This window comes from Nycticebus coucang, chromosome 6 (genome assembly GCF_027406575.1).
Source record: "Nycticebus coucang isolate mNycCou1 chromosome 6, mNycCou1.pri, whole genome shotgun sequence".
Taxonomy (NCBI): Eukaryota; Metazoa; Chordata; class Mammalia; order Primates; family Lorisidae; genus Nycticebus; species Nycticebus coucang.
The window spans coordinates 89,594,248-89,666,181 of record NC_069785.1 but is presented as its reverse complement, the minus strand read 5'-3'; the positions used below and the strand labels follow the sequence as shown (position 1 = coordinate 89,666,181).

General features: G+C 43.1%; 1 protein-coding gene and 3 pseudogenes across 1 annotated transcript; 2 read left to right on the top strand and 2 right to left on the bottom strand.

Moving 5' to 3' along the window:
• Positions 1 to 22,963: 22,963 nt before the first annotated feature.
• On the bottom strand, positions 22,964 to 24,569 carry LOC128588789 (cyclin-dependent kinase 16-like; annotated as a pseudogene).
• A 4,013-nt stretch (positions 24,570 to 28,582) lies between these two features.
• LOC128588369 (serine/threonine-protein kinase RIO2-like) lies at positions 28,583 to 30,205 on the top strand (annotated as a pseudogene).
• A 738-nt stretch (positions 30,206 to 30,943) lies between these two features.
• LOC128588788 (forkhead box protein K2-like) lies at positions 30,944 to 33,282 on the bottom strand (annotated as a pseudogene).
• A 3,151-nt stretch (positions 33,283 to 36,433) lies between these two features.
• Positions 36,434 to 44,205, top strand: LOC128588787 (tripartite motif-containing protein 43-like). Its single transcript, XM_053595592.1, has 6 exons — positions 36,434 to 37,555; positions 38,189 to 38,278; positions 40,852 to 41,082; positions 41,949 to 41,971; positions 42,491 to 42,588; positions 43,612 to 44,205. Exons 1-6 carry the CDS (start codon positions 37,145 to 37,147, stop codon positions 44,103 to 44,105), a joined length of 1,347 nt encoding a protein of 448 aa, XP_053451567.1. The 5' UTR covers positions 36,434 to 37,144; the 3' UTR covers positions 44,106 to 44,205.
• Positions 44,206 to 71,934: the final 27,729 nt, after the last annotated feature.

Here is a 71,934-nt window from a genome sequence, read left to right as displayed (position 1 = left end):
ATGCTCTCGTTTATTTTTTCTATTCTTTTCATTTCTTTTCTCATCTTGTGTTTTCTTTTCTTTTCTTTCTTTCTCTTTTTTTCCTTCTTTCTTTCTGTCTCTCCCTTTATTTTCTTCTTTTTTCCTTCTTTCTTTCTCTGTATTTTCTTTCTTTCTTTCCTTTTTCTTTTTTTTTCTTTTTTTCCTTCTTTCTTTTCTCCTTTCTTTATCTGGCTCTCTTTGTTTTCTTTTTCATTTTTGTATTATGGTTTTATGTATTTATATATAACATAAAATTTACCATTTTGAAAATTTTTGTGTGTACAATTCTGGGGCATTCGCACTACTCTGAAACCAGGATACCATCTCCAGAACTTTTCCATCATCCTAAACTGAAACTGGGTACTTCTCCCCCTTTTTTGCTGCCAGCTTGTGTTGGTTTTTAGTCTGTGTAAAACAATAAAATGTAAAGAATAGGGCATTCTTTGTCAGTCAGCACTCAGGATGTCACCTGAGACTGGCCTGGGGGCTAGAAACTGCTTACCTGTAACAAGAGGCATGTGATGGGTCAGGAGGTTATAACCTCAGCTCACAGGGAGGCTCCAGTTGACACAGGAATTTTTCTGACCTCAGATAGAGCATCTGATTTCATAAATGCATATTTTAAGGAAGAAGACAATAGCTTTCATTAACTTTCAAAGGGTCTCAAGAGTAACCTCAAAGAAAGGTTACTAATGGATGTGTTTGTTGAGGAGGAGAAATCATTTTTTCCTCTCAACTCCCACACAGCGCTCAACACACCACTTTTGATAGCCAGTGCGTGGGTCCCTGCCCTCCAAAAGGAAGCATTTAACAATGGTGTGTCCACACAACCCAATTCTGACACCACCTACCCGGGGTTGAAGAGGATGCTGCAGGCTATAGGATCAGTGCCCAAGATGGCCCCATGGTAGGTGCTAACTGGAAGTAGCAGGCTGTCACCCACACTGACCGACTGGCCGTATTGGAGTTCCCACAGTTTGCTCAAATGGCTCACAGAACTCAGAGAAATGCTTTCTTACATTGACTGGTTTATTATATTAATAAAGGCTACAATACTCTGGGATTACAAAACCCCTGTAATCCCAGCACTCTGGGAGGCCAGGGAGGTGGATTGTTTGAGCTTAGAAGTTCAAGACCAACCTGAGGAAGGCTGAGACTGTGTCTCTACTGAAATAGAAAAACTGGTTAGGTGTTGGGCAAGTGCCTATAGTCTCAGTGACTGGGAAGGCTGAGGCAGGAGGACCACTTGAGTCCAAGAGTTTGAGGTTGCTGTGAGCTATAATGATTCCAGGGCATTTTATACAGGGCTACAAGTGAGACTCATCTAAAAAAGAAAAAAAAAAAAAAAGGATGTAATAAAGAACACAGAGCAGGGGAACACGAAAGGACACAGAGAACGAGGTGTGGGGGCTCCCTGCCCTGTTTGTGGTGCCACCCTTCAGGGTCCTTTGGGGTTCCCTAAAGTGTTAATTACCTAAGTATGATTGATTAAATTACTGGCCATTGGTGATCAACTTGACCTTTATCTCCTCTCCTCTTCTAGGAGGTCAGGGACTGGGGCCAAAAGTTTCAACCCACCAAACATGTGGTTGGCTCTCTTGACAACCAGCCACCAATTATCACTTCCACCCTCCCCAATTGTCTCCTCATTGGGACCAAAAATGCTCCTGTCCCCTAGGAAGTTCCGAGGGTTGTGTCTGATGCTCTGTGTCCAATGCTTAAGTCACCCAGGACATCAGAAAGATCTTCAGAGCTTTGTGTGACGAACAAGGGCTATAAGGGAAAAAAGTTAAATGTATATTTCTTATTATATGAGAGTGTCACAGATGATCTCTTCCTTTATTAGGAGAAATAGACCTGAGAATTTGCAGCTGCTTAGGACACAGTCCCTGCCCTGCCTGGGCTCAGTCCTCAGAGGACATGGGTGGGAAGTGTGGGAGCCGGGAACTGACTACCCTTGAGGAGCAAATTCAGGGGCAGGACACCTCTGGGCTCTGTAAGCAGCCCCAGTCCTGCTATTAGGGACACCCCAGGGAAATGCAAAAGGAACCGCCAAGTCCTATCGGAGACTTTCTCAAGGAGAGCAGTGGGCACCATCTCCACCTAGTCTTCCTCCAACACCCAGGGACCCTCAGAGTCTCTGTGAATCCGGTGGCTGGGAGTTTTCCAAGCAGGAGACCCTGGGCCTGCAGTCACACACCCCTGCCTTTGAAACATGACTCCCTTCTTCCCTGCTTGCAACCTCACAGTCACTTTGCAGCTCTGCATCGCAGTTTCTTCATCTGTTAAACAGGGACGCTCCATTTCCCTACTGCCGGACAGGGTCGCTGTGCATTCCAGGCCAGTTAGTGAAGGTGGAAATGTGTATTCACCTGAAAAGCTGCTGGAGATGCAGCCCCTGGAGGGGCCGAGGAGCCCCACCAGCCACACCAGCCATTAGCTGAGTGATCTGACAGATGCTTACACTTCTTGAACCTTAGTTTCCTCATCTGTCAAGTGGGACTAAAATAGTTCCTATATAATAGTGTTGTTCTCAAAATTAAATGAAGAAATCTGTGTATAACACTGACTGTCTTGCACATGCAATGTACAGACATGAGAGCTACTGTTATCATGAGACAGAGCAAAGGTTGGGGAATGAAGTTTTTCTATGTTTGATACAGTGTCTTTAAGACCAGATGTCACAGGCTGGTAGACACACAATGTTTGTGGCTAGTGAATGTTTTGTTTGGCCCAGAGCATTTGTAAACAGAAATTTTTATTTGCTGTCAAGGATGAAAAATGAGGAGATGTTGTAGAAAGTTCTGACTTTCAAGTCTTTAAATTCTTTTGGAATAAATTGGAAGAGGTGACAGTGGTGGGCGGGAGCCCAGCAGCTGTGACTCATGGGTGCTTGCTGTACACATGCCGCACGCCTCACCCTGTCTGGCCTCCACCGACCTGACCCCTGTGGGTGTTGCTCGCCTGGTACCTGGGGGCCTATGGGTGTGACATCCAACTTAGAAATGCTTTATCCAGTTTGGAGCTGGGATGTGAAGAAGGTGGAATGAGCAGGACAAAAAAAGAATAAGAGGAGAAAGACTTAGGTTGAATCAAATATTTTGAAACCAACTTTTCTGTTATTTTAGATATAAGAAAATTCCATCACCAGACCTTGCCTCCCAGTCAGAGCAGCCGTGGTAAGCGCTCAAGCTGTCTATGTGCCATGAAGCCCTGGCCACTGTCTCCACTGCTGCCACCAACTCTGCAGAACGAGAGCCCCACATGTAGTGTTGAGCGACAGGAGACACAGCTGCCTGAGGGCACTGGCCAGGCCAGGTCACTGCAGCCCTGGATCCTGTCATCCAGGTGACCTGTTGGGGGGGGTCATTGCAGACTCTGACAAGGAGATGTCACTGGTTAGTGACCAGCCCGGCTGACTGTACAGAGTCACACCTCCATGTGACCTGTGTGGGGAGGTACTTAGTGGCTGTGCCATCAGCTGTGATTGGTGTCAGGCTGTGACCGGCTAGCAATTGTACCAGCCGGTTTTGTTTTCCTTTTGCCCTGCCTCACTCTTTCTTCCTCATTCTTGCTTCCCCGGGGATGCATCTCCAATGAAGCTTTAAATTCATGATTTTCAACCTGTGTGCCATGAGAGGTTCTCAGGTGTGCTGTGACAATTCCTAAAGATCATTCATTAAACTATTTTTGAAAGAAGTTCCAAGCACAGTAAGTATATTCCTTTTTAAACTCTTTTTCTTTTGATCCATGTAATTTAAGGGCACTGAAGAAGTTAAACTATAGGTTCAAGTGCACCCTGAGATAGGTTGAAAAGCACTGCTTAGCCTGTAAGCTTTCCCACAGGCTCTGTTTTCTAGGGAAACTGAAATAAAATGTATACGTTCATAGTAGAAATCTTGTAAAATGCTAAGAAAAATAAAGATCGTAAGAGAAAAATAAAGATGGTAAAATAACTCACTTACAATCCTACTACCCAGTGATACCACTGTGGATACATTGCAGGGTTCCTCAAAATTTTTAAACAGGGGGCCTGTTCACTGTCCCTCACACCATTGGAGGGCCAGACTATAGTTTAAAAAAAAAAAATCTATGAACAAATTCCTATGCACCCTGCACATATATTATTTTGAAGTAAAAAAACAGAATGGCAACAATTACAATGGCTCCGCCTCATGTGACCCAAGGGGCGCAATTTGATGACTCCTGCTAGAGAATTTGCTGCAGCTTCCCCCCTCCCCCCTGCTCCTCTCCCCCACCCCCTCTTCTTCTGCCTCCCCTTCCTCGCCCTCTCTGTCTCTCTCACTACAACAGGTGAGACTAGGAGATTTGAGGCTGGCAAGAAACAACTTGACAAGGTACCTCAGAGAGGGCTTCATACTTGCCTTGCAGTAAAGAAGTAGCTTTTATAATGAAGATGCTGAAGAAAAGGACAATAAATTTAGCAGCAAAATGAGAAAGAGAGGTTAGGTGCAGGAAAGAACTTCAAGACTGCCTGCCTGGAGGGAATCTCCGCTAACTGGGGTTTCCAGGACAGGGAGAGCAAGGACCACTCAGAGCACTACCTTTTCTGGCAGAAGAGAAACTAACTATGAAAAAACTGGCATTTTAAGCCAAGTAATTCATGGAAAAGGGGAGACAGAAATAAGAGAAGGGGAAAAATAATGCAAATTGAGTTTACTGTGTTTAGCAAAAACTCTTATAGGATTAATTACACTTTGAATTTTCAAAAGAGGTTGTTTGGCAATGTGGAAAGAAATTGTAAATAAATATGTATACTGTGTAAATACATTTTTTTTTTTATTGTTGGGGATTCATTGAGGGTACAATAAGCCAGTTACACTGATTGCAATTGTTAGGTAAAGTCCCTCTTGCAATCATGCCTTGCCCCCATAAAGTGTGACACACACTAAGGCCCCACCCCCCTCCCTCCATCCCTTTTTCTGCTTCCCCCCCATAACCTTAATTGTCATTAATTGTCCTCATATCAAAATTGAGTACATAGGATTCATGCTTCTCCATTCTTGTGATGCTTTCCTAAGAATAATGTCTTCCACTTCCATCCAGGTTAATACGAAGGATGTAAAGTCTCCATTTTTTTTAATGGCTGAATCGTATTCCATGGTATACATACACCACAGCTTGTTAATCCATTCCTGGGTTGGCGGGCATTTAGGCTGTTTCCACATTTTGGCGATTGTAAATTGAGCTGCAATAAACAGTCTAGTACAAGTGCCCTTATGATAAAAGGATTTTTTTCCTTCTGGGTAGATGCCCAGTAATGGGATTGCAGGATCGAATGGGAGGTCTAGGTTGAGTGCTTTGAGATTTCTCCATACTTCCTTCCAGAAAGGTTGTACTAGTTTGCAGTCCCACCAGCAGTGTAAAAGTGTTCCCTTCTCTCCACATCCACGCCAGCATCTGCAGTTTTGAGATTTTGTGATGTGGGCCATTCTCACTGGGGTTAGATGATATCTCAGGGTTGTTTTGATTTGCAATTCTCTAATATATAGAGATGATGAACATTTTTTCATGTGTTTGTTAGCCATTCGTCTGTCATCTTTAGAGAAAGTTCTATTCATGTCTCTTGCCCATTGATATACGGGATTGTTGGCTTTTTTCATGTGGATTAATTTGAGTTCTCTATAGATCCTAGTTATCAAGCTTTTGTCTGATTGAAAATATGCAAATATCCTTTCCCATTGTGTAGGTTGTCTCTTTGCTTTGGTTATTGTCTCCTTAGCTGTACAGAAGCTTTTCCGTTTAATGAAGTCCCATTTCTTTATTTTTGTTGTTGTTCTAATTGCCATGGCAGTCTTCTTCATGAAGTCTTCCCCCAGGCCAATATCTTCCCGTGTTTTTCCTATGCTTTCTTTGATGATTTTTATTGTTTCATGCCTTAAATTTAAGTCCTTTATCCATCTTGAATCAATTTTTGTGAGTGGGGAAAGGTGTGGGTCCAGTTTCAGTCTTTTACATGTAGACATCCAGTTCTCCCAACACCATTTATTGAATAGGGACTCTTTCCCCCAAGGTAAGTTCTTGTTTGGTTTATCGAAGATTAGGTGGTTGTAAGATGTTAGTTTCATTTCTTGGTGTTCAATTTGATTCCAAGTGTCTATGTCTCTGTTTTTGTGCCAGTACCATGCTGTATTGAGCACTATGGCTTTGTAGTACAGACTAAAATCTGGTATGCTGATGCCCCAGCTTTATTTTTGTTACTAAGAACTGCCTTAGCTATACGGGGTTTTTTCCGGTTCCATACAAAATGCAGAATCATTTTTTCCAAATCTTGAAAGTACGATGTAGTTACTTTGATGAGAATGGCATTCAATAGGTAGATTGCTTTGGGAAGTTTAGACATTTTAATAATGTTGATTCTTCCCATCCATAAGCATGGTATGTTCTTCCATTTGTTAATATCCTCTGCTATTTCCTTTCTGAGGAGTTCATAGTTTTCTTTATAGAGGTCCTTCACCTCCTTCGTTAGGTATATTCCTAGGTATTTCATTTTCTTTGAAACTATGGTGAAGGGAGTTGTGTCCTTAATTAGCTTCTCATCTGGACTGCTATTGGTGTATACAAAGGCTACTGACTTGTGGACATTGATTTTATATCCTGAAACATTACTGTATTTTTTTGATGACTTCTAGGAGTCTTGTGGTTGAGTCTTTGGGGTTCTCTAAGTATAAGATCAAGTCGTCAGCAAAGAGGGACAGTTTGACCTCCTCTGCTCCCATTTGGATTCCCTTTATTTTCTTGTCTTGCCTAATTGTATTGGCTAGAACTTCCAGCACTACGTTGAATAGTAAAGGTGACAGAGGACAACCTTATCTGGTTCCAGTTCTAAGAGGAAAAGCTTTCAGTTTTACTCCATTCAGTAAAATATTGGCTGTGAGTTTGTCATAGATAGCTTCAATCAGTTTAAGAAATGTGCCACCTATACCTATACTCTTCAGTGTTCTAATTAGAAAAGGATGCTGGATTTTATCAAATGCTTTTTCTGCATCTATTGAGAGGATCATGTGATTTTTATTTTTGCCTCTGTTAATATGGTGGATAACGTTTATAGACTTGCGTATGTTAAACCAGCCTTGCATCCCTGGGATGAAGCCTACTTGATCATGATGAATGACTTTTTTGATGATAAGCTGTAATCTCTTGCCTAGGATTTTGTTGAGAATTTTTGCGTCTATGTTCATGTGTGAGATTGGCATGAAATTCTCCTTTTTGTTTGGGTCTTTTCCTGGTTTTGGTATCAGGGTGATGTTTGCTTCATAGAATGTGTTGGGGAAGAGTCCTTCTTCCTCAATTTTTTGGAATAATTTCTGCAGTACAGGAATAAGCTCTTCCTTGAAGGTTTGATAGAATTCTGGAGTGAAGCCATCTGGACCAGGGCATTTTTTAGTTGGAAGCTTTTTTGTTGTTTCTTTGATCTCAGTGCTTGAAATTGGTCTGTTCAGGAGCTCTATTTCTTCCTGGCTAAGTCTAGGGAGAGGGTGTGATTCCAAATATTGATCCATTTCCTTCACATTGTCAAATTTCTGGGCATAGAGTTTCTGGTAGTATTCAGAGATGATCTCTTGTATCTCTGTGGGATCAGTTGTTATTTCCCCTTTATCGTTTCTGATTGAGGTTACTAGAGATTTTACTTCTCTATTTCTAGTTAGTCTGGCCAATGGTTTATCTATTTTATTTATTTTTTCAAAAAAACAACTCCTTGTTTCATTAATTTTCTGAATGATTCTTTTGTTTTCAATTTCATTGATCTCTTATTTGATTTTGGATATTTCCTTTCTTCTACTGAGTTTAGGCTTAGATTGTTCTTCTTTTTCCAATTCCATAAGATCTCTTGTGAGGTTGTTGATGTGCTCTCTTTCTGTTTTTCGAATGTAGGCATCTGAAGCGATGAATTTTCCTCTCAAAACTGCTTTTGCAGTATCCCACATGTTTTGGTAGCTTGTGTCTTCATTGTTGCTATGCTCAAGGAAGTTAATTACTTCCTGTTTTATTTCTTCCTGCACCCATCTATTATGCAACAGAAGATTGTTTAATTTCCATGCCTTTGTGTGGGGTAGAGCGTTTTTGTTAGAGTTGAGTTCCACCTTTAGTGCCTTATGGTCTGAGAAAATACAAGGTAAAATTTCAATTCTTTTGATTCTGTTGATATGTGTTTTGTGTCCCAGGATATGATCAATTTTGGAGAATGTTCCATGGAGTGATGAGAAGAATGTATATTCTTTATCTTTGGGATGGAGTGTTCTATATGCGTCTATCAAGCACAGTTGTTCTAGGGTCTCATTTAAATCTCTTATATCTTTGTTTAATTTCTGTTTAGAGGAACTGTCCAGCTCTTTAAGAGGAGTGTTAAAGTCCTCCATTATTATGGTATTATTGGATATCATATTGCTCAGACTGAGTAAGTCTGTTTCAAGAATCTGGGAGCATTTAAATTGGGTGCATAAATATTTAGAATTGAAATGTCTTCTTGTTGTATTTTTCCCTTGACCAATATAAAGTGACCATCTTTGTCTTTTTTGACTTTTTTCTTTTTATTTATTTATTTATGTAGACAGAGTCTCACTTTATGACCCTCAGTAAAGTGCCATGGTATCACAGCTCATAGCAACCTCCAACTCTTGGGCTCGAGTAATTCGCTTGCCTCAGCCTCCCACGTATGTGGGACTATGGGTGCCCACCACAATGCCTGGCTTTAACTTTAGACATGTTGTCTGGCTCTGGCTCTGGCTCAGGCTAGTCTCCAACTCATGACTTTTTTGTGCAGCTCAGTATCAGCTGCATAGGTATAGTTACAACAAAGGGTACAAATAGTTAATGATTGTAATACTCAAGAAACTAAGGTGCTCTTATTCCATAGTTTTTTTCCAAGATTATTTTAGCTCAGTGAAAAGTTTCATCTTATCTTTGGAGGAGTTTTTCTGAAGCTGCCTCCTGCTTTCTCAGGATCATTAAGTAGTATAAGATTGATTTATTTATTTCTCCTTCCTCAGGATGATACAAATCGTTCATTGTATAGTCAAATGACAACAGCCTGGAACTGTAAGCTGTCCATTTGAAAGCTCTATCTTTCTGCTTATGTGGACAATGATGGCATTTACACAGTGGTCTCCATCCTCCTTAAATGAAGAAATTAATTCCTAAGGTCCTCTTTCCTTCTCCTCAAACCACTTGACTTCTTAATTGTGATGTGATGGCCTGGAGGACAAGGGCTGAACTTTTGGTAAGGTCCCGATTTCTCCGAAGGGCAGACAAACAAGTCAGTTTAGGCTGGGGGTGAGGGACTTTAGTTGAGAGACTCCATTGTGGTGTGATCTTCTGGGCCCAGTGTAAGAACTCAGCCCAAGCCCATGGCCTTCTAGCCTGGGTTTAGCCTTTTGGTCTTTCTCAGTCCCCCTGACAGACATTTGATCAGTATATCCACTAAGCGGCCTGGAAGGCTATTTGAATGTCCATGCCAATTTCTTCAGATGGGAAAACTGAGGCCTGGGGGGTTTGCACTGTGGCCCTCAGGACCAGAAGGATGAGAAGACTGAAGAGCAAGAAGGGAAAATAGAAAAGAAAAAAAAAAAGGAGAAAAAGAAGGGGTTGAGTAAAAGGGAATATTGACAAAAAGAAGAGAGGCACAGAAAGAGGGAGACGGGAGCATTATATTGTACATTAGGGTACTTTGACCAAACCTTAACCCCCCCCCAACATCAGGGGGTTGTGGGTTTGGTAGTTCCTTGAGGTCAGCAGCTCTTTGCTATACTGGACACAGAAACCCACCTCACCAAGTAGACAGAAAAGACAAAAATGCTACAAATGAAACCATAACAAGCAAACAGAAAATTTTATGGGATAAAATTGGGGGAAAAGCCAAATAATATGGGTAGAAACACTAGCAAAAATGAAGTTCTAATTGGTAAAGAAGGCAACAATGGAAAATTATATTTAAAATAGAAAAATGAAGAAAGAAAAGAAAGAAAAATGAATGGGAAAATTCTAGAGGGAAAATGTTGAAATTAAAAAAAAAAAAACATAGGGCGGCGCCTGTGGCTCAGTGAGTAGGGTGCCGGCCCCATATACCGAGGATGGCGGGTTCAAACCCAGCCCCGGCCAAACTGCAACCAAAAAATAGCCGGGCGTTGTGGCGGGCGCCTGTAGTCCCAGCTGCTCGGGAAGCTGAGGCAAGAGAATCGCGTAAGCCCAAGACGTAGAGGTTGCTGTGAGCCATGTGACCCCACGGCACTCTACCAAGGGCGGTACAGTGAGACTCTGTCTCTACAAAAAAATAAAAATAAATAAAAAAAAAAACATAAAGACAGCAGTATATATATCTTGCTGAATATTGTCTGGGCAACAGGTGATCTACTGGGGTATGAGATGTCAATCACAAAGCTGACACGGCTATATGAGAGGAGACTGTAGACCTCTGCTGATTTATCAAACCCACAGGGTGGAGAGCATTAATCTCTCCTCAGCCCACTTTAAACTGCTTAACCTTGGCTAAACAGAAGCTTTCGCAGGAAAGCACTTGTTGCTGGGATTACTCCTGAAGTGGCTGTCCACTTACCCAGTATGTCAAATGGGTCTCACTCTGTGCCCCTGAGGGCCAAGGCTGTAAGGCATTTTAGTCCCCTCCTTTAGGCTGCTCAGTCACTAGATTACTCACCTAAGGTTTCCTGCCCGATCCTTGCTCTGTGACCCTGAGGGAAGAGCTTGTCGCTGCAGTTCTCCCACAATGGCTCCGCGCGGCCCATAGCTGAACAGTATTAGCTCCGTCTGGCTCATCGCTCAGTCTGGGGCCCTAAAACAATGCTAAAGTCCTCTGCAATCTTGCCCAAGTTCTCCCAAGATGGTACAACTGAGTGCCAAGTCCTAAAAAAAGAAGAAAACAATAACAACAAAACCAGCTCACAGGTAAGGCCTTTCCAGTTTGCAATCTCACTGCTGCTTTACTTACAGTTGCTGGGTGGATTAGACCAAATGAACACATGCAACCACTTGCCAGTTCTCCATTGCTTTTGTTCTCCTCCTGGGGTCCAGAAGTCTCTCACTGACTCCCTGTGTCTTCAAAGGGGGTGTTTCTGGGCAGATCCTGCCGATCAGAAATGTCTGGAGTCTTCTCGCCTCAGTCTCACCATGCCCAGTTGCAAAGAAGCTGTTACTCGGCTGCCATCTTGTTCCTTTCCCTCTTTCCATTCTCTTGAGGAAGGATTGCAGTGCTATAAATTTAGCTCTTAGGACTGCCTTTGCAGTATCACAGAGGTTCTGGTAATTTGTGTCTTCATCGTCATTTTTGTTCCAAAAATTTTAATTTCCTTCTTAATCTCGTCTATAACCCAGCTATTGTTCAGCATAAGGTTATTTAGTTTCCATGTTTTTGTATGAGTATATAGATTGCTGTTGTTACTGAGTTCAACTTTTATTCTATGATAGTCTGAGAAGATAAAATTAAAATTCTTTTAAATTTGCTGAGGTTAGACTTGTGACCTAAGATGTGATCAATTTTGGAGGATGTTCCATTGGCTGATGAAAAGAATGTGCATTCAATTTTGTTAGAATGAAATGTTCTGTACATATCTGTTAAGTCCAGTTGTCGAATGGTTAAGTTTAAGTCTAACATTTCTTTTCTGAGTTTCTGATTGGAGGATCTATTCAACACAGCCAAAGTGTTAAATAGTTAAAATCTCCAACTATTATGGTGCTGGAGGAAATCAAGCTGCTCACGTCTGTTAGAGTCTCTTTTATAAATTGAGGCACATTCTGGTTGGGTGCATAAATGTTAATAATTGAAATCTTATCATGTTGAGTGGTACCCTTAACAAATATGAAGTGACCACTCTTATCTTTCCTTACTTTTGTTGGTTTAAAGCCTATGGTATCTGTGAATAAAATTTCAACTCTGCTTTTTTCTGATTTCAATTTGCCTGAATTATAGATGACCATCCCTTCACCCTGAGTCTATATTTATCTTTTAAATAGATGTAGTAGGAAGATCACAGTACAGATCTTTTCTATTTTTAAATAGGTAAGATGAGATTCTTCTATGCAGCAGATATCTGGCCCGAGTTTTTGTATCCAGTAAGTCAACTTGTGTCTCTTTAGAGGACAATTTAAACCATTCACATTATTTTAGAATATTGATAAACCTTGCAGATTTGGGTACTGAGTTTTTCAAAAGTCCAGTGGACATTTTGAATCCTTTCACCACTGTGGAAGTTGGAATTTGATCAAAAATTTCTGAGTGAGTTTAGATTCTTTCATTTCTTTAAGCTCATCCATATCTTTTCTGTATTCTTTTTTTTTTTTGAAGTTATTATTATTATTATTTTTTAATGTTGGGGATTCATTGAGGGAACAGGAAACCAGGTTACATTGATTCCATTTGTTACATAAAGTCCCTCTTACAATCGTGTCTTGCCCCCAAATGGTGTATCACACACCAAGACCCCACCCCCCCTTCCTTCCCTCTCTCTGGTCTTCCTTTCCCCACCCTTCCCTTTTCTATATTCTATATATCTCTCAACTGACTTTTGATTCTGTACTTCCATTTTCTCTTCCAATCCCTTTATTATCTTAATCAATCTTATTTACATTCTCTCTTTGTTGAATCCATGAATTCTTTATAGGAAGAGACTTCTTTATAAATTGCCTCATGGTCCCTTAGAGGAGTTGCTCTAATTTGGTTATTTGTGGTGCCTGAGTTTTTCTGTTGGTTCTTCCTGATGTGTGCTTTCTTCTGGTTCCGTTCTTTGTGCACTTTTCTCCTTCACAATTCTTCCTTTGCTTCAAGTTACCTTGTCTCAGAGTTTAGGTGAGGAAGAGGCCTCTTAGTATAGGGTCAGAAGGAAAAGAAGGGTACAGCAAGCAAGGAGAAGTGAGGGTACAGGAGAAAGAGAAGAAGAGAAAAAGGAAATAAAAAACAAAAGGGGTAAGTGTAGGGGAAAAGCAAAAGGAAGAAAAAGAAGAAAAAGAAAGGGAAAAACAAGGGGAGAAGGGAGGCTAATAGAAGAAAATTGAGGAGCAGGTGAAATGGAGGGCAGGAAGGGAGGATAAGAGTGATGGAAGAGATGTTGTTGTTCAGCTCTGTCCTACGGCCACTCCTATAGCTCGAGGGTTGTGACAAGCTGAGCTGTGTGGGCCCACCTTACTTTTCTGACCACAGCCAGACTCTTCCCTTGCCAAATAAATAAATAAACAAGAACACAAGAAGAAAAGGAAACATAAAACCCAAGAAGTAATAGTTGGATAAGGAAGAAGGTAAGGGGGCGGGGGAGAAAAAAGTAGAAAAGATCTGTATTGTGATCTTCCTACTACTCTCTTTCTAGGGCCAAGATTAGAAAGCTCTTCTGGCTTCTTTCAGCCATGCTACTGCTGGGGTCAACCTTCTAGGCCACCACTGTGTCCCACTTGTCCTCAGCAACGAAAGGGTGAAAAGAGAAAGAAAAAAGAAAAAAGAGGAGACTATATATATATATATATGCATAGATCAAGGAAAATTAAATGTACTTTTGGATCAAATTAAGGGGAGGGAGGGAGGAGTCATAAAGAAAGAAAACAGAAAGGGAACAAACCAAGAAAAAGAGAAAGGCAATACTAGAAATGGGGTGGGGGTTCATATCTTGGCTGATGCTGAAGTACTTTATGTGGGAGAGATGGGGTGAGTAGAAGGTACTCTATCAACTGAGAGAATGCCATGGGGAGTACTAGGGTGAGGGAGTAGTCCAAGCTAAAATTCTGCAACCAAAGCCAGAAAAAAAGAAAAAATTAAAAGAATATAGATGTCCTTGCTCTTGCTGAATGTAACAAATGGGATCTAGGAGAAAAATCCAAACTTAAAAAGCAACACGCATTGAAAGAAAATATTAGAAAAGAAAAACAAAGTAAATTTTTTAAAAAGCTAAGATAACCTGATATAAGCACTCTCAGCAACCAATTCAGGAAGCTAAATTACAGGCAAAACATAAGAGAAAAAAAGAGAAAAGAAAAAAGCAACAGCAACCAAAAGAAAAAAAATTATATACAAGACATAGGGATTAGATTTCTGTAGTATATTTATGCTGTAATATACTTCCTGGACAACAAGTGGTGCTGTGAATTTGGGGGGACAAACAACACAGGTATTAACTTCTGTCTGGTTCCGGGCTTAGAGCAGTATGCCAGCTTACTTGCTCCTGGTGGCTGACCGTCCACCTCAGCACTTAGCTCCCACAGACCTGGGATTCCACAGTTCTCAATAGTTCCTCAGAAACAGGCCTCTACAATGGGGATCAGGGGTCCCTGTGCCTGTCCTGAGTGAAGGATCACTCCCGCAGGCAGGATGCTGTCCACCTTGCCCTATGTCCCCAGCAAGAAGCCCGCCAGCACCATGGCACAGTGTTTCCAACAATGGTATGACCCTGATAGGAAACTTTCTCCCCCTACGAATGTCTCCCCCACTGCCAAACCACAGAGAGGCTGCACCAGACAGGACCCCAAACTGGTCCCCAAATTCAGCTTGGGAGTATCTACTTCTTCATTCCTTTCAGAATTCCTGAGCCTGATAAGGGCACATGTTCACTTCCCGATGTTGCCCAGCAACATGTCAGCTCACACCCGCTTCTGAGGCTCTCCTCTATCTGGGAAGACCTCCCCTGTATATGACCCATGGGTTGCCACCCTCGTCAGAGTGGCTCCAGCCAGCAATCCAATCTGGCCACTGTAGCCCCGGGCGTCTTCCCTCCCAGAGGCACTGCAGCATGGGGGAACCTGCCAAAACTTGCCCAGATGTGATAGTTCTCCACACCTCTGGCCAAATCCTGCTGTCTGCTTCCACGCTGCACACTCCCAGCCACCACTGTACTCGATATGCCACACTGAGAATGATCCAGCCCTCTCCCTTTACCCTTTTCTCTAGGACGGCTCCACTAAAGGTCCTTCCCACCCGCCATCATGCACAGCCACCCAAGAAAGGCATTTGTAACACATTAACTACTGTGTGACTCGCATTTAGCATATGCTATTTCTGAGCCTGAGCCTTGTGAAGCATATATAACTCACACATTTCTTGATCTAATAACACAACATGGCCCCAAGGAATTTTTTTTCCTGGTGTGGCAGTCAGTGTGCTCAAATGATATTTTCCTACTGTGAACATTTCCCTTGAGAGGAAACCAGACAATGATCCCCTGACACTCTATAATAAAATTATTTTTGTGCTGCTTCCCCTTTTATTTTTCCCAGGTAGAGAATGTGTTTGAATTTAAATTCTGTTGTGTGAATGATTCTTGCATTGGCGATGCCACAGAGTTTAAGCCTGGGATTCAATGTGGGAGAATAAGGAAGGCTGAAAGCTCGCTCAGGCAAACAGCAATTTTATTTCTTCCACCAAGGCTTATATAGGCACATAACTTAATCAATAAACATGTGGCTTAAAACTTGGCCCCAGGCCTCTTACTGCCTGGCACCTAGTGGCCTACAGATTAACTGGATTACTGATAACCACTTCACTAAAATTACCTCAAACTATTCTTATGTGCTAAGGTTTAACCGGATTAACCGGTTACTACTTCACTAACATTATCTAAAGTTATTTTTGTGCTAAATAATCAAAAACAAAACCACAAAGCAAGGTTCTGGGGAAATAAGATGTTTGAATGTTGGACCTTTAATGCACCATCTGGAGGCATTCAATCACCTTTAGGGAGTCCTCTGGAAACAGCTGAGCTATACAGGTCTCTGCCTGCAGGCCTGCTCCACGAAGCTCGGCCCTAAATCACTTCTACGTGATTAGGTCCTAAGCCACATGTGGAGTTCTATCCAGGTTCTTTCCCTTCCACTCACAAAAGACTTCAAACTTCCTTCACAAAATGGAACCATTGAAAGGTTTACTTATAGGATTTTTGTCTATAATTCCCTTTTGGAAACTTTGCAGTGTGATGTGTTCTCAGCCACCTTCCTGTATTTTCATGGCTCTGTATTTCATAACTGTCTAGAATTAACCAAGATGCCTACAGCAGCCATCTAGCAGACGTGTCCCTGAGTCATCTGCTAGAGAACAGCCTGAGATGCTAGAGGTGAAGTCTCTCTTGAGAATAGCTACGTGCTCTGGGGCGGAGAGTAGTCCTCTGGTATCCCTTCACCTAAAAAAGCTAACCTCTTTGCTTGTTAAGATGTTCATTCCCTCCCTTATTTGGATGCTAGTATTGAGGGGGAAAGGGAGAAATGAGTCTTGCCCTCTGGAATTCCTCACACTTGTAAAGGAAAAAAAAATACATTCTAAAAGGACAAGGAAAACCCACCTAGCAAGGTGGTGTAAAAACATACAATGCAAAAATGTACTTTAGGCACAGTGCAGTGTCTCCTGGGAGGGTAGTCACCTCGCACTTCACTGAGCAGAATAGGAGTGGGAGAATGTTCTCAACGTTAGGAGGCCCTTATTGACACTGGAGTCAGACGTGTCTGTTTTCCAACCAGTCCTGCCCCTCCCTGGGTTTGCCACCTTAAAAAATTTTGTTTTCTTATTTGAGTCTCTGTCTTCCATTAAATATGAAAGCAGGCCTCATCATAATGTATGATAAGAGCAAACCTTCAGAATATTATGTTAACTGAAATACGCTGGCAACAAAATGATGCATATTACATTACTTTCACTTACATAAGCTATCTTAAGTAGTCAAACTCGTAGAAAGAGAAAATAGAATGGTGTTTGTCAAGGGTGTTACTCAAGGGTTGAAGAGAGGGTAAAATGAGTTTTTACTTAGGGGGCATTGCGTGGTAGATCTGAATGATTTCAAAGTTCTAGACATCTGTATAACAGTAAGTAACAAACATACTTAACACTACTGAAATGTAAACTTAAAAAGATTTTTAAGGTCAGATGTGGTGGTTCACTCCTATAATCCTACCACTCTGGGAGGCCGAGGTGGGTGGACAGTTTGAGCTCACAGGTTTGAGACCAGTCTGAGTCAGAGCAAGACCTCATCTCTAAAAATAGCTGGTCATTGTGGTGTTTGCCTGTAGTCCCAGCTACTTGGGAGGATGAGGCAAGAAAACTGTTTGAGCCCAAGAGTATGAGGTTGCTGTGAACTATGATACCATAGCACTCTACTGAGCCAAGGTGGACAAAGTGAGACTCTGTCTCAAAAAAAAGGTATTTTTTTATAAGATAAAAGTTCATTTTAATAAAGAAAAAATTCAACATTGAAAATAAAGTATTTTTAGGAATACTTTTGGCTGTGTTTTGTTGTGAGACAGAGTCTCACTCTGTTGGGTAGAGTGCCACGGCATCATAATTGCCCACAGCAGCCTCAAACTCTTGGGGTCAAGAGATCCTCTTTGGAAGCGGGGATTAGTGTGCTCCCACTAAATGGGCACAGTGTAATGGTAGAAGGCATGACTCCTCAGTTTGGGACACAATCACAATAAGTACTCTCTTGTGAGTCCTTATTACAAATGCAAACATTGTAACCTAATTGTACCTCACATTGATCCGAAATTAAAAAAAAAACAAAGAAAGAAATCCTGTTGCCTGTCTTCTGAGTAGCTGGGACTCTAGGTGTGAACCACCACAGCTGGCTAGGGTCTCTCTCTCCCTCTTGCTCAGGCTGGTTTTGAACTCCTGAGCTCGAGCAATCCATCCACGTCAGCCTCCCAGAGTGCTAGGTAGGATCTCAGGTGTGAATCATCCAGCATGATAATACCTTTTGTTATGTGTTCTTTTAATAATACAATTTTAAACAGATAACAAAAAGAGACAGTCAATAAATCTTTCCAAAAATTACCTTCAAATAACAAGTGTTTCTCTCACACACATAAAAACATAGATCCATCACTGAGCACCTGGTGAAATTAAGACTATTTTTATGATAATTTAACTACATAAGATAACACAAACATTACAAACTAAGGAAGAGCTGGGGCTCAGTGGCTCATGCCTGTAATCCCAGTAGTCTGGGTGCCTAGGCAGGCGAATTGTCTGAGCTCACAGGTTCAAGACCAGCCTGAGCAAGTGCAGGACCCCGTCTCTAAAACATAGCTGGACATTGTAACGTGTGCCTGTAGTCCCGGCAACTAGGGTGGCTGAGACAAAACAATAGCCTGAGCCCAAGACTTTGAAGTTGCTGTGAGCTATAAGTACACGACACTCTACCAAAGGTGACGATGTGAGACACTTCCTCAGAAAAGAAAAAAAAAAAAAAAACTAAACAAGAAAATAAATATATAAGATAATCATAAAGAAAGTCTGTTAAGAAAAACACATACATATATTATTAGTGATATACATATGCCTGATATTTTGATTGAACCTCACCTTGACTTAAAGTGTATATATAGAGTTACACACTCTTATCTAAGAATATAAGACATAGACAAACCAAACACACAATAAACTGATGTTAAGGTAACTGGCCTACCAAAAAACACAGTCATAAGATGTTATAAAACAAGAATATTATAAACTTTAGCTTATGAAATTCTGTATGGAAATTAATATGACATTAAAAAAGAATGTTTTTCTAGATAACTAGAAGGTTCAACTATGACCTATGATCCCTATGTATCTATAGAGAGCAGATATTTTCAATCAGTGGCACATGGTGTATGAAAATACAATTTCACAGAAAATACACTATAATCAGTAATAAAGAACCTCAGGTAAGAATTTTTTTTTTTTCTTTACAGTTTTTGGCCAGGGCTGGTTTTGAACCCACCACCTCCAGCATATAGGGCTGGCGCCCTACCCTTTTGAGCCACAGGTGCCACCCTCAGGTAAGAATATTTTAATGCATAGCACTTAAAAGGCTTTACAAATAATAGGTGTTGCCTGGACGCTGTGGCTCGTGCCTGTAATCTCAGCACTCTGGGAGGATGAGGTGAGTGGACTGACTGACCTCAGGAGTTCAAGATCAGCCAGAGACAGAGTGAGACACCCTCTCTACAAATGGCCAGGCATTGTGGAGGGCACCTGTAGTCCCAGCTACTTGGGAGGCTGAGGCAAGAGAATCACTTGAGCCCAAGAGTTTTACATTGCTGTGAGCTATGACACTAATGCACCCTCCTGTGAGTGACAAAGGAAGACTGTCTCAAAGAAAAAGAAAAAAAGAAAACCCACAAAGTAGCTGGGACTACAGGCATGTATCCATTGAGACTTTTCACTCTCCAGAAGATGCTCTGGTGAACATATGGCCCCTCTCACCCCTACTAAATTACTCAATGAACACCCAGCTATTTACATACACTTGGAAAGAGAAATTCCTCCTTGAATTCACAGAGCTTGAGCTAGAACTAAGTACACAGTAATACATGTAAATATGATGAAAGTGCAGTTTGGTAAGTATATTCTTAACTATGACATTTTATAATTAAATATCTGTAACTACTGTATTTTGGTTTTTTTTTGTTTGTTTTTTGTAGAGACAGAGTTTCACTTTATTGCTCTCGGTAGAGTGTCGTGGCATCACACAGCTCACAGCAACCTCCAACTCCTGGGCTTAGGCGATTCTCCTGTCTCAGCCTCCCGAGTAGCTGGGACTACAGGCGCCCACCACAACGCCCGGCTATTTTTTTGTTGCAGTTTGGCCAGGGCTGTGTTTGAACCCGCCACCCTCGGCATATGGGGCCGGTGCCCGGCTCACTGAGCCACAGGCGCCGCCCATACTGTATTTTATCTAATCCTGAAGAATATGGCCTTCTTGATTCTAGAACTATTTGATGCTGCAGGAACAGTAGAAATGTCCAGGGATGTGTTTCAAATCAAGAATGGAACCTCTGCTTGTTGTCAACAGGTCAGTTTTGTATCTTTTTCATTTCAAATCCTCACTGTGGACTCTATTTGGGGGTACACCGTGTCTCTGCTATGACTTATTTTAAGAAACAGGGAATACAATGTGTGGGATTGGGTTTAGTTTTTCAGATAAACTACTTCAACTTCGATGACACTTTTGCACACTGAAAGCCCACTTGCCTGCAGAGCAGCAGTTGGACCTCACAGTGTGGATTGTGCCTTCACTGGGAAGGTTCTGTGACACCCATCACCGTGGTGACATGAGAGTATATATCTTGGCCCCTCCTGCTGCCACTTGCCATTCAACATGGGAAACCTGAAAAGCCGATTCAAAGGTATGTTCGTACTGACCTGTGGGACGCTCTGCTCCTTCACAGTGACTAGAGTATTTCTCACAATACTTTACTTACAAAATTACCCTCTGCATTTTCCCATGGGTGGTTATAATGTGTTTCTGGTTTTGTTTGATTCCCTAATTTATAGTTGATACTCCTGTCAAGTAGGTTGCCCTTAAGTTTATCTCCTCCTTTCAAAAATATATTCTTTTTTCTTATATCCTGTGATCCTCAAACATTGCTCAATTAGATGTCCCCTAAATTGGAAAATATGAGAACATCTATTTCCGTGTCATTTTAACTTAACTGAGTACCTGCTAAAACCATTCATTTTAAAAATTTGGAGGAAATCCAGAAAGCAGGAGATGACTTTGTGGGTTTTCACATGTTAAACTCTGTTTCACACGTCTTTTCTTTTTCCTGAAATGTGTGCTGAGTTCAGTCAACTTTTGGCATGTCATTTCTGTTCATATGTAAATTTAAAAAAAAAAAACAAATTTCAGTGTGTGCTCCCTGGTGTCACTATATAAAACAAAACATGCATTGACTTTAATTCTATAGAGGCTGGTCAGATAAGTAGACAAGGAGGCTACTAGTTTATCTCAATAAACTACCAAACCACCAGCCCAGATGGCTACTCTTCCAGTGAATTCTCCCTACCTGCTAACTTGGGTTTAATGAGTGGTAGGAAAGGTTATTGTTTGTGAAAACATTATGAGGCAGCTTTTCACAATGACCAACAGTCTGAGCACACTTGGGGGACAAGCAGACACTGGTCATTCAGTGTGGTCACATGAGGGGCAGCTCACAGCATGACTGTACTGGGGGAGAAAGGCCACAGATGTGATGCCAAGACCCTAAGAGCATTTCCTTCAGTAGAAACAGGGCCACATTAGGGATGGAAGATGTGTATGTTAGAGGAGAGAGGATGTGTCGTGATCAGGGCAACCTCTTTATCCAGGCATGTCCTCCGGGGCATCAACTTGGATTCCCCCTGAACAACGGGTAGGAATGTTGGAGAAAGAGTCAGGGGAGCTCTTGAATCAGGAGTCCAGGCTATGGTGGAGAGTCCCAGTCATCAGAGGTCTGCGCCTCCCATGGGACCATGTACACTTCCCATGCCAGATCCATCACTCATTCATGATGTGATGCTAAAAGCCACTTAGCTTCCCTCAATGTCACAACCACTCAGTAGAGAACAGGAGGTACAGCACCTGCTCTGCCCACCCACGGTCTGATGTGGGGAATCACAGGCCATAATGCCAGACGTTCCCTGACAGCTGCAGAGCATCATACCCACAGAAGGGATGAGAAATCACCCTCCACCCCCACTGCCCTGCAGTGGTCCGAGCACACTACCTGGTGTCCGGTTTGTTCCCCCTGCCATTTAGGAAACATGGAAGATGACTAACGGACCAGTCCTCTTCCTCACGATTCACCTGGATTGAGTCATTTCAGCCGCCTCATGTCGTAACAACAAATAAGCCTATTACCATTGTCATATGACAGTGCAGAGAACTGAGGACAGAGGGACCTCATGACCTTCTCAGGTGTAGGTGCCTGTCAATGGGCTTGGACCCCATCCCTAACTCTGCACCACCAGCGCCCTGCTCTCTGTCTCTCTGCTCTGCTGCCTTTCTGTGTGGTCTCATCTCCATGAAGGCTTGGCCCACACAGGCTCCCTGAACCCCACGATCTCCCTGAAACCCAGCTTTCATCAGATGGCTCTGCTTGGAACTCAGTAAACAATGGGATCAGATGTTCAAACCCAGAATCCACTTTTACTAGTTCTCGCTGGACTTCTGTCAGGAAGATGCTTACAGTCGTCCCTATTGGGAAGGCACTAACTATGTTCTTTGCTGACAGCACTGACCCCCACGCCACCCCCAAGAGCAGAGCATTGTACTGCATCAGTTTTGGTCACCTGAAAAACTTACTGTGACCATGAAGCTTATTTAGAATAGTGACTGGGTATTACTTGGTGTCCCAGATGTAATACAAACCTATGAAGAGTGTAAGATGTGTTTTTCATGCAGCAATATTTTAATTTTCCAAGTCATAAGTGCTGCTGCAACCACAGAATTCAATATACATTTTCAAGTCAAGATTGGTTCACATTTGATGGCAGATAATAATTGAAGCTTGTGTCTAGATACTACCTGGTTATTGACCATTGGCATAAAAACATCTCACTGGACCATGCTTGGTGGGTGAGGCCTGTCATCCTTGCCCTTTGGGAGGCTGAGGCAGGAGGATCACTGGAGCCCAGGACTTTGAGGTTGCAGTGAGCTATGATGACACCACCCACACTCTAGCTTTCAATCCAGGGAGGCAGAGTGAGACCCTGTCTTGCCCTGACCCCTGAAAATATCTGCCTGAAAGAATGGTGCTAAATGATGATTTTTAATAAAGGCATCATCTCATCTAGAAGAGTTTGGGGTTGACATAAAAATGGATCCATGTTCCCCTATCAATCTTTCCTCTCTCCCCCATTTCCTATTGGCAATGATCAATGACATCTTCACTTACTGGGATACATTTGTTACAATTAATCTAAAACCTGACATCTGATTCTCTAAAGTTAATCATTTCCATTCAGGTTCACTCTTTCTACTGGGCATTTCTGTCAGTTGTGACACCTTCAAAGCCCCGTTGCCCATTGTGTCCTCATGCGGTGCCCTCTCCCTGTCCTCAAAGGCCCCTTACCCTTTGTTGGTCCACAAACCCTGGCAACTATTGAGATTTGCACTGTTTTTATATTTTTGCGTTTCCAGAATGTCATGTAATTGGAATGATAAATAATGGAGTTGTTTTATTATTATTTTTTTTTTTTTGAAGGAGTGATGAGAACTTTGTTAGCACCCAGCAGACAGGTCAATGGGTGGGTTGACAGGCCAATGGTGGGGTGTTCAGGTGGGCAGCAGGGGACCAGTGGGCAGGTGAACATGGCTCAGGCAGGTATTCAGGTAGCAAGCAGGGAGGATGCAGTTGGGGGCTGCCCTGTGAGGGGTGTGGCATCCCTCCAGCTGCTGCCTGCTGGGGCCTCGGTCTGTGGCTTAGAACTCAGAACTCGGTGTCCACCACGTGGAAAGCTGGCCTGCCTGAGTCAGGCATTGATGAAGACTGAAGGCTGGCCTCCTTTTGTAGCTGAATCTCCTTTAGTGCAAATATGGAAGTAGTGTCAGGAAGTGTGTGGATCCGCTCCCCCAGACTGAAAAAGAATGGATGTTTCATGGCATCCTCTGCAGAGATGCGATTTCGACCCTCAAGCTGTAGCAGCTTAGAAAGGAGGTCAGCCCCGTCGCTATCAAGTCGGGGTGCATGGCTTAAAAGGGCCTCGGCTTGGTACTGGGGATAGTTGTATGTCTTAAACTCCTCATTGGACAGGATGCCTGACCACGTGTCCTCAGTTGGGGTTCCTAAGATGCCGAAGATGAAGTGCAGCTGTTCTTCCACTACGAGCCCGTGAAGAGGGGTTGGCCATCTCATAGAAGATGCAGCCCACACCCCACATGTCAATCTGAGTGGAGTAGTCTGTGGACCCAAGCAGGATGTCAGGTGGCCGGTACCACAGTGTCACCACCTCATTAGAGTATGTCTTTGTTGGGATTGACGTGGCCCGGGCCAGACCAAAGTCAGCTAGCTTGAGCTCTCCCCTCTCGTTGATAAGCAGGTTCTGGGGCTTGAGGTCTAGGTGCAGCACCTTCTGCCATGGCAGTAGGCCAGGCCATGGAGCAGCTGGAACAGGAACAGTTTCACCTTGTGCATGTTTATTAGGTTCCCACAGTCATCCAGGTACTGCTTCAGGTCCTTGTCCAGGTACTCAAAGACAAGGGTGAGGGATTTTTCCTTGTGGATAATGTCACGTAGCATAACAATGTTGGCATGTTTGAGGTCCTTGAGCAGAGACACTTCCCGGATGGCGGTGCAGGGCGCCCCCTCTTCGTGTTCAAGTCTGATCTCCTTGAGTGCTACAAGGTTGTCTGTAAGCTTGCTTTTGCCTTTGTATACCGTGGCATAGGTATCGTCGCCTAGTTTGTCCAGCTTGATGTAGGTCTCTAGTTTTCCAAAGCCAATCTCCGACAGGCTGACACCACGGAGGCAGCGGCTGAGGGGCTTGTCAAAAATGGGACTATTTAGAGTCAGCTTCTCAAGGTAACCCTCAGGCAGCCTGATGTCAGCTGGTAGTGACAGGCGCTTGTTAATGTCCTCAGTGGAGATCTGGAGTGGGGGATGGTTGCACATGAGCACCCTCACTGGAGACTGCACCTCATCCTAGGATGTGGCGAAGCCTGGTCACTCTCCCCATCAGACCCAATCTTCAAGGACTGCTGGGACCGGTAGGAGGAGAAGGAGGTCGCGCAGCCTGAGCCCGGGCCGTGGCCCAGGCACCGCCGCTCCTGCCCCGCGGCTCTGAGGCTGCTCGCGCCCCCGCTGGTGGCCATGGATCGGATGCAGAAGATGAAAGGGCAGCTGTCCATGACACTCGGAAGTGGCCGAGGCATAGATAAGACCACAGGTGCCTCTGAGCAGATAGGCCTGGATGAGAGTGGCTGTGGTGGTGGTAGTGCCCTTCGGGAACCTCCATCTATATGCGGCCCACTCAGCTCTCACCAGAGATTGTGCACGAGGACTTGAAAATGGAGTTGTTTTAGACTAACATTTCACTCATCCATAGATATTGAATGTTCCTTCATCTCTCTGTCATGGCTTGTGTAGATCTAACATTTCATCTGGCTTTTTATCTCCTTTGTTTCAGCAAAGCAATGTTTCTCCCGCTCCTGCTGCCCTTCAGTCGTCCCACGTCTCCCACCCATCCCTCTCTATCCCCAGCCTGTTCCCCTGACCCCACTCATGCCACCCAATCGCCTCTGGTGCCCCCTGGATCTATTTAGGTCATCAACCCCTTCTCGAACACGGTCCCTGCCTGCCCCTGCCACTTCTTGTACCCTTTCTCGCCCCCGGTCCCTGCCCACCCTCACTGTTACACGGTCCCTCCCCAGCCCCCTGTTTTTGCCTGGGCATCTCCATCCACAGTCCCCTCCCAGCCCCCTGTTCCTGCCTGGTCACCTCCCTCCACAGCCCCCTCCCAGCCCCCTGTTCCTGCCTGGTCACCTCCGTCCACAACCCCCTCCCAGCCCCTTGTTCCTGCCTGGTCACCTCCGTCCACAACCCCCTCCCAGCCCCTTGTTCCTGCCTGGTCACCTCCGTCCACAACCCCCTCCCAGCCCCCTGTTCCTGCCTGGTAACCCCCCTCCCAGCCCCCTGTTACTTCCTGGTCACCCCCCTCCACAGCCCCCTCCCAGCCCCCTGTTCCTGCCTGATAACCCCCCTCCCCACTCCCCTCCGAGCCCTCTGTTCCTGCCTGGTCACTCCCCTCCACAGCCCCCTCCCAGCCCCCTGTTCCTGCCTGGTAACCCCCCTCCACATCCTCCTCCCAGCCCCCTGTTCTTGGAGGGCCATGCCCCACCACAGCCCTCTCCAAGTCCCGAGCCCCTGCCCACCTGCAATTGTCTTCGGTCCCTCTTCTGCTGGAGATCCAACAGAATTGCCCCAGAGCGACCAGCCAGGCAACCCTCGCCACCTGCACACTGCCCACTTCGCAGGCTGCGTTAGTGGCGGTAGCCCCATTACAAGTCCAGGAAGAACCAGGATGTGGGGCCACCAGTCATTGCCTGGAATGAACTGGCCATGGACTGGAAGCACAGGCAAGCACTTTACTCTGCAGCATGCCTTTTTCTCAGTTGAATTGAAAGATACCCCTCAACAAAATGGGTCTTTTTCCCTGGGACCCAACATCATGGGTTTCTGCGGCCTCCTATGCGGCTGAGACAAGAGGCCTGTCCCTAGCCCAGGTCGACTTCCCCATGAACTTGTGCCTCCTCCTCTGAGGTATTCTTTCTCCTTGGAAGGTGGACTGCAGGCTAGCATCACTACGTTGTTTATGTTATAACCTTGTCAATGGCCACCACACCCAGCCATTGATAAGGTTATAATATAAATTTTGAGGGGACAGAAACAGTGTGACTATAGGAGATGTAATGGTAGAAAGACACACCTTCACATCATTGGTTCTCCAGGAAGGTGTTTTTGTGTTTCTCTCACCATTAGTGTGAAATTGACTTTTGCTCAGCCCTACAAATGCTATGGAGTCATTTCCATTCTCATTAGCATTTTCTGTGCTGCATATGGAAGAGGGAACGCAGAGCAGTAAAGCAGCGCTGTTGAAAGAGTAAGGACAGGAACTCTAGGAGCAGACGTGGTGGTTGGTCTTACCAACGTGACAGTGGAGGTGCTGGTGTTTTGTGCACATCAGTTCTCACTTACCATTGATAGGTCCTTGGAAACTGCAACTTTAAGCGAAATGACATTCTCTATTCCATAGAAATTTAGCACTTGTTTTCAATTCACCTATGTTAAAATTGCTTTCCTTAATAAGTACATCATTTTGCTTGAAGTCACAGTTGCTTTGAACGTATCAATGACATTAAATGAGGACTTACTACGTGTGTGTATATATGCATAGAAGAATTTAATATATATGCATACACATTATATTTGTTATTTGGCTTAAATAATGCTGATGCAGTGTATATGTGTGTGTGCGCATGCCTGCATACACTGAGTATATACACTGACGCATTATATCGGGTGTCCATAAAGTTTGGCTGTAATTGCGCACAAAATTTATAGACACCCTGTATACTGAGGCATCATATGAATAAATAAATATATAATGCTAAAACTGTATATTTTTAAAACAATGTTATTGAATATTTATTTAAACAAGTGAAATAAACATCTGTGATAATAAGGATTTTAAATTTGAAATAGAAAAATAAAAATTAATACATTAGGAAAATTCTATTTGATGACTATTTTCACGTATGGGTAATAATTTTAAAATGACACATTTTGTGTCAAAATATACATATCATTTATGGTCCTCATTTCCATCGTAATGTATGGAAAAGAATTCAAACTTGAATCCCTTAATTAAAAACCATATTTTTTTATATTCTTTTTTATTTCATAATTGAAAACAGCTGGTTTTAAATTTCATAAGTCCCTAACCCCAAATAATACTTCAAAATAATTTTTCTATTTCATACAATCACACACTGGATATTTATAGAAATATAAAATTATTTTTTGGAACTGAAAATTCCATTAATGAAAGCAAATAAATTGTGCAAGTGAGATAAAAATGTACATACCACATCCAGCCTTCCCTGTGCAGCTTTATTTTTAATCTTTTCTATCACATAGGAAGAGTTAATCATGGGGAGAAAAAAGCCTTATGGTGGTGATAATTTTGACTATAAAAAAACACTGATAATGTCTGTTGATGTTTTCAGATATACAACTATTTCACTTTTAGTACAACAATGAACTTATTTTTCATTTATGCTACTGTCTAAAACTGCATAATTTTACAAACTGGTATTGGAATCTCAGCCAACACCTTTCTCCTCCTCTTCTGCATTTTCATACTTCCTCTGATCACAGGGTGAAACCCACGGAACTGACCATCTCACACTTGGCCTTCGTTCATGTGTGAAGTTCTTCACGGTACTATTATTGGGGTCTCCAGAACTCTTTGGGTCATTGAACTTTCAGAATGACCTTACATGCGAGGCATTTTTCTACTTGAGCAGAGGGATCGAGGATCTCTCCATATGCACCACCAGCCTCCTGAGCATGCTCCAGGCCATCACTGTCAGCCCCAGCACCTCCTGGTTGGCCAGATTTAAACGTAAGTCCACAGATTACATTATCCATGTTTTATTCTTTTTGTGGTCCTGCACCTTGTCTTTTAATCATAGCATGATCTTCTACACCGTAGCTACTTATAATTTGATAAGACAAATCTACTGAAGATGAACACTTCTCACTTTCCCCCATGAATCCCATCATCAGGGAACTTCTTTTGCTCTGTCATTATCCAGGCGTGTCTCCTCTATAGGAATCATGCTGCTCTCAAGTGCTTACGTGGTGATCCTCCTGCTCAGGGAGCAGAGACGATCCCAGCACCTTCACAGCACCAGACTCTCTTCTAACGCCTCCCCGGAGAAGATGGCCACCCAGACCATCCTGCTGCTAGTGAGTTGCTTTGTGGTCATGTAGTGGGTGGATTTTATTATTTCATTTTCCTCAACCTTGTTTTGGGCATATGGCTCAGTCATCGGAATGTCCAGAAGATGCCACATTTGATCCTTTGGTGCTACTCAATTCAAACAAAAGAATAATGTTCTCCAAAATATACAAAATAAGTGGCATAAAATAAAATTAATTCTCTGAAGAGTAGGTTTTTCTCTCCTCAGTTACCTTTTCACGTAGAAGATAATTTGTTTGATTTAATTACCATGTATAAAAATTACACTCTTATTATATATCAGTTATTTAAGAACTGATGCTACTTAAAAGCTTCATGATTGGACTTTTGTCCGCTGCCTCCATGGGGAAGGTGAATGTGGCCAAGTTGCGCTACCTGAGCCGGGATGGCTTCAGGGTTTTCACCGGTGTTGAAATGACCATGAAGAACCATGAGATAGTTCCCTGCAGTTTGATCACCTCTATAGCTGGCTGTAATAAAGTTTTAAGAGAATTAGTGAAACATACACTCATAGCTTGGGAGCGTCCCAAGACTGTCCGGGGCTATTTATTGACAAATGCAGGCTATGATTATGGCTTTGAAAACATTTTGTTCCAGACAAGTAGTTGAGTCTGTTGGAAACCAGATGGGTGTTGGCAAAGAAAGATATTTACATTGTTGCAAATGAAGAAGGACAGCAATTTGCATTAACACTTCATAGACTAGGAAGAACCTCCTTTTGAAATCTAAAAAACAAGCCTGATTACCATAAACACGGGCATGATGTGTCTTAGCTTTATTTATCTCCTCTCTCTGCGGTGAAGGAATTTGCTTATATGAAGGTGTTATATGGGAGGAAATTTCCAGTTCCAAAGCTAGTTGATTACAATCGCCATGCCGTGGTCATGGAGATCATAAATGGTTATCCTCTATGTTAGATACACCATATTGAAGATCCTGCCTCAGTCTATGATGAAGCTATGGAACTAATTGTAAGACTTGGGAATCATGGGCTGATTCACGGAGATTTCAATGAATTAAATCGCATTTTGGATGGAAATAATCGTATCACCATGGATCAATTTCCCACAAATGATCTCAACTTCTCATCCCTGTGCTGAAGGGTATTTCGACAGACATGCATCAGAGATTTCTTCATGAAGTGTTTTGGCTATGAAAGTGAGCTTTATCCAACCTTTAGTGATGTCAGGACAGAAGGCTCTCTTGATGTGGAGGTTTCTTCCAGCAGCTACAGAAAGGAGCTACAGGCTGGTGACCACCTGCTGCAGCCAGTATGCCCAGATGAGAGGGCCACTGAGACAGAAGAGGGACCTCAGTTTTCATTTTCTGATGGAGAAGTGTCAGAAAAATCAGATCTTTATAGTTTCAAAGATGAAAGAGAACAGAACTGTGTGGACCAGTCGGGTGGCTACAGATCATTCGAAGACCTGGAACACATCAGGGAGGACAGTTCATCAGAGCAGAGTGCTGGCGCACACCGCTTTGAAATGATTGACTTCAGCCAGGTTTAGAAGAAATGAAAGGGCAGGTTGTTGACAAAAATTCCATACCTGAATTTTCTGAGGAGAAAAACAGAAATGAAAATTACCTGAGACAGGGTGGTCAGACACATCAAGGAGAAGCCTCTGCTGGCTCTGAGGAGTGTGTGGACGAATGCTCTCATCTAACTGCCTTGTGTCACTGAGTAAAGAATCCAGGCCTCTCAGAGATGAAAAGCATATGGGAGACATTAATTGGTGTAAAACAAAACTCTGAGTATTACTTCTTCTACGGGCAGTGTTGTGAGCTGTTCTACAATTCTTCCCGAACTCTTGAAACAGAAGGTGAAACGTCAATTGACAAAACAGCAAAACACAGCAGTCGGTGATTACAGAAAACAGAAGCAAATGTGTTTACCGAGCAATGAAGGGAAAACATGCAAAGTATTAAATCAAGTTGGAAGCAGCTAGCTTTTGGGGAGAATAATATATATTTTTGATATTTTTTTAAAGTTACTCTACTCACCTTTTAAGTCACTTTTAGTCTTCTTTTGCATCAAGGCCAATATATAAAAAGATGAATAAATCCGATTTCATTTATAAAAAAATGAAATTATGGTGAGTAGAAGGCCTATGTTCCACTGGCTTCTGATTATGATGCTCTGTATGTTGCCAACAAAATTGGGATCATTTAAACCAAGTCGAGGTGGCTCATTCTAAATATATAACTTTTCATCATAAAAAACCCCAAGAAATTTGTTATCTTTTAATTTGCTTCCCTGAACTTCATATCAGAAAACTTCTCTATCTAAGGAAGCTCCTATTAGTAATTAAATTTATCAATGTTTTACATTATTCATTTATTTTTTATTTCCCCCCCAAAAAATGTTACCCTTATTTTGTAAAGACATTTTAGTTAGGTATCCAATTATAGCATGGACACTATTTCTCTCAGCACTCTTTATTTCCCTGTTTTCTGTACTATGCAGGCTCTAGAGATGACCTTCTCACCTTGCTTCATACTCCATAAGAAATTACAATTTGAAAATAATTTGGTTTGCACATTTGAAAAAATTTACATTTGGGATAAGTTCATTTAGCAATTTTCCTCGTTTAGTCAAAAAGGATAAGTTAAGAAGTCCCCAAAGACTTGAGGTCCATATGGTTATAAAGTTTCTGAAGGAAAACTGACTTGTTCATTTGATTGTTCCTATGAATTCTTCTTTCAATTTACTTGTGCTCTTCGAAAGTGCCCATATTTTCCGATGCCCTTCTCCCTCGCAGCTGCCGGTGGCATGGCCATGCTCAGGGCCATCACCATACTCTCGCTATCCTCCGTTTTCAGCTGCTGCTGCTCTGGCTGCTCTGGCTGGTCGCCATTCTGACACTTTGTGGACGGGGCGGGGAGGCTGATGCTGACCATGGGCTGCCAGCATGCAGAGGGCTCACTGCCCCATGGTCCACCTGAAGGTGCACTGCACTGGGGATTGGTACCACGTGAGTACCATTTTGTGTTACAGATTTTATTGGTTGTTGGTGTCGACCTAGAGGCTCCTGTTGTACTTTGTTGACTGTCTGGACACGGGTGGTCTGTGAGGGCTGAATGATCTGGCTGGACACGGGTGGTCTGTGAGGGCTGAATGATCTGGCTGGACACGGGTGGTCTGTGAGGGCTGAATGATCTGGCTGGACACGGGTGGTCTGTGAGGGCTGAATGATCTGGCTGGACACGGGTGGTCTGTGAGGGCTGAATGATCTGGCTGGACACGGGTGGTCTGTGAGGGCTGGATGATCTGGCTGGCAGCGCCTAGTGTGGCATGGCTAGTTGCGGGAATAATTTCTACTTTCACTTCCCTGTCATGGCCGTTCTCCCCCCGGCTCGGACGTCGTGGGGGGGCAGCACAGCCACCTGAGTGACCACAGCTTGCCCCGCAAGAGTGTAAGTGTTTGCTGGGGCTATTCCAGCCACACTGGTGACCAACACTGCTGGTAACTGGTGGACCACGTGAACTGTCCGCACAACGGGTGGCTGGGAGGTCGGAGTGGTCACTGGGGCTGCAACCGTGTAAGGGGCGGCCTTAAATGGTCTGTGGCAGCTGTCGCTGAACAGCAATGAGGACTGGCTGGCTGGGCAGAGGTGACCCTGGTGGCTCTGGGCACACCGAGCTTCCTGGATGTCAGCGAGTTTGGGCTGTGATGCACCAGGCTCAGGCTCCAGGGTGTAGGCGAACCATCCCTGGACAGGCTGCGGGGGTCTGGGTGCTGTTGGAGTGAGCACAGGGGCCCCAGTGTGACTGGGACAAGCCGGGCGCTCCTAGAAGAGAGTCGTGCCGGGGGGTTCTAAAGCAAGGCACGCCCCTAGGCCATCTTTTCCTAAAAGCCTGCTGTATTTATTTGCTTTCAGAGACAGGATCTATCCTCCAGAACCAGCTTTTGCCTGGTTCTTCCTGGGAACGTGCTACTTTGATGAAGTAACGATTCAGAGAGAGATTGTAGCGAATTGAATTCTGGCAGCCCTTGTCCGCAGTCCTGTACTGGGGATAATTTTTTGTGAGGTGCGTGTAATTCCATTTAGGGTAAGTTGTTTATCAGGAGCCATCCTAATTGCTTGTACTATTAACTGTGCACAGGAATAAGGTGGCTTTGAGCCACCCTTTGGGCTTTCTCCTCCGGAAGCTGCCTTCTCATGTTCTGGCTGCGAGTTTTCGGCCATTAAATTGAGGTCAGGTGGCATCACTTGGCCCACTTTGTACCCTGAACACCCTGCTTCGTGGGCTGGATGGGCAGGAGTTGGCAGCAACGATGGCCCCCGTGGGGGAGGGGAGGGGCCACAGTGTCTGGATGTTGATGGTCAGGGGCAAGATGGGCGGCTGACCGGCCTTCACTGGGGACTCAGCACTTCCTGCTTCTCCCTCTTGTCGCTGCACAGGGCGGTGAATGTGATCTTGACGTTTGTGCTCGGCAACCTGAACCTGCACACATGAGGCAGCTGCCGCCAGGCGCCCTGTGCCTCTGGAACAGCAGTCCACGCACAGGCTGTTCTTGCAGAGGAAGCACAGGTAGAAGTAGCCGCCAGTGTCCAGACTGGGCTGTGCGGCCAGCAACTCAGGGCGTGAAGAACTCGAGGTGGCACGGGGAGATGAAGCTCCAGCGCCCCATACTCACGTCTGTGGAGCCCTGCCACGAGTTGCACCGGAGGGTCACGGAGCGCTCCTTCATCAGATACTCGAACTCACGGCCCTCCAGTCGTGCCACGGCCCAGCCGCCTGTGGGGACCCGCTGCCCCGGCCGCGCTGCCCGCCATTGGGGGACCCACGCCCGAGAGCGCCACCGCTGCCGCAGCCATCCGCCTTTGTGAGGGCCCACTGCTGCTTGGCGCGGGTGCGGGTAGGAGGCGGAGGCCCAGGCGCCTGGCCGAGCTCCACAGCGAGGCCTCTGGTCAGCGAGGCAGAGCCAGGCCTTCCTTCCTCTAGGTCCTCAGAGCCTTCGTGTATCATCCCACTGTCCCAATTTTCTCTGTGAAGCCAAGGCAGTTGCCTAAAAACTCTTGTGCACAGATCTGAGATGCTGCTTCAGAATCGTTTGGCTCTCTCAGACAACATGGAAGATGTTTGGAGGGAATTGTCAGGAGAAGGGTTTTCCTTAAGGCTCCAATGTGTCATCTCTTCCCACCCCATAAGCAGTGAACTAAATGAGTTGGGGAAAAGGCTCCCATCATATTATATTCTGGGGTAGAAATAAATTCTGTTTAACCTCCACATAAGTTCTCTTCCCTGCTCAGACCCAGGGGCACCCTGCTTCTGGCTTCCCAGCAATTTCCTGGCATTCCCCCCCATGGGGTTGGGGGGCGCCTGGCAAAGAATTCTGTATTATGCTCTGGGGAGAAACCCTTAGGCAACATTGTCTGGGGTTTCAGGAGCAGGAGAAATCTGTGTTCTGAAGTAAGGGCCAAAATTGTTCTCACATTACATTTTTACATTACAATACAAAAATAAATCAATATAAAAAATAAAACACTTCCTACAGTAACAAATACATGTGAAGTCACCCTCAGGCACATCATCGCCAACGTTTCTTAGACATTTGACAAAATTACTAACTGTTGAAATTTTTTTTTACCGATTTTTGTTATAAGTTAATAATTAAAGCTACCAATCCATAAATCGTTTTTTAGATACTTAATCACCAGTAAGGAGTTTATTTGTTGCAAAAATATGTGATTCTTGATGAGATGATGTTGGTAGAAATTTGTTTCCGGAGATATCCAAGGTGATAAATCAATCCTTCCTTTTGTCTCCGGGAAACCTAATCGCCGATACTAACACCCACCTATCTGATGAGTAGTAATCACTTTGATAATCACTTTGACATTATGGGTGTGGTCCTCAGAGGTCCTATAAATGAGAGACTGTCAAGGAGTCAAGCTCATTCTCTCCATAACAGGCAGAGTTGAGTAGGGAGCTCACTTGGCCTCGCACACTTCTGAAAGCTACTACCCTTACCCTGTGAGGTCCTGATCCTAACCTGACTTCATACTGCTCCAGCAAGCACTGGTGAGTACCGGATCTGCATGAGTCCCTACTACTTTCTATCACTGAAATAAATAGTGTAATTTTAATTTGCAGATCAGTCAATTGAAATTGTTTTTATGGAGTGATTTTGCTCAGTTAGTAAAAATGACTCCTATACTCTAGTTGAAAGATAAACTATTTTATAAAGTCATCTTACTAATTAAGTAATTTAATTCATATGATGATTTTTCTGTATTATTTTATGTATGTCTTCATTGTTTACCTGGTAATACTCAAAGATAGGTTGCCAGATGACTTATAATTTTGTGCTTTTTGTAGATTCTACAAATTGGCTAGGAATATTTTTTTCTTTTTTCTTTTTCTTTCTTTTTTTTTTTTTTTTTGAGATAGACTCTCACTATGTCGCCCTTGGTAGAGTTCTGTGGTGTTGCAGCTCACAGCAACCTCAAACTCTTTGGCTTAAGCGATTCTCTTGCTTCAGCCTCCCAAGTAGCTGGGACTACAGGCACCTGCCTTTTTTTTCTTTTCTTTTTTTTTTTTTCCCCCGCTGCTGTTGTCATTTTTGTTTTAGTAGGCTCGGGGCTTGTTTAAACCCACTTGCCCAGGTGCATGTGGCCAGTACCCTAAACTCTGAGCTATGTTTGCGGAGACTGGCCAGGAACATTTTATTCTAGAAATATGTTATACATGCATACATACATTACATACTACTTTATAAGTGGTGCTTCATGTACACATAGAAGAGATATTCAAATAACTGATAACTTTCTTAGGAAAATATTGCTGTTGACGGTGGCAATATTGTCACTTTAGAAGCTTCCATTTATAAACTTAAATACTAAACAATGAGTAAATGTTTAGGCACTGAAAAAGATGATATTAGTGATCATGAAGGAACCTCAGTAATGAGAATGCTATCTGTATTTATCTACTATAGAAAAGAGAACCCCTGTTTTATTGTACAAGGAATTTTATTACATGATATTTATTATTTCTTCTCAATGTGAAAGTATGCCTGGTGTTTTTCAAAGATCTGGAAGATCTAATGTCAATGGTGTATTTACTGGTCTGTGGTGGAGAACAGTCATGAGGTGGTGGGGCCCCCACAACTTGGAAACATTCTAAGAATAACCTCCAGCTGCTCTCTTCCTTCAAGAACAACATGTTTTTCCTCACCTTGTTTTTCATCCTCTCCCAGGAAGCTTTTACCTTTTACTTCACTCTACGGAAGTCTTGTGATGAAACAATTGTAATGGACTAGATTGATTTTCATTACCTTCTTTGTAACCTTTTCCTTAGCACCTACAGAAGCCCATAAAGTTGAAGATATTTTTCCTTGGTTACACTGTCTCTGCACAAACAACTTTAACTTTCCCTATATATTAAAGCTGATTCCTTTGCTTGAGGCTGGTGATGAGCATGGCTGCACCACTCCTCCCAATCCTGTATTTATGTTTCTCTTGTTATTCTTAGTTGCCCACCATTATCACTTTGGTTTTTCTCCATCAAGCAGGCTCTAGATATTCGATTTGTATGCAAGATATAGATAATAAAGATAGAACAGATTCAACAACTTAGGGTATTTATATAAAAAGAGACTGGTCAAAATATGATCCAATTTTACAAAGTTAAGTTTGTCTCCTGTATTCAAAAGGTGATTTTGGGAGGGAATCTGTTAGAGACAAAAGAAGACATCAATGGAGAAAATTTGTTTTATAAACATGTTGTATATACATTTTTCTTATTCATTTTTATCAATTGGTGAGCTGGAAGGTATTTTCTACCTCATGAGGGAGACACACAAGAGACAGTGGCATTCTCTACATTACTGCATTTTATATATTTTTTTCTTTTTGTGAAACATTTCTTGTCTATTGATAAGGATGTTGTAGTCAGCAGCATATCTTTGAGTTGATTGAGACATAGGGCTTGGAAGAGGAAATGTCCCTGAAAATAATTGTTGATTGAATTAAATTGTTGTTTAGAGAATAACAGGTGCTTGGTTAGCTGATTTTAATTTAGATCTGAAACCTTAACACTTACTTTAGAGTGATGTTGGAGACGTGTCATGGTAGGGGGATTCTAACAATTAATTGAGATCAAATCTCAGCCCCTCCTTCCATTGTCAAGTCAATGACTGGCAATGAGAATTAACTGATTTTCAGATCCCTCCAGACCAAACTCCTGGAGGTACAGATTGGGTTAAGCTCCTGTAGTTTGAGCAACTTAAAGGAAAGTAATACAGCACAAAACATGCACATTTCTTTTCTTTTTTCTTTCTTTCTTTCTTTTTTTTTTAAATTGAGACAGAGTCTCACTTTGGAAATTCAGTAACCACTGGGCTTTGCCAAATTTCTCAATACTGATTCAAAATCAATCTGATGTCAGAGAGGAAAATAGGTGATAAAACTATGGGCATCATAGCTTACAGCAACCTCCAACTCTTGGGCTGAAGTGATTCTCTTGCCTCAGCCTCCTGAGTTGCTGGGGCTACACGTGCCTGCTACAATGCCCAGCTATTTTTTTTTTTTCTTTTACCAGGCATGGGCCAGATTCAACTTTAACAGACCCAGGCTGGATTCGATTCACCAGCCCTGGTGCATGTGGCTGGTGCCCTAATCACTAAGTTATCGGCGCCCAGCTGAAAACTGGTACATTTCTAGAGGAGAAACGGTTTGGTAAGGTACATACATGTTAGATAAGTACCCAACCAGTTATCTACAAAGCTTGAGAAATGTGTTTGTGCCTCAGTTTCCCATTTGTGTCATGCAAAGGAAAGCCTATTCTGCTCTAGATAGGAGTTTATTATTCAGTCAACATGTGAGTGTATTTTTGGTTAGACTTTTGCTTCTTTAGGGCAGAAGAATAAATTCTAATTTTCTTTCTTTAGTAACATGGACCTAGATATACTGCAAGCCTTCCAGAGGGAAATCACCTGTGCCATCTGCGTGCACAACCTTATAGACCCAGTCACCATAGGCTGTGGACACAGCTTTTGCAGGCCCTGCCTTTCTCTCTCCTGGGAAGGAGCCCCAAATCCTGCCCCCTGCCCAGAGTGCAGAGAACCACCACAGCAGAGAAAGTTCAAAACCAATATTGTTCTGAAGAATCTGGTGTCTGTTGCCAGAAAAGCCAGTCTCTGGCAATTCCTGAGCTCTGAGGAACAAATGTGTGGAACCCACAAGGAGAAGAAGAAGATGTTCTGTGAAGTGGACAGGAGCCTGCTGTGTTCGCTCTGCTCTAACTCCCAGGAGCACGGGGCTCACAGACACTGTCCCGTTGAAGGGGCAGCTGCGGACCAGCGGGTAAGGGATGCTTCTGAGATCACGTTGAGAGCTGGAGGGTGGTAGAATTAAAGAGGGTAGAAGGAAGATGAAGATCATGAGGAAGAGTTTTCCGTTCTTTACCATGCCTAACATGTACTGGTATATGCCTAACAGCTATACTTATAACCGCCTCCATGAGGTTAGCATTCCAATAGAAGGATGATAATGTGAATTGATTATTGTTTTCATTAAGAGGATTATGCAAACATCAACAGAAAGCTGTCATGTTCAGAGATCATTGACTATGAAAACTGTCTAAAGAAAATTTTGTATTGGAAACACATTTACCAAAACTTGACATTAGCTTTAAGTACATTGGAAGGGGCATTCGAGAAGCAGTTGTAGATGGACATCATGCGGCAGGATGCTTACCTGAAACTTCCCCAAATATATCAAATATTTATTTGTTTTGCCTTGATAGTGGTTACATTACATGTGGGCTACAGTCTGAAATCTTCTAATATAGAAAGTTATGCAGAGTAAAAGTACAAAATAATCCTGCTGCTCTTCCCAACATACTTTTATTGAACATCCCTTGACTCTCTGCATCAGTTGGGTCAGAATTCTATACTGTTTGTTTTTCTACTGCTCACATTTGTATCTTTCTGGCAGGCTAAACTCGAAAAGCAAATGAGATCTTTATGGGACAAGATCCAGGAAAATCAGAGAAACCTGAGAGAGGAACAAATAATGATTAACCATTGAATGGTAAGTACAGGAAATGTTTCCATCAGATTTGGCTTGGGACAGACATGATACAACATTAGCCATTAAATGCCTGACCTGAAACCATGAGTTCTTACATTCAATGAACTGATAGGTTTATGGGAAAAATGCAGGTTGTCTTAAAGACACATACATAGGGAAGATGAGAAATTTTAGCCAAATGTAGCTTCATATGCAAAATATTTGTTACAAAATTTGATAATACATTTCTCTATGTGTAGATACATATATGTATAAATATGTTATATAAAATATAAAAATATAAAATATAACATGAATATATGAATTTTACTTATATGATGACCTTTGGGACACCCTGCTGTTGGGCTTTTCAATGGAGGGTCACATTTTTCTGAGGATTTCTAGACCCTAAGTTAAGAACAACCACAAAAATTACCCAAAGAGAGGTGGAGAAGGCACACACACAGGGTTTAAGGAAATTCAGTAACCACCAAGCTTTCCCAAATTCCCCAATGTTGATTTAAAATCAATCCGATTTCAGAGAGGAAAATAGGTGATAAAAATTCCATGGGTGCCTCAGGCAAAGATTTATGTGGGAGATGAATTCTAGAAAATAGAGAGTATGTAATTGCGTATTGTAAGCCTTTCATTGGGGATGGAAAAGCATGAACACCAATTTTAGAAGTGTGCCTGCCATGGTTAAAACGGTTTGCACAGAAGCTAGACAGTGATACTGGTAGGAGAACATAGAACATGTGGAGAGATTGACAAAGAAGGACAGAACAAAGCAAAAATACTCAGCGGACTTAGAAAACAAATACGTGATTATTGGGAGGAGACGCAATGAAATTAGAATTCCTGTTTTTAAAATGGCTGGCCATATGAGGCCCAAGGTCATATTTAGGAGCACAATGGAAATTAGGAGGATAGAAATCTTTTTAAGGGGTTAGGTTCAGAAATTTTAGATATGTTGTTCTTGTCTGATGGCTTCTAATCCTATATGTAATATACAATATTTCTTCTAATTTAAACAATCAGGTTGCAGAGTGGGGAGACTAATGAGTTAAACAGATCACAATAGCTCATACAAAGTTTTAATAAGACACCTTAAATTTCAACTGTTTGAATGTCGGATTTCAGATTTGAGAGGATATGTATTAAACAAAGTAACTGGGGAAGGTGACTCTCCAGTGCCTGTCTATTTTTAGAGATGAGGTCTTGCTCTGCCTCAGGCAGGTCTTGAACTGGAGACCTCCAGAAATCCACCCACTCAGAGTGCTGGGATTACAGGTGTAAGCCACACACCCAGCCTCAGGGTTTCTGACTATCAGAGATATAAAATCAAAGAGCATAGCTATGAATGGCATCAATTTTATGAATCATTCATTAAAACTTTGTTATATTTCCTCCAACCAATATTACCTTTACATGCCAAAATCTACAACCGGGATCAGTATGGTAAAATGTTTATCTAATAATCATTGCTTAATCAAATACCAAGGAATAAATAATTGGAAAAAGATTGGATATCCAATAAAATTTTGGTATCTTTTTCCCAGAATTTTACACTGAATAATTAACTAGACATTTATGTTAAAAGGTATAATTGTTAATATACTCATGGATGCTTTCTATTGAAAGTATTTTAATTTATTCAAAAGTGAATATTGATGTAATTCAGTTCTCAAATTACTGGATGCTATACTTTTATTCGTAATGTTTACTTGCAAAATATGTGATCTGCCTCAAGCCTATGACAGGCTATTTAGTATGATTGTAAATATGATTAGTATCAATTTTATCCAAGAATGTTTAGTACTAAATGTAAACTCCACTAAGAAAATCTAAAGAAATACTTTGTCGAGGGTGGTGGTTTGAATCATAAGACGATGCTACATCTAGGCACACGTTGTGTAATCAGGGCACTTATCTTGTGTATTGAAGAGAAAAACATTCTAAATTTTTAAAATATATTACTTCACCAATTGTTTCTTAGATAGCAAAAAACAGGACAGTGTAAATAATACTGACATATCTTTATAGTAAAATGAATAAAAGCCTTGAATAATATTTGATATGATAGAGGACATAGAAATCTTGAATGGTAATTGATGTAATAGGAGCAGAAATAAAAACACCTTTATAGATAGGAGAGAAAAATAAAAATAACGCCCATATCTTTACCAATATCAGAGGTGAGTAAAGATGACTCCTGTGAAAGGGTCACATAACAATGAAAATCAATGTGCTCAAAATAGCCTCCATCTTTAAAGAAAGCATAACTAAGGTTACTATGAGAAATGATGCTTCCTGAGTGCTCGTGACCAAGGAGCACATGGTGGATTTAAAAATGATTTATTTAGTCTGTGGGCTAATAAACTGGTCACGATTAACAAAGAAAAAAAAAAAGGAAGGAAGAAAGGAAATAAAGAGAAGAATTGTGGATTGTGACAGCTGGACAATATGAATTTAAGCTGTGCACTGCTAATGGGTGAAGGGCAAGAGCCAAAGAGAAACAGGCGAGGTGTGCGTGCAAGTTAAGGTGGCCTGGAATGTGATATGGGTAACCCATTTCTATCTCCTTACAGGAATATGTGCTTCTAGTCAGAAAAATGACCAGGACCGAATATGCAGAGCTTCACCCAGTTCTCTATAAGGAAGAAGAACAACATTTGGAGGAACTGGAAAGGGAGAGCTGGAATATCCTTCAGCAACTCAAGAGAAGTGTGGCCCAAATAAATCAAAAGCGGAAACAACTAAAGGAAATGCACGAGGAACTGGTGGGCATGTGCCACAAACCAGATGAGGAGCTGCTGCAGGTCAGGTCTTGACCTCAGCTCACTGGCTACATCTTTTTGTTGTTGTTGTTGCAGTTTTTGGCCCGGGACAGGTTTGAACCCACCACCTCTGGTATACAGGCGCCACCTTGCTACTACGCTAATCTCCATTATTACTTTGGTCCCCAAAATATTTCTCCTTATTTCCACATCTTTCTTGGGAGTCATTTTTTGTTTATTTTTGTTTAGACAGAGTCTCACTACTTTGCCTTTGGTAGAGTGCCAGGGCGTCACACCTCTCAGCAACCTCCAGTTCCTGGGCTTAGACGATTCTCTTGCCTCAGCCTCCCGAGTAGCTGGGACCACAGGTGCCTGCCATAACACTCGGCTATTTTTCTTGTTGTTGTAGTTCGGCCAGGGTCGGGTTTGAATCCACCACCCTCGGTATATGGGGCTGGCGCCTTACTCACTGAGCCACAGGCGCCACCCTCCATTTTTGTCTGTAAGGGAAAATACAGAAATATCTGGCACAAGGTCCCACTGATTTCCTCATTCTCTGTGGATGTCCTAGATTTGAATTGTCCTAATTCATTGGCCTTGGGGGATAACCCCTAGCAAGAACCCCTGGCAGACATTGGATGGTGGCAGGAGGCTGGTGACTGTGGTTCCTATCCATTAGCTTCTCTCCCTTCATGTCACCCTCAGGGTTATGAATTCATCAAGAGTTCAGTCTGTTACCAGGTTGTACTGGGCTCATCCTTTAAGAGGAAAAAGAGACATGGTTGATAAGAAGGTTTAGGGAATGTTTGTGATGAGTAATTTTCTTTACTTTCCCAAACCCTAAGCCTGGATAGGCACAACATCCAATGTCTGAGGAATCTAACTTGTCCTTTTTTCCCTCTTTACAGGATTTGGGAGCCCTACTGATGAGGTAAGGTGGACCTTCAATGTGAACTGGGGTACCTGGTTAGGACAGAGATCAAGCTGTCTCTAGCAATTGAAGCCATTACATACTAGATTATAGCTATTACATTGTTTATGTGACCAAGCATTCATGTGCTGTTCTGAATACCATGTCCTGTACTCCCTTTACCACAAGTTAGTCTTGATCTCTGCCTGATGCCTCAGAGGGGTATGTTGAAGGGCTGAATTCACAAGTGGCCAGAAGGCATCAAACTCAGAGAAATCTTCCGGGGTGTGGACTAGATTTCCCCAGGATTGTAGTTAAAAGCAAGTGTCTCTGAGAGTCATGAGGTAAAAGTATTTAAGCAAAGAGAAAAGTAAGAAAGGTACCCCATGAATAGTAGAATCCTGTAAGGCGTTTGTGGAGGTAAGCATAATTCGGAAGTAGTCTTTGAGAAAGTCTTTTCTGTTGTGTACTTATGTCTCTCTTAAGCATCATGATAAAGTGTTGGGAGCCAAAGTATCATCTGAATCTTTCTTCTTCCAGGAGTGAGTCTGTGCAGCTGCACATGCCCCGGCCTGTGCGTCCAGAGCTCAGCGTCAGAGCCATCACTGGACTGATGGACAGATACAGCCGCTACCGGGGTGAGTGTCAGCCTGTGGTGTGACTGGAAATGCCCAAGTCCACTCTGATCATGTTTCCTATAGCCAGCGTTTCCTTCTTCATTGGTCTTTCCTTTAGGAGAGAAAGTAATGCCGTGAACAGGATAGACATGTGTTTATTGCACTACAGTAAAAGGAAGCTGGTGCAAAACTAGAATGAGAAAAAAATATCAAGCCAAAGGTTTCCTTTAGAATTGGAATCATTCTTAGGGAGCTTGTCAATGCATGGAATCGTGCAGAACTGTGAATGTGTTCAGTACCTCTGGGTTCTTATTAAATGCAATTAGTGATGCTGATGTTTCATTTTCAAATATATTTCCTGTAAAATTTTGAAACATTGGACTTCATATAATGGGAATTTCAATTGAAATTATCATAAAAATGCCTGAATAAATTAAGTAAATGCAGACCGCATTTTATAAACAGAAAGAAAGTCAGTGGTTAAGGAGTCAGGACCTAGAGCCCAGCAGCACATCTAAGGCTAAGGCAGGTGTGCTAAGCCTGAGGCAGAGTGGCAGATTAGGTGTAACAGGAAACTAGGAGTGAAAGGCACAGAATTCCTAGTAGGAAGTCACGTTCTCACAGGCATATTTAGCTTAAGTGCTCAGGAGCTAGCCTACAGTAACATGGGCAGGGTGATCACCATTTCTCCAGGTCTCAGATCCTTCTGAGAAAGCAGGAAGCAGGAAGGGAAATGTAGGGAAGTTTATTGCTATGGAATTATAGCTCCAGAATTCCATGTGCCATGAAATGTAACCAGGGAGCGGTAGGCATGGCCTCCTTCTCTACAGTCTCTGAAGTTGAAGGAATCTGCCCACTGTGATTAGATCCTTCTTTCTGCTTCATTTTTATGGGTAGCTTGTGAATTGATACAGTTCTGCCAGAACTGCCTTCTTGGTTGTCTTGGCCTATTTATTCCACTGACCATCCAGGTAGACATTCATATCTCAGAGATAATTTATTTGTAAAATAGCTGTTGACTGAACTATTGTCTTCTTTCCACAGTGGAGATTTCTTTCCACAATGAAGTAAGCAATCAGCACATCAGGCTGTTTGACGATTTGAGAGACTTCACATTTAGATCTCACAGTCAAGATCAGTCTTTGAATCCTGAGAAATCTAACTATTTTGCTGCTTGGGGAGACCAGGTCTTCACTGCTGGGAAGTATTACTGGGAGCTGGATGTGGACGACTCTTGGGACTGGGCTCTAGGGGTCTCTAGAGATTACCCAATACGCAGACTTGGCACAATGCTTGTATCTGGGGACATGTTTCTTCTTGCATGTGTGAGGCAGGATAATCAGTACACTCTCTGGACAACCTCCCCAGCGATTCCTCAGTTTGTAGAGAAACCTGTGGGCCGGGTTGGTATGTATCTTGATTTGCAGTGTGGGAGTGTGAGTTTTGTGAATGTTGCCAAGAGTTCCCTCATATGGAAGTGCCGCGCTGGCTCCTTGTGTTTCCCTGTCAGGCCTTTCGTTATCACTGGACACAAATGAGCAGGGATGAGGCAGGAACCTGACTGCAGGTCTGGGACCTCCATGTGCTGGGGAGCCCTTCTCAGCTGAAGAAAATCAACCCTACTTTATTGTCTTGAAGGTTTTGTACTGTCATGGAATCTCATTTTATTGTTATTCAGTAAAACAGTATAAAACACAAAATTCTGTTGTCCCGTTTTCTTTACATTGAAATCATCTCTTGTGATCTGCTACCTAAACGTGCACTGTACTCAGCTTGCTCACGTGCTTTGTGAGCTCCCTGTGGTTCTGAAAATCTTTGGGTGTGTGATTCCACCTTAATGAACACAGTTTCTATATTCTGGACAGACCTGGTTGGACACACTGCTCCTACCAGCCTGATATTAACTCCTGTCAGTCTAACAAATTCTATACATCAGTCCACCTTAGGAGAAAAAATTATTTCACAGCGAAACTTCGACTGACCCTCAGAGGGAGGACAGTCTTTCTGTATATAAACACAGAAGAGCTGGTCGTTTTTCAATAGTGTAAATTAGAAGACACACAGGTTGTATCTCCTATTCAGACCCCATTCTCAGCAGGTAACATACTGTGCAGGACATAGTGAGTACTTACAAATATTTGATGAGTGAATAGGTGTAGGTGAATAAAGGTATAAGCAAGCTGCCTCCAACAGTGTGAGTTCCCAGTGTGCTGTTCCATCATCTCTGCTAGTGGTCACATAGAATACAATTTCTCAGGGAATTACATCATTACAAGAAAAGGTTATTTCAAACAAAATGTGCTTCCCAAAATTTTAGATACTGATCAAGAATATTAATCAAAACCAAAAGTAAATTAAAAATTGCTATAAAGCACATGCAGTGCTAAAATACAGTGTAACCAGTCAGTTAGAAAATGCTAAGGACAACCTGGATTGAATAAATGTTTGTGGCTAGTGGTTTGCTGCCAGCTCCAGCAGAATCGGTATCACCTGGAACTTGTTGGTAATGGAAATTCGGGGCTCCTCCCAAGACCACTTGAATGAGACACTCAATGGGTGAGGACAGCCATCCATGGTTTACCAAATCTTCCAGAGGATTGTAATGAATGGTAATGATTTGAAAAACACTGATTTGGCTGATGTACAGAGCCAAATCTCAGTACGTTTCTTCCACCTGAGGACCTAGGTATCGTCGATTTGATTCTACATAAGTGATCGTGTATTTCTCAGTGAAAAGAATATAATAGGAGGGGTGGCACCTGTGGCTCAGTGAGTAGGGCACCAGCCCCATATAGCTGAGGGTGGCGGGTTCAAACCTGGCCCAGCCAAACTGCAACCAAAAAATAGCCGGGCATTCTTGTGGGCGCCTGTAGTCCCAGCTACTTGGGAGGCTGAGGCAAGAGAATTGCTTAAGCCAGCAGTTCTCAACCTGTGGGTCATGACCCCTTTGGGGGTCTCATGCATATCAGATATTTACATTATGATTCATAACAGTAGCAAAATTACAAAGTGTTTTTGAAGTAGCAATGAAAATAATTTTATGATTGGGGGTCACCACAACATGAGGAACTGTATTAAAGGGTCACAGCATTAGGAAGGTTGAGAACCAGTGGCTTAAGCCCAAAAATTTGAAATTGCGGTGAGCTGTGATGCCACAGCACTCTACTGAGGGTGATGTGTTTTATTGGAAAATTATAATTCCACTATCATATCTAACAAAATTATTAATAATTCCTTAGTACCATGTAATACCAAGTCTGTATTCAAATTCCCCCTTTCACAGCTGATTTACTTAAATCAATAACCTTATAAGGCTTGTCGTATCTCAAAGTCTGGGCAGAGAATCAGGGCAGAGGAGTGTGGTTGCCTTCATATCCCAGCCTCCTCCCCTCTGAACTTCACCTTTCTTTTAGAGATACTCTCTGGATTCCCTCTGCTACTACCTTACCTGGATACAAATTCACAGGTCCTATTTAAAACTTTGTCCCAGTGACTATTAAAAAAAATTCCCCCTTGGTGTGAATGTGGAGAGAAGGGAACACTTTTACACTGTTGGTGGGGTGCAAACTAATACAGCCTCTTTGGAGAGAAGTATGGAGAATCCTCAAAAAGCTAAAGGTAGACCTTTCATTTGATCCCTCAATCCCATTACTAGGTATCTACCCAGAAGACAAAAAATCATTTTATCATAAGGACATTTGCACTGGAACATTTATCACAGCTCAATTTACAATTGCAAAGATGTGGTGGAATCACCCCAAGTGCCCATCAACACATGAATGAATGAATAAACTGTGGTGTATGTATACCATGGAATACCCTTCAGCCACAAAAAAACATGGAGACGTTGTATCTTTTGTATTAACCTGAATGGAGTTGAAGTCTATTCTTCTTTGTAAAGTATCACAAGAATGGAAAAGCAAGAATCCAGTGTATTCAATACTAATATGAAGCCAGTAGACAAATACATGTATTTGTATTTGTATTTGTATTTGTCTCTCTCCCACATGAGAGAAATACACAATTAAATTTAAGTAGGGGGAGGGGAAAGAACAGAGAGGGGAAGAGGAAGAGGGATTAGTAAACTCTCATCTAATGGCACAATGTAAGGGTATATAGCACACCTTCTGGGTAAAGGGCTTAACTACAACCTGGACTTTTCCTGATAAACACAATGTAACCTAATTGTTTCTACCCTCATATTAATCTGAAAAAATTTCACTCTTTCTGTATCTACCTAATCACAAATGAGGAAGGCTGGCATCATCTAAGAGAATATTACAAAGACAGCAAGAGAAAAATTGAAGTTAATAAGGCACAGAAAGAACTCAAGAGAATAACATTATTTACAAACTAGGGGTTAATGACCCTATAATGGCTTACGTCATTAACAAGCAAATAGAGCTGGTACCCTTGTGTGCCCTGGTTTAACAGAACTAGGTTCTATTCCCAGGAACCTAGTACAGTTTGGTCTGGGTCCCTTTCCTCCCAGGTCCCTATCTCCACAAGGTCAGGGCCTTCCTCGTTCTGAGATAAGACAGCATCTCATTGTGCAAATGTCTTTCCCTAAGAACCATATCAAAGCTGCTTCTCTCATACAAATTTCACATTTTTGCCTGATTCAAATCTTATAGATCTCTCTTTACCCCACCCTGGTAGTTCCTGGTTGTCCATCTGGGAGGGATGAAATCCACCAGCCTTTCCAAGCTGAGCCATCATCTCTGCTTAGCTGTAGAGAATTCAGTGTCAATTTACCTTTGCAATTGAAGTGTTAGTATCTTCACCTGTGAAATGAGAGTCTGTTTCTATCTACCTCCTGGGCCTGCTGTGAAGCTGAAATGAGATCATGCATGTGATGCCCTCGTATCACATAAAAGAGCAAGTTAATGGAGGTAGCGATGATGGTGACGGTGGGAGTGGTGGTGATGATGCCACTGATGCCGAGTCAGGAATATTTCTCCCTCTCTCACTCACCCCACCTTCTCCAGTCTTACAGGGAACTAAGTAACCTTGCCAAGGTCTATATGATCACAATAGAAGCAGACTTAATGTAAGGGTGGGGACGAAAAAGAACTCTTCTTAGATAGAAATATTTATCTCTAACAAAACATCAGTCATACTTGAGGCTTATAAACTGAAGTCAGCCATCACCAGTTGGCAAGATCACCGTGGCAAGGGGAAACTGCTTGACCATGGACGAGGGAAAGAAATGGTGGTTTTTTTCCTTCTTTGTGAAAAGAGGGAAGAGAAGAATAGTGGGAAGAGGCAGGTTAAGAAGAGCAAGGAGGAGAGAGAGAGGCTGGGGTTTAGCCACTGAAATCAAGGGCACCTTTAGCACTGTAAATTGTTACCTGGGAAATCGTATCCATTCCCCTTCCATGAAAATTTATGAATTTCAGAATACTTTATGCTTCACATTGGAGGGTGGTTTGTGAAAGAGAGGTGGGCAGAGAGAAAGAAGAGTATGTATAGAAGGAGGAATCAAGAGACAGGATTTGTAGAAATCTTGGGGTGAATGCTTTGGATGTCCATAGGCCAAGGCTTTGGGAGGCTTCCAAAGACCACGTCTGACATCAAGGTTACACGAACCTTTCAATAGGCTTGATAGACTGATGAAAACATCTACCCACACCTCACACAGTAAGCGTGAGAGAATCAGTTTTGCTCATAATAGTCATTATAGCATGCCGCGGACCGCCGGTCGATGGGCCTCAGTCCGAGGGTGCTCAGGGTGAACGGTACAGGTTGGTTGAGAGGTCGACGCAGGAAAAAATGACAGACTGCACACAGCACTTGGTGAAGTAAGCAGCTGTAAATTTTACTGAGTTTAGAAGTTGGTATTTATACATTTTCTTTCCAAGGTTCAAACAATGCAATCTTTATTTTGCTTATGCTTGTAAATTATCTTTGTGTCTGCATATGTGGTTTATCATGCATTACATGTTTTCAAGGTTTTTGTTTTGGGGAGGTGGTTTATCTTTTCAAGGTTTTTGCTCTAGGGAGGTGGTTTTATCAGTAACACCTGGTTACTTCCCCTTATCTAGGAATGTCAAGGCTTGTGACTTCTCTTAGCTCTGTAATTGTTCTCAGTTTCTTATAATTTCTTTTAAAAATAGCTGAACATATTCTTTTACGTATAATGCTTGACTACTTCTATATATATTTTCTATATATTTTTATTCTTATTAGTAACTATACTTTGATTTATAATTGATTGTTTGTTAAACATTAAACTACTCTATTGATTTGTATTACATATGAAAATTAGTGAAGCAAGATGTTTTTCTAAGTAAAGTTTTACTGCAGGTGGTGATAGTGTATGTCATGTTGGAACATCTTGTTTGCTGTGCCTGCATTGTCTCAATGCACTGTCTCAATTCACTGACATTTGATGATAGGAACGTGTTATTGCACCGTTCCCCTGGAGACATTGAGTCTCTTCAGGCATTCTTTCTCTGTTTAATTATGGATCAGTAAGTCATTATGTTTATTCTTAGTTTCTCAAGACAAGCAGGCATTCAACTCAACAAACAGGTTTCAGAGCAAAGGTTTCTTAGGCTTTTATGCCGCACCTCGTGAGTCATTACGTTCAACAAACAGCATGCTAGGCAACTTCTGCGCTGCTGTGCATACTAGGGGTGCTGGGGGCTTCGCTCCGGGGAGCACAGACCACCTACCCATGCGTCTTACAACGCGGACAGCGCCACCTCGCTGTGGCTTGATGCCGAGGGTGCGGCAGTTCCCCCTTTTTTGTTTGTGAAGCGTAATTCAAAGAGGTCTTGGCGAACAGCCTTTATGGAGGAAAACACACAACGCAAGAGACATGGTAACAGTAAAACAACACAGAATATCAGACATCCAATAATAGCTATAAACACAATGTACTGAATCCAGGTTAAGGGATTCAAAGCCTTGAAATTATCAGTCAGTGATTGAGCTAATGCATCCAGAGATGTGGTAGATAGATGAGCCTCACTTATGGCCGTGATGTCTTTCTGGAGGGTGTGTAAATCATGAGTTATGTCATTGTCTTTCCATACACCCTGTAAATGTGCCTTTGTTTTCTCCCATGATGTAGAAAGATTGTAAGGTAAAGGTGTAACACAAATGGCTTGAAAAGCTGAGTGACACTTAGTCTGTAATTTATGTTGTATGAACTTTATATCTTGTCCTAAAGCTAAAATTACTTCTTCTAAAATATTTAATTTTGCTTCAAGTTTATTATCTATACTGGCCTGTGTCATCAAGGCTAAGGTAATATTGCTACTTAAAGAATTCACAAAATGTGCAGTGTGTACTTCCTGCACCAAGGCAGTTGTGGCTACTGCAAACGTGGTAACTATAGAAATTAAAGCTAAAATGTCTAGTATTAATGCTGCTATAAATCTTTTTGGTCTAATTAATTCATTCACTGTTTGTAAAACTTGTAATGCAGAATTATCATACCATGGATTGTCTTGTAGATCTACAGGTAACATCACATAAGAAGGTTTTTTTTACAATTAACATAACATTCATATTATTTACATGAAATATATCAGAAGAAGCAATACAATTTGTTATTTTTACAAGTTAAAAGATTTTAAAGGAAATACATAGTTAACTGGATCACATGTAAATTCTTTCACAAATTCTCTTTTATGAGTTTCATTTAACCTGCACAGACCATCTACAAACATTCTAAACTTTCTTGAACTTTTGCTCTGCCTTTTACTTTCTTACATAACTATTCTGTTTTAGGACAAAATTTATCACACAAGATTCTTTCTTTACACAATGTCATTCTCCTTTCTGTTTAATTTCTCTTACTCTCAAAAACTCACTTTCCACCAAACAGGATCCCAGTTTACCATGAAGTCACTTATTCACTCAGCTAAACTGATAATTAGAAGGTTTAAAAGGCAAGAATCTTATCCATTGACAAAGATTCAGTTTGTAAAAATATTTTTCTTATTTATACAAATTACTAGTGGCAAAGGGTCAATAATAAAGGTTCTAAACCTCACCCTTGGGATTTCGTCAGTGCTGCTGTCTGGGGGCTGTAACACTTGGGAGGCAGGCTCGCCCCACGAAGGGCAGGGGGGCCCTCAGCTTCCTTCCCCGCTGGGCCTTTTCAGCCGTCTTGGAGCCAGTGGAAATGCGCTGGTGGTTTTGTTTGCTATCGGCGAGTGTACTTTCATTTTCTCCAAGCGGCGGGTGAGATCTTGCAGCAGCCGCTGGCGTCTTCTTCTGCGTTGTCTTTTCTGAATCTGAGTTAACTACTCCTGGAATAACTTCAAAGTTTTTAGTATAATTTGAACTTCTCCCAATTATAATTCCAACTGTCCCCGGCAAAAGTTGCCCTTTTACTGCAGTGGGGATTAAAGTAACACCGTCCCATTTGGATAATAAGACATTCTTTTCACTTGCTAAATTTAAACCTGCACTCCCAGGAGTGCCCCATGAAAGGTCATGAATAGTAAATTCAGGGGCTTGAGGATTCAATGTAGATAAAGGCTGTGTTTCATTAACTACAGCCTGCTCTCCCTTGGGGTCTAGGCTGGGAGAATGCCCCTTTGCTAGTTTTTTGATCTCCATACGTCCTGATCCTCAGGATCAGTGTCTCCCTTGTCATTCAAGGGGGTTCCATCCTTATGAAATTTTGATTTACATTTATTTTTCCAATGTCGCCCCTTCTTACAGCGAGGGCATAAGCCGGGTGGGTCCCCCCTCGGCTTATTGGCATGGGACTGTTTACAGTCCTTCTGCATGTGTTCTGGCTTGCCACAATTGTAGCAAGTATTAGTAGGAGCTGTTGGCCTCTTACCTCCTTTATTAAAGGTATTTTTAACATAGGCGCTGAATTTCTGTCCTTGCATTGCTGCAGCATAAGCCATACCCTGGGCTATAGCTGGTGAGGCATCCATGCATGCTTCTAACTGTTTGAGCAACAGTGATGTGCCCTCAGACGGGGGGAGCATTCTGTTAATGGCTTCTTCCAGCCTTGAAATAAAGTCTTGGTACGGCTCCTCCGTACCTTGCTTAATAAGAAAATGTATAAGCTCCTCCAACCGTTCGAGGGACACATTGAACCCATTTTTAACTAACAAATGCTGTAACATGACACTGAACATACGTTCCTCTTTGATCAATGCGTGCCCCATGGTACCTGTTGATTACTCACACTTAACCGGTCAGCCTTTACCGGCGGGACTGCAGCTCCCTGGTGAGAGTCGCCTTCAACCTGAAAAGAAGGAAAGAAAGAAAAAGAAAGATCACCTGTCCTTCAGGTCCCTGTTCGAGGACGCCAGCTGCCGCGGACCGCCGGTCGATGGGCCTCAGTCCGAGGGTGCTCAGGGTGAACGGTACAGGTTGGTTGAGAGGTCGACGCAGGAAAATATGACAGACTGCACACAGCACTTGGTGAAGTAAGCAGCTGTAAATTTTACTGAGTTTAGAAGTTGGTATTTATACATTTTCTTTCCAAGGTTCAAACAATGCAATCTTTATTTTGCTTATGCTTGTAAATTATCTTTGTGTCTGCATATGTGGTTTATCATGCATTACATGTTTTCAAGGTTTTTGTTTTGGGGAGGTGGTTTATCTTTTCAAGGTTTTTGCTCTAGGGAGGTGGTTTTATCAGTAACACCTGGTTACTTCCCCTTATCTAGGAATGTCAAGGCTTGTGACTTCTCTTAGCTCTGTAATTGTTCTCAGTTTCTTATAATTTCTTTTAAAAATAGCTGAACATATTCTTTTACGTATAATGCTTGACTACTTCTATATATATTTTCTATATATTTTTATTCTTATTAGTAACTATACTTTGATTTATAATTGATTGTTTGTTAAACATTAAACTACTCTATTGATTTGTATTACATATGAAAATTAGTGAAGCAAGATGTTTTTCTAAGTAAAGTTTTACTGCAGGTGGTGATAGTGTATGTCATGTTGGAACATCTTGTTTGCTGTGCCTGCATTGTCTCAATGCACTGTCTCAATTCACTGACATTTGATGATAGGAACGTGTTATTGCACCGTTCCCCTGGAGACATTGAGTCTCTTCAGGCATTCTTTCTCTGTTTAATTATGGATCAGTAAGTCATTATGTTTATTCTTAGTTTCTCAAGACAAGCAGGCATTCAACTCAACAAACAGGTTTCAGAGCAAAGGTTTCTTAGGCTTTTATGCCGCACCTCGTGAGTCATTACGTTCAACAAACAGCATGCTAGGCAACTTCTGCGCTGCTGTGCATACTAGGGGTGCTGGGGGCTTCGCTCCAGGGAGCACAGACCACCTACCCATGCGTCTTACAACGCGGACAGCGCCACCTCGCTGCGGCTTGATGCCGAGGGTGCGGCAATAGCATACCAGCATTCAAGGGTGTACTTACCCAACGTCCTCAGGTGTAGAATTGACTTTCCTATTATGGGAAACAGGCCTTCCCTGTGATGCATTCATTTCATCAAAATTTTATGTCAAGATATCCAGAGGAAATATTTGGTTCTTATGATAAAGAGCAATTTTAAAATGTTAATCTTGCTAAGTCTATAGAATAGAAGGAGGGCAAAATCTATAAAGAGAAGCAGCAAAATATGTCCTTTTTGGTTCCAATTCCACAGCCCACTTCTGGCCCAGTTCTCTGGGTAATGGCAGGTGTCGCTGTGGGTGATCTCATTCTCTCACTTTGTGTCCCTGTTCACATATCGACATGTCACTGACCCAGCCTTGCTGGGACGGAGCATGGTTGTTTAATCCCCTAACCCCACGGCTTGGCTGGCACTGTTCCACTTGTTCCTGGTGGAGGTCAGTAGGAGGCTGAGACAGGGCAGGGTCAGGGTGCAGAGGGGAGGAACACTGTCCCATGAGCTGGGTCCCCTTGGCACCATGCTCCCCCCTGCAGAGCTCACTGACCTTTTGCAGTCCATGCTACTGAAAATACAGAAGCCATCTGTTCTTTTCCAGAACATATCTCCATGGCCCACGTTTTCCTGGGAGAGTTTCCAGGAGTTTGAGCTCACAGAGCTTGGCATTAGCCTTCAGAAACAAAGGCACTGCTGGAACTCGCCTTATGAGAACAGGGAAAAATGGAGAGGATTCCAGAGCTGCAGAGGCCACTGTCACTGATTACTTCCCTTGTGTCAGCCACTGTCTTCAGCCCTCTGTGCCTTGTCTTATTTGCTCCTCACAGCAACACTGTAAGAAAGGTAGGAAAAGCCTGTGGCTCAAAGGGGTAGGGCACCGGCCCCATATGCCAGAGGTGGCGGGTTCAAACCCAGCCTCGGCCAAAAAAAAAAGAAAGGTAGGAATAGTAGCACCATATTCTGATGAGACAACCGGGGTTTAGACAAGGTCTATAATTGATTGCAAGGCCATACTGGTAATATGGAATCAGGACTGTATAACTTCAAAATTTACACCTTTAAAATGTACTATTCTGCCTCTTTTTTCTGGATTTTGGGGTATCATGAGCTGTGTCCAAATCTGCTGTCACTTCTTTAAGACCCTGGGGAGGAGGAATGGGGTTCCTATACCCTTGTAGAGTGAGTCGTTCTTCTCGATGTTGGATCTCTGGTGCTATTCTAGGCACCCGAGTTAAGACACCACGGGCCTAAGGAGTCTGCCCCTGGCCTGAGGTTAGAGAACGTAGAGAGGTCTCCACCATCTAGGCAGCTTTTGGCCCAGGATATCTTCTGAGGAAAGTGAAGGAAAATTCTCCCAAAAGGCATTTATAGGGTGGGCACCGGACTCTCCCCATGATCCTGGTAGGGTAACAAATAAAAATATAAGATGCCTAGTTAAATTTGAATTTCAGGTAAACAAATATTCCTTTTTAGTATGCCTATGCAATAGTTGGGATGTACTTACATTAAAAGATCACTTCTTGTTTATCTAATATTTGATTTCAGCAGAGAATCCTGTATTTTTCCGGCAGTCTTAGACTCAAGGTCCTCTGGCACTAGGCTGAGCTGCTGTGGATGGTGACAGGTGTCTGAAAGCTCAAATCTCTGAGTCAGGCCTGAGGCTATGAATGAAGCTTCACAGGCCTTCACTGGTGGGGACAGTGGGTGGCCCCACTCCTCCCCCCAGAGGAGCAGCCGATGCCCAGGCCCATAAGGAGTTGCACAGGGAGGATCCACAGATGGAACTTTGCACGGAAGAGCCTGAGCACGGGGGTAGAAGGAACTGTCTCCTGAGATCTTTAGGATGGAACAAAAGAGGGGCTTGAGGCAAAACAAAATGGCAAATGCCAGTCAGTCAGGGTATTTAATTTCTAGGGCCAGCACCGTAAAATACCACAGAATAGGTGTCTGAAACAACTGACATTTTATTTGCTCACAATTCTGGAGGCTGGAAGTTCAAGATCAAGGTGTCAACAGGGTGGGTTTGTTCTGAAGCCTTGATTTGTAAATAGCTATCTTTTCACGGTGTTCTCTTATACTCTCCCACTCTGTGTTTATATACTAATCACCTCTTATAAGATTAGTAATACCGAATTAGGGCTCACCCTCACACCCTCATTTTAACTTTTTTTTTTTTTTTAGAGAGAGAGAGTCTTACTTTATCACCCTCGGTAGAGTGCTGTGGTGTCACAGCTCACAGCAACCTCCAACTCCTGGGCTTAGGCGATTCTCTTGCCTCAGCCTCCTGAGTAGCTGAGTCTATAGGTGCCCACCACAACGCCTGGCAAAACCTCATTTTAACTTAATTACCTCTTTAAAGGCCCTATTTCCAAATACAGCCAAATACTGAGGTTCTTGGGGTCAATATATGAATTGGAAAGGTCTTCCCAAGGAGACCACAAGGATACACCTGCAGGGTCCTCTCCATGGTGACTCAGCTCTTGGGAATTTATAAATTTAACTTCCTGGAACTTGGAAATTTCCAAATTCTGTGAAATCCTGTAGTTCTGTAGGGGCGGGAAAAGCATCTCCCGCTTGATTCAAACTGGCCAATGAGAAGGGTACCTGTGGGGTGGAACTTTTTGACTGTCGATAAAATGGGAAAGACCAAGCCAGTAGGAGAGCGTGACCATTTGGAATTCTTCTATGCCGTAAGCTCCCGGCTGGTGAATAAAGCCCTTCCTCTTATACATATATATATATATATATATATATATATATATATATACTATCTATTTATATATATAGGAATTGGAGAAGGAGGGTACAAGTTAGCCGACAATAGCTAGAGAAAGATTTGGGGAACAGGTGAAGTGGTTTGTGCAGGAAAATAGAACCCTGGGGACCTTGTACAAACCCACATAGGCCAGGCTTGAATTGCAGCTGAATCTAAGTCTGGATGTAACTTAATCACCCTCCAATCCCCTGGGAACATGAGGGCCCAGAAAGCTTGTGAGGCGCTATAAGATCATTTTCCACTTGTCTCTATTTTCCTGAGTTAGTCAGTTTTGAGAAAGAGAAAACATACTTTTTATCTAAGGAATGTGAACCCATTTAAATGATCAGTCCCAGAGAAGCATTTAAAATGTTCACAGCAGTAACCCTCACATCCCCTAGATCTAAATAATTATCTTTGGAAGCCACTTGCTATGTGGGCTCTAGACTGACATCAAGTAGCTATAAAACACCATCTGCTGGACACTGTAACTCATACCCTATAGTTCAAGAATGTGTAACCAGTCGCTAATCCATTGTTATCTCTATAAACCAGTGAGAATTCTTGTGAAAAAACATTGTACCAGCTCACTCTTTGGACCCATTGCCTTAAAAACCTGCTTGTAACAAAGGCTGACAGGACTCCCCCAGAGCAACTTCTAAGTGTGTCTCAGGCACCTTTCTTTACTTTAGCTCAAATAAACTCTAATATTTTGTGTTCCAGCCTCTTCCCTCTAGGTTGACAGGTTCTGGTGATGTATAAGACCATTAATGGAAAAAAACTCCAACTCCATAAAATAAAGTTCATTCCATGCCAAGTGTATGTGACCACAGCCCAGGGAAACATGGCTTGAGAAAATGTGCCTGAGCTAACCAGGTTACAGTTTGGTTTGATACATTCCTGTTACTATTCCAGTTAACAACTGCTGACCAGAGAGGGGATTTTAGTATTATAAGGAGCCAAGGGTTAATATTGGTCATTCTTTTCAGTCTTGTGCACAGGCTCAGTGAGTCCTTGGATCCTTGAGCATAATCTGTCATGGCATATTGTTTATCTTGGCTTTTCTAGACAAACATGTGATACAGGGCTCCGTAGTTATCTCAGGGCTGCAAGGAGGTTCCACTGTTCCTGGGAAAGAAACTCAAAACGCAGCAGAACAACAGAAAGTTACAAAGTTCTGGTCAGCAATTGTTACAGGGCTAGGAACTTGAATCACAAGAGAATTACAGAAAATAAAAACTCCTAGAAGGGACACTATACTGGTGAAGTGGATAACTAAAAGCTCAACAGCAACCTGGCTTATTGTACCCTCAATGAATCCCCAACAATAAAAAAAAAAAAAAAAGCTCAACAGCAGTATAGTATTTGATAGTCTCAGGTTTTTTTTTTTTTTTTTTTTTTTTTTTTTTTTTGCAATTTCTGGCCAGGGCTGGGTTTGAACCCGTCACCTCCGGCGTACGGGGCCGGCGCCCTACTCTTTTGAGCCACAGGCCCTGCCCTGATATCCTCAGTTTTAAAGAATCTGGGGTTCCAATCATGTGTCCTTAATGTATGACAGGAAAAATTGCCTCTACTCATCTTGGTTCTTTGGCTGGCCTATGAATTAAATGGACCTAAGACAGGTTAAGAGGAGAAAACCAATTTTAATATACAAGTACCCATGGGAACCCCACAAAAATGTGAGTTTCTAGGAAGGGGCCAGATGATTGAGACTTCAATATCATCCTGAGTTATAGAAAGAAATAGGCATAAGGGGGGGGAAGCTTTTATCTAACGAATGAATCCTTTTAAATTATCAGGCCCAGAGAGACATTAAAATGAGATAGCAATCTCACCTGTAATTCTAGCCCTCTGAGAGGCTGAGGCGGGGGTATTGACTAAGCTCACAGGTTGGAGACCAGCCTGAGCCACAGTGAGACCTCATCTTTAAAAATAGCCAGGTGTTGGGCGGGGCCTGTGGCTCAAGGAGTAGGGTGCCGGTCCCATATGCTGGAGGTGGCGGGTTCAAACCCAGCCCCGGCCAAAAACCACACACACACACACACAAAAAAAAAAAATAGCCAGGTGTTGTGGTAGGCATCTGCAGTCCCAGCTACCTGGGAGGCTGAGGCAAGAGAATCACTTAAGCCCAAGAGTTGGAGGTTGCTGTGAGCTGTGATGCCACAGCGCTCTACTGAGGGCCACAAAGTGAGACTCTGTCTTAAAAAAAAAAAACCTAGGTAGCAATCTGGTCTTACTTCTCCCTTGAGTACACAATCATGTTTTGAAACTGCTATTGCCACAAGTAGCCTCCAAGACTTTAATCAATTGGAAGACTTTTATCTGCATACCTTTGTTCACCATAAAGTTTCTCCCCTCACCTTCCCATAATTGTCTCCACCATGACTGCTAGAAATCCAATAATCTGTGGACCTAAAAGGAAGAGGCTGAGGCTCAATGTTTAATTTAAAGGGTTTACATGAGACAGAGTGAGGACAACTGCCTCACTAACCTAAAATTAACCTACCAATGCCATACCTGGACACCATAACCTATATCCTAGAGCTTAGCAATGTTTAGCCAATCACTAATCAATGTTATTACTCTAAACCAGTGTTTTTCAACCTTTTTTAAATCTCACAGCACACTTGAACGTATAGTTAAACTTCTGAGGCACACTTAAATTATGTTGATCAGGGAGGCTCAACAGAATAGGGTGCCGGCCCCATATGCCGGAAATTGCGGGTTCAAACCCAGCCCCAGCCCAAAACTGCAAAAATAAAAAATAAATAAATAATGTTGATCAAATACAAAAAGAGTATCAGAAAGAATATACTTACTGTGCATTGAACTTCTTTCAAAAATAATTTAGTTAATGATCTTTAAAAAATTTCCTGGCACAACCAAGATCCTCTGATGGCACACTGGTTGCAAATCACTGCTCTAAACAAACAACTTTGTATTAAGTCCACTTCTTCCGCTACCCCCTGTGACCTTTAAAAATCTGCTCATAAGGCCTCAGTTTTAATTGACAATACCCGGGTCTGAGTCGTCCTGGCAGTTGACCTCACTTTGTCTCAAGTAAACCCTTTAAATTAGACTTTGTGCCTCAGCCTCTTCTTTTTTGGTCCGTAGAGGATTGGGATTTCTAGGGGGTGGAAGAGGAGACAGTTATGGGAAGGTGAGAGGAGAAACTTTATGGTGAATAAAGGTATGCAGATAAAAGCTGGCTCAAGCAGCTAAGGCACCAGCCACATACACCTGAGCTGGTGGGTTCGAATCCAGCCCAGGCTGGCCAAACAATGATGGCTGCAACCACAAAAAAAAAAGGAGCTGGGAGTTGTGGTGGGCACCTGTAGTCCCAGCTACTTGGGAGGCGGAGGCAGGAGAATCACTGGAGCCCAGGAGTTGGAGGTTGTTGTGAGCTGTGATGCCAGGCACTCTACCCAGGGTGACGGCTTGAGGCTCTGTCTAAAAAAAAAAGTTTTTCAGGAGATTAAAATCTTGGAGTAGCTTTCTTCCTGGTGCAGATACTTCGCTAATGAAAACTTCCTTTATAAATGTAAATTTCCTTTATAAAAGAGGGAATTTGTACTTTATTTTAGGAAACTGGGAGGGAGGCAAAGAGCTTTTCTTGAATTGGATGGTTCTTAATTTCTTTTAGTACCAAATAGTCAGCATACCAAAATGGCATATTTTGAGGTGACATTTTGAACCCTTTCGTGAATTTTTTTTTTTTTTTTGTAGAGATAGAATTTCACATTATCACCCTCGGTAGAGTGCTGTAGCGTCATAGCTCACAGCAACCGCCAGTTCTTGGGCTTAGGTGATTCTCCTGCCCCAGCCTCTGGAGTAGCCGGGGCTGCAGGCTCCCACCACAGTGCCTGGCCATTTTTTTGTTGCAGTTTGGCCAGGGCTGGGTTTGAACCCGCCACCCTCGGTACATGGGACTAGCACCCTACCCAGTGAGCCACAGGCACCGCCCACCTTTCATTAACTTTTAAAAGCTATGTTAGCTCAGGTAAATGATTTTACCCGTGGGGTTGTTTTCTCAGTCAGCAAAATGAGACTATCACTTTTCTTAGGAACCACTTTATCCAAGTTGTTGTAAAGATTGTGCAATAATTTATTCATTGGCCACTTACTATGTGCCAATCACATGCTCAAGGCTTTGCATACGTTATCTAATTTTCACAAGAAGCCTCTGAGATAGGCTGTAATCTCAATTTTACAGATGGATAAACAGACACTAAGAGGTTAAGTAATTTGCCCAAATTTATAACTAGTAAACGGTGGAGTCAGAATTCAAATTCAAGGTGACACACTTCATAGCCTGCTCACTTGTCAGAGGGCTACAAAATTATAGACGTTAAGCAAAATGTTAAGTAGAATGCACAGTGCATAATAGGTATGATACATAACAGCTACTTTTTACAATTATTTTTTAAATTTCAGATTAATATGAGGGTATGCACAATTAGGTTACATTGTTTGCATTTGTAAGATTAAGTCCAGTTCTACTCGTTTCCTTTCACCCAGAAAGTGTTCCATCCCCGGTGGTGGGAACTTGAACTCTACTCCCTTCTTGGATTTAATTGAGTTTTTCTCTCAAGTGAGCACGTAGTTGTTAATCTAGTTTCCATTTAGTATTGAGCACAGGCATGCTTATTTTTCCATTCCTGTGATACTTAGGAGAGTGTTCTCCAAATCCATCTAGGATCTCACAAAAAAATAAAAAATCTCTTTTTTTTTTAAATGGCTGAATAGTATTATGGTATACATATGCCACAGTTTATTAATCCATTCATGTGTGGAAAAGTATTTGGGTTGTTTCCACGTCTTTGCGATTGTAAATTGGGCTGCTAAACATTGTAGTGCACACATACTTCTGGTTCTTTTGGGTAGATACCTAGTAACGGGACAGAAGATCAAATGGAAGGTCTACTCATAGCAGCTATTATTATTTTAACTTTACCTGAACTTGAGAAAATCTACAGGTGCAAAAACAGAAAGCAGGAAAAAAGGTGTTATCTTTTTTTACTGTATTTGTATTTTCCATTTTTCTCCACAAATCTTACATTTGCAATCAAGACAAAAAATGTTGGGAAAAGTATCACTCATAATCCCACAAGAAGACAAGAGAGGTTTGGGTGAAGGCGGATGAAGAAAATCAGGTTTTGAGAGTCTTCCCGAAACTCTGGTTCCCTATAGGCAGAAAAGCACGGAACACCTGCAACCACTTCATAAAATATATAAATCGCCCGGGCAACACAAGCCTGAGGCCCAAAGCCGCACCTTAATCCGGGGGAGGCCGCGTGGCCTCTCCCGGCTAGAAGCCTGGTATTCAGTTAAACCAGGTAAGGCCCTTTCTTGTCCTCCTAAGGCCACGTCTGAAATCACTCAGCAAGTCCGGCGTCCCTGGATGCTGGTGACTCTTGTCAGTGGCACAGGGTGGGAGGTTCTGTTGGGCACTGTGGGGTCACCGTTCGGGTTTCCCTGGCAGCCTAAACCTGTGAGGGCGGCCTTCAGGCACATCCCCGGGGGAGGCCGCAAAGGAGGTCGCCAGGGCCTTTCTGAATCCTGGAGGCCGCCGCGGGCTTCCCGAGCCCCGCAGTTCCTTAGACTTGGGCCCCCGCCCTTCGCCCGGCGAGGCCCGAGACGAGACCCGGGCACAGCATGGCGGACGCGCGGCCCAGCGGCCCCCGGCGCGGCGGCGCGCAGCGCGAGGCGCGTGAGGACGCGGCGCGCAGCGCGCGGAGGCGGACGCGGCGTGGCGGTGCGCGGGCGCCCCCGACGGACGCTCCTGCTCTGGCTGCTGGTGCTGGCGGCGGCTCTTCCGGTGGAGCGCGGCGCGCGGCTCGCGCAGGAAGAAGGCCAAGTTCGCGCGGCCGTGCAAGGCTGCAGAGGAGCGGGGCCTGTGGGGCCGCTCGAGCCTGCGGCGGCTGCTGCAGAGGCTGTCGACGTTGCGGCGGCGCTATCTGCGGCGCGGGGAGCAGCCGGAGAGGCTGGAGGAGATCCCGCTACTCGTGCTGGACCGTGCGCGGGCCGGAGACTAGGCCGCCTCGGCCGCCGCGCGGAGCCGGACCTACACGCCCCCTGCGCGCTGCGCTTTGGGGTTCTGTTTTGTAAAGAAAGGTAAAAAATTGAAAATAAACCCAGCACTGCATGAGTGAAAGAACACCGATGTGGGGGACGCGCAGGGCGCCGGGGTGGCGCGCTGTGGGCGGTAGGGAAGGAACCCGCTCCGGCGGTGGGGAGGGGCAGCCGGCGGCGGCCGGGCCGCGAATAGCCGAGTCCGGCCCCGTGTCGCTCCCTGAGGAAGAAGGTGGGCGCCGCAGGGGTCTTCGATCTGTGCAGCGCGCTCGCTCAAGCTTCTAAAAATGTCAAAGCAGGACGCTGAACTCTCCCACGTGGAAGAGAACGGGGTATTTTTAGCTTGTTTTCTGGTGTTTATGAATCTTGTGGTTTAAAAGGGACACCTATGAGGAGTTTGAAAACTAGTATCAGTTAACGAAGGGAGATGACTCTAAGGGACTCCTGGGTGGGTCCTTAACTTCGCTTTCCTCATCCAGTAAACCTGGCAGGCAAATGACACACAGCCTCTACAGACTCCTGAGGATGAAAGTAAAGAAAAATAGAAGTGAAAGTGCCCTAAGTACTCTGAAAGAGCTGTGCACCTGAGAGGTAGTTATTAAACTATTTCAAGAGTCTTTCCTCAGGCGATTCCCAGGCCACACCTGCGGCTTCCCCTTACTGCCCGAGATGGTGCCCTTCGCACCAGCAAGGCAGGGACGCTGAACTTGGGCCTAGCTCTGGGTCTCCGCTTGGCGCTGCTGCTACTGAAGTGGCCTTGGCTTCCCGATGCCTTCCAGTCAATCACCAGGGAAGGAAGTTAAGCAAGGTTCAGTGCATGGCATGCGAGTGATGACTGATCCCGGGGCAAGAACCTAGGAAGGTAAGAAAAGCAGAACAAAGGCAAGGCTAGAAAGCTGGGGCCAGAATGGAAGCCCTACAGGGCAGAATTCTCTGTAACTCGGTGACTTAGGGTTGGTTAGATGTATTTTCACTAAACTGCTTTATTCTTGCCATTGCCCAGGTAGATTAAATTATTCTGTAGGTCTCTGACAGAGGAAGGCAGTTTTGCCAGAAAAGCCGTTAAATCTCATAGCTAGCCCTATCTTCATAAACCAAATGTGCCTATAGATAATTGGGCCAGGGATCTTGTGATGCCTGGATTAAAAGCTGTAGCCCCAGTTGAATCCTCTCTGCCTGGAGAGGTTGGAGGTAAGAGGCCAAAAGGAAAGACACCAGTAGAATACCAAATTGCTGAATATTTAAATTCTAGATTAGAGGTATGTTCAATAATGCCTAAAAAGATTCCAACTATTCAATGTTTCTTGGGTTGGTTTCTTTCACAAATTAAAGAGCCGAACTAAAGCACAATTAATTCTCTGACCCTTAATTTGAATGTAGCTTAGCCTTGTGCCCACAAAACTTCTGTTCACTAGGCTAAGGAAATGGGCCTAAGATTATGTGTTGGTCTGCGTGGACCCACCTCTGTGTCATCACATGTATGAGCACATGACCTCATGGAAATGCTTAACTTAGGGGATTTATGAAGTGGTTTAATGTGTGTTTTCTGTCTTCCTAGTTTCACTTTTGTATCCCGGCTATTTTTAGCACTGCTGCCAGGTTTTGATTGGTTTGTCTTGCTTATTGATTATAAAGGATCCCTCCCAGGCCAAGAAGAGAGTGGTAGCTTCTACTAGATTTGGTGGGAGATACACCAACAAATGTGTCCCACTAGTGTCCGGATCCAGCAGAAGCGTGATCCTTGGGTGCAGACACTGTCAGAGTGCTGGGAGTGAGTACCTGCTGGTGGCGGCCTCCCCTGCTGTTCTCCCCAACTCCCCAACCCCCCAACCCCCACCTCAAAGCTACAAATTTTACAGTATTTCATGTTGACAACTTTTATCTCTGATCATCCTGGCCTAGAGTAGCACCAACATGCAACTGGTTTCTTCTCCTATATCTATCTTTTTTTTTTTTTTTTTTTGGTGCCTCATTGTTCAGCCATTTTTTTGTTGAGTGTTTTTGGTATAGGTATTCCAGAAACATGACTCTTGGGCACATAAGTCAGGTTGAGTTTTTGTGTTGGTGGAGCTTTTTCTAATTGTCTCTTTTAGAGGCTTTTTTCCCACAAGCTTTTGCCCTGGCTAGAGTGCTGTGGCATCATAGCTCACAGCAACCTCCAACTCTTGGGGCTCAAATGATCCTCTTGCCTCAGTTTTTCTGTTTTTAGTAGAGACAGGGGTCTTGCTTTGCTTAGGCTGGTCTCGAATCTGTGATCTAAAGCAATTCACCCACCTCGGCCTCCTGGAGTGCTAGGATCATACAGGTGTGAGCAACTGTGCCCAGCCTTTTAGAGGCGTTTCTATCTAGCGTCATATTCCCTTTAAGGTAACTCCACCTCAGACTACTTCAAGGGGAGAAACGTTTGTTGTTAGGAAACTCAGGAAGGGGAGCTAGACCATAGGCCTTGAGGCAGCGCTGGGGCAGGCTCCTCCCTCTACCTCTGCTGAACCTCTCCCAATCCCCACCCATAGGTCCTTTTTCTCAATCACCATTCATGTGATAGGCAATGGCTCAGTATCCTCCCAGCCAGATATGAGGGATGTGGTCTGATCGACTTCAGAAATAACCATCATTGCCATTTAGTGATGCCAGGCTACTTTGTGAGTGGACAGCTAGCCTGGGGTCTAGCTATCTTTGGATAGGAGGCCCTACCCCTGTTCCAAACACCTAGTTAAGCCAAGAATTGCTTCTCCGAAAAGGCAGTGAAGGTGGGCTAGGGACTGCATGTTTTTTTTTTTTTTTTTTTTTTAGAGACAGAGTCTCACTTTGTTGCCCATGGTAGAGTACAGTGACATCACAGCTCACAGCAACCTCCAGCTCTTGGGCTTAGGCGATTCTCTTGCCTCAGCCTCCTGAGTAGCTGGGGCTACAGGCACCCGTCACAATGCCCAGCTATTTTTTTGTTGCAGTTTGGCCGGGGCTGGGTTTGAACCCGCCACTCCCTGTATATGGGGCCGGCACCCTACTCACTGAGTCACGGGTGCCACCCGGGACTGCATAGTTATCATTAGACTAAACTTTTTGGTAAGGCAGGCACTAAAATTGACGGTTCAATTTGAGTTAATGAAACTTGTGGCTGGCATTGTGTTTAATCTCTTAGGGAGGACCCAGAGAGGAGGAGAGGAAGGATGTCTGCACCAATTCTGTACCCAGGATTCTATGAGAACAGGTTTCTAGAACTGCTTCTGCCCTGACAGGTGGCTTAACCTTTCCATCTTCTTAACAGTAGATCTTTTACCCCACCCTAACTATAACAATGACAACATTACTCCCCACTTCTTTTTTTTTTTTTTGTAGAGACAGTCTCACTTTATGGCCCTGGGTAGAGTGCTGTGGCATCGCACAGCTCACAGCAACCTCCAACTCCTGGGCTTAAGTGATTCTCTTACCTCAGTCTCCCGAGTAGCTGGGACTACAGGCGCCTGCCAAAATGCCCAGCTATTTTTTTGGTTGCAATTCAGCCGGGGCCGGGTTTGAACCCGCCACCCTCGGTATATGGGGCCTGCGCCTTACCGACTGAGCCACAGGCGCCGCCCTACTCCCCACTTCTGTAGTTCTCAGGTGATCAGTATAGTCTTGTAAACTTGGCAGGGAGTCTTACTGCATTTTAAAATACGAACTATGAGGCTCAGAGAGATTGTATTAACTTCTAACAGCAAAACAAGGATTTGAAGGTATTTCTTATTTCAAGTCCAGTGCAGTTTGTAGATCTGAAATGCTGTGATGTTGAAGGGGCTTTATAAATAGAAAATTGTATATTTCTGGTACATAGTAGATATGCTTATTAAGTGAATGAACTAAACAAAAGAACCTTAGGGAAAATGCTAAACCTTCTTTCCTGTGGAAAATCTCTTTCCAAAGTTAGAATGTTATCAACTTCAGAGCTTTTCCTCAAATAACAGATCTGACATTGAAGGCAGTTTTTTTTTTCTTTCTTTTTTTTCTTTAATGAGACAGGGTCTCAGTGTCATTCAGGCTAGTCTCAAAATCCTGAGCTCAATCTTCCTGCCTTAGCCTCCAACTAGCTGGGATTACCGGCACTTACCACCATGCCCCGTGAAGGCAGCTCTCGTTCTATACCATGTAGAGCAGGGAAGATACCAAAGGCTTCTTCACAATTTGGGGAGCCTATGGACTCCACAGACAAGAGAATGAGGCAAACTGTTATAAGGGGAATTATTTCCCTTCTCAATATGGTTTAAACTGATCTTGAAGGAAGAGAAAAACTTAATGAAATAGATCTGGTGAGCCTGTGGCTGAGGATAAATAGAGAAGCTCTGACCAGCGGGATTCCGGCTCTGTGCTGACCATGGGCCAGGGGCCTGGATGAAGATGCTGGTGAGGAACAGGGAAACCTGTCCCACCTTAACCCACCAGTGTCTCCATGGGGAGGGATGTCAGCTTTGAGCAGTGACATTGGTGCAGGCTAGTACTCTGAGATCTGGGTGGTGGGTGACTGCCAGCAGAGGGGGGTGGGCGTGGTGGGGAAGGTGCGTGATGCTGGGGGCTTCATTTTGACAAGAAAATTCAAGAGATACATTGCCTCGCTAGTGGGTTAGGGCCCCACCATCTGAAAGAGAAGGGGAGGGGGGCAGTACATCTGGGTTACTGCTGGTGCGTGGAGAGGTATGTCCTTAGGGCTAGATCCAAGTGGTGAGGCAGTCTTCTGCCCCCAGGGGAAAGCATGAAGATTTAAGATAGCCAAAGTTTTCTTAAAAATTTTATACAAATCTATATTCCTATATTGAATGATTTTTTAAATAAAATTTTTAATTGTAAAATACACATAAGAAAATTTGTAATTTTAGCCATTTTTAAGTGTGTGGTTCAGTGGCATTACATACAGTCACATTCATGGGGACAGAAAGTAATTCACACTGTTGTGCAACTATCCCCACACTCCATCTCTCGAACTCGTCTTCCCAAACTGAAAGTCCATGCCCATTAAACAATAATTTCCTGGTTCCCTCTTCTCTACCCCCATCAGCCATCATTCTACTTTCAGTCCCCATGAATGTGACTGCTCTGGGTACTTCCTACTAGAGGGATCCTATAGTACGCTACTTTTTGTGACAGCCTTACTTAATTTGTCATAACGTCCTCAAGGTTCATGCTGTAGCATGTGCCAGAATTTCCTTTGATAGTATTCCACAATATGTATATGCCAAATTTTGTTCATCTTTTAATCCACTATTGGACACCTGAGTTTCTTCTACCTTTGGACTTGTGTAAATAATGCCACTATAAACATGGGCGTGTGTACAGACCTTGCTTGCTTTTGGGTGTATACCCAGAAGTGGGATTGCCAGAGCATGTGGTAATGCCATTTTTAAATTTTTTGAGAAATTGCTAAACTGTTTTCCATAGAAGCTGCACTGTTGTGAACTAGCGTAGTGAAAGGGAGCGAACCGGAATGGAATTGGTGGGGACTGAGAAAAATACAGCATAAGAGAAGAGACAGAATCAAAGGAAGGGATCAGAAGGTCTGACTGAGCTGATGGCTGCAGCCAGCACCAAAGCACAAAATCAGCTTTATTTTATAGAATCTCTACAGGGTTGTCCAGGGGGAGGTAGCATAGACAACAAGGGGAAGTAGCATAAACAAAAGACATAGTTTTGGTCTTACAGTACAACAGGAAAATGTAAATAATTTTAACAAAGACAAACCATCTTGTTAATGGTTTCTACTCAACTTTGTTAACATATGACAAGAAGCAAAAAGGGAAAGATCACTAGGATCCCAGCATAGTTAACAAAAAAAGAACTATGTGACTTAGTGTTTACTACTTAACTTTGTTAGCATATGACAAGGAGAAAGAAAGGAGAGATCTCAAAGATCTCTGCGTAGTTAACTACACAAAGAAAGGGCTATGTGACTTCTGGCAGAGGGAGCATGAAGGAAGGAATATGGCTGTTTTGGGAACAGAAGCAAAGCAGTTGGGGGTTCATTCTCTGAATGTTCCCCAGGCTGTGAGGGCTCTGTCAGTCTCACAGCCCACTCTCCACACTGCACCATTTTACATTCCCACCAACAGGGCTCAAAGGTTCTAGTATGTCCATATCCTCACGAACACTTGGTATTTTCAACACTTATCATTATTATTATTTTTTTTTTAGTAGCCATCCTAATGGGTGTGAGATGGTATCGTATTACGGGTTTTACATTTCCCTGATGATTCCTGATGTTGAAAATCTTTTCGTGTGCTTATTGGTCATTTGTCTGTGTTCTCAGAAGAACATCTATTCGATGCCCATTCTTTTTTTTTTTTTTTGTAGAGACATAGTCTCACTTTATGGCCCTCGGTAGAATGCCGTGGCATCACACAGCTCACAGCAACCTCCAACTCCTGGGCTTAAGTGATTCTCTTGCCTCAGCCTCCCAAGTAGCTGGGACCACAGGCGCCTGCCACAACGCCCAGCTATTTTTTGGTTGCAGTTTGGCCAGGGCTGGGTTTGAACCCGCCACCCTTCGTATATGGGGCTGGCGCCTCATCGACTGAGCCACAGGTGCCGCCCTCAATGCCCGTTCTTAAGAAAAAAATTTGTTTCTGTAGATCTAGGAGGTACAGGTGCAGTTTGTTACATGGATGTTTTGTGTGGCTCTTTTGTGTGGTGATGAAGTCTGGGCTTTTAGTGTAACTATTACCCAAATAGTTTACATTGTGCTAATTTTTTCATCCCGTCCTCTCTCCCTCTCACCCTTTTGTGTCTCCGTGTCTACTATTCTACTCTTTAAGTTCATGTGTGCACATTATTTAGCTCTCACTTAGAGAACACGTAGTATTTGACTTTCTGTTTCTGAGTTATTTCACTTAAAATAATGGCTTCCAGTTCATCCTTAAGACATGATTTCATTCTTTTATATGGCTGAGTAGTATTCCAGATATACACCATATATTTTTTTCTTTCTTTAAGAGATAGGGTCTTGCTCTGTAACCTTGAATTCCTGGGCTCAAGCTGTGTCTCTGCCTCAGCCTCTTGAGTAGCTGGGACTACAGCTATATGCCATCGTGCTCATTCAATTAAAAAAACCCCAGACTTTTACTGACATAGGAGTCTATCTTTCCCAGGTTGATCTCAAACTCATAGCATCAGGTAATCCTCCTGCCTTGGCCTCTTAAAGCACTAAGTTTACGGGCATGAAATACTGTGCCCAGAACATATTTTCTTTATTCAGTCATCTATTGATAGACAATTAGGTTGGTTATCTTTGCTATGTGAATTGTGCTGTGATAAACATTCAAGTGCAGGTATTTTTTTTTGAGACAGAGTCTCACATTGTCACCCTGGATAGAGTGCTGTGACATCATAGCTCACAACAACCTCTAACTCCTGGGCTTAAGCCATCCTCATACCTCAACCTCACAAGTAGCTGGGACTACAGGCACCCACCACAATGCCCAACTAGTTTTTCTATATTTAGTAGAGACAGGGTCTCACTCTTGCTTAGGCTGGTCTTGATCTCCTGAGCTCAGGTGATCCGTGCACCTCAGTCTCCCAGAGTGCTAGGTGTGAGCCACTGCACCTGGCCTGAAGGTATCTTTTTGATATACTAATTTCTTTTCCTTTGGATAGATATTCAGTAGCAGGATCACTGGATGGAATGGTGGTTCTATTTTTAGTTCTTTGAGAAATCTCCACACGTTTTCTACAGAGGCTGTATTAATTTATATTCCTACCAGCAGTATACAAGTAGTCCCTTTTCTCCACATTCTTACCAACGTCTGCTACTTAGAGTCTGATTTTTGTCCCCCTCTGTACAGTGCTATGGCATCACAGTTCACAGCAACCTCAAACTCTTGGGCTTAAGCGATTCTTTTCCCTCAGTCTCCCAAATAGCTGGGACTACACGTGCCTGCCACAACGAGTGGCTATCTTTAGAGATGAGGTCTCAGTCTGGCTCAGGCTGATCTTGAACTTATGAGCTCAGGCAATCCATTATTTTAGGCCTTCCAGAGTGCTAGGATTACAGTTTTTGATTTTTTTATAATAGACATTCTGACTTATGTAAGACAGTATCTCATTGTGCTTTTACCCTGTTTCCCTGAAAATAGGACATCCTCCGAAAATAAGACCTACTTACAGGAATGATAAGACGTCCCCTGAAAATAAGACCTAGCGCATCTTTGGGAGTACACCTTAAAATAAAACACTGTCTTAGGAAACAGGGTAGTTTGTATTTCTCTGATTAGTGATGTTGAACATTTTTTTATATGCTTATTTGGTGATTTATATGTCATCTTTTAAAAAATGTTCATGTCCTTTGCCCACTTTTTAGTGGGGCTGTTTGGGTTTTTTTGTTGAGTTCCTTATAGATTCTGGATATTAGTCCTTTGTTGTATACATAAACTGCAAATGATTTCTCCCTTTCTGTAAGTTGTCTATTCACTCTATTCATGAGTTCTTTTGCTATACAGATACTTTTTAGTTTAATTAAGTCCCTTTTTTCTATTTTTGTTGCATTTGCTTTTGAGGTTTTAGCCATTAATTTTTTGCCTAGGCCAATGTCCAGAAGAGTTTTTCATAGGTTTTTTTGTAGAGTGTTTATAGTTTTAGGTCTTACATTTAAGTCTTTAATCTATCTTGAGTTGATTTTTGTATGTAGTGAGAGGTAAGTATCTGTTTTCATTCTTTTGCATATGGCTATTCAGTCTTTCTAGCACCATGTATTCGATAGGGTGTCCTTTCCCCAGTGTATGTTTTTGTTGACTTTGTTGAAGATGAGTAGGTATATAGCTTTATTTCTGGGTTCTCTGCTATCCCACTGATCTACATGCCTGTTTTTTTTTTTTTTTTTTTTTTTTTTTTTTTGTAGAGACAGAGTCTCACTGTACCGCCCTCGGGTAGAGTGCCATGGCATCACACGGCTCACAGCAACCTCTTAACTCCTGGGCTTGCGCGACTCTCTTGCCTCAGCCTCCCGAGCAGCTGGGACTACAGGCGCCCGCCACAACGCCCGGCTATTTTTTGGTTGCAGTTTGGCCGGGGCCGGGTTTGAACCCGCCACCCTCGGTATATGGGGCCAGCGCCTCACCGACTGAGTCACAGGCGCTGCCCAAATCTTTGTTTTTTATTCAAACACCAACTTGAACCTATAAGAGTGATCTTGATTGGTTTAATTTCATTCAAGCCAAACATTTTTATAGACTGCCTGACAGAGGGATTGGGGATGAATTTAGTAAGCACTGTGGAAAGATAAATGACAAAGTTCCATAAAATTGGAATGATACAACTGAGATCTCCAGTCTAGTAGGTCCCTGGCACACACCCATGTCACCTGTTAGCAACTGTCCACTTGCTAATGGTGTTGTGCCAGTGAGTATCAGATCCACTGGTGGTAGGAGAATCTCCTGACCAATTTCTACTCCCTGGCAGGGCAGTGCAGCCACGTCAGACAGTGGGAAGTAGGGAGTTGTGCCAGGCTGTGACATGCAGCCTTGGGGACAGTGAATACAACCAGCCAGAGAGTAAGGCAGCCTGTGAAGAAATGACAGAGTGGGGCCATATACACCAGGGTGTGTATGATGCTTGCATCTTGTGGGATATTTGATTGCAGGAGAGTTATTTGGCTCGGCACCTGTAGTTCAGTGGTTAGGGCATCAGCCACATACACCGGGGCTGGCAGGTTCGAACCCAGCCTTGGCCTGCTAAACAACAATAACAGCTGGGTGTTGTGGTAGGTGCTTGTAGTCCGAGCTACTTGGGAGGCTGAGGCAAGAGAATTGCTTAAGCCCAGGAGTTTGATGTCACGGCACTGTACTGTGGGCGACAGTGAGACTTTTTCAGAAAAAGAAAAGAACGAACCCAAACAGAGATGTAAGTGTGTCCAGAGGAGGAAGTTTCCAGTGTCTGCTCACAAAGCCCTTCTTCTCCAGTCTTCCTTATGTTTCTTCCAGCCATCTGAGTGAGAATTGCCCAGGGTCTTGGTTAGAAATGCATATTCCTGGGCTCCACCCAGGCCTCTGACTCTGGCCATCAGGTGGAGGTGCCTATGAGAATGTGTTTTTTTTTTTTTTTTTTTTTTTGTAGAGACAGAGTCTCACTTTATGGCCCTCGGTAGAGTGTCGTGGCCTCACACAGCTCACAGCAACCTCCAACTCCTGGGCTTAAGCGATTCTCTTGCCTCAGCCTCCCAAGTAGCTGGGACTTCAG

What these genes read in the sequence shown, in the direction of transcription:
- LOC128588787 (XM_053595592.1), top strand. Translation starts at nt 37,145, where the DNA reads ATGGACCTAGATATACTGCAAGCCTTCCAGAGGGAAATCACCTGTGCC. An exon ending in GGGCAGCTGCGGACCAGCGG is followed by an intron (nt 37,556 to 38,188) that starts GTAAGGGATGCT and finishes TCTTTCTGGCAG; the next exon opens with GCTAAACTCGAAAAGCAAAT. An exon ending in CAGATACAGCCGCTACCGGG is followed by an intron (nt 42,589 to 43,611) that starts GTGAGTGTCAGC and finishes TTCTTTCCACAG; the next exon opens with TGGAGATTTCTTTCCACAAT.